We start from the raw sequence: 72,089 nt of genomic DNA on the forward strand, positions 1-72,089 counted from the left end.
TGAAATGAAAGCTTGAAAAGTCAAAGAGAATTTTGAAAGCAGTAAAAAAAAAAATCCCATAACATATAAGAGAAGCCCTGTAAGGCTATAAGCACATTTCTCAGCAGAACCCATGCAACCTAGGAGAGAGTGGGACATTAAATTCAGAATGCAGAAGAAAAAAATCCTGGCAACTAAGAAATACTTTATCTGGCAAAGCTGTCCTTCAGAAATGAAGGAGTGATAAAAACTCTCCTGCACAAACAAAAGCTGAGACAGTTCATTACCATTCAAGCTGCCTTACCAGAAATGCTAAACGGAGCTTTTCAAGCTGAACAGAGAACACTAATCAGTAACAGGAAGATACACAAAAATATAAAGCACGGTGGTAAAGGTTAAGTATATACTCAAATTCAGAATATGCTAACACTGTAACATGGTGGTGTGGTAATCATTTAATACCAGTATAAATGACAAAAGACAAAAATATTAAAAATTACTACAGCCACAATTATTTCTTAATAACCACAAGTATAAAAAGATATATACTGTCACACCAAAAACATAAATGCAGGGACTTCCCTGGTGGCGCAATGGTTAAGAATCCACCTGCCAATGCAGGGGACATGGGTTCGAGCCCTGGACTGGGAAGAACCCACATGCTGTGGAGCAACTAAGCCCGTGTGTCACAACTACTGAGCCTGTGCTCTAGAGCCCGCGTGCCACTACTGAAGCCCACATGCCTAGAGCCCATGTTCTGCAACAAGAGAAGCCACTGCAATGAGAAGTCTGCACACTGCAACAAAGAGTAGCCCCCGCTCACCGCAACTGGAGAAAAAAGCTCACGGGCAGCAACGAAGACCCAACACAGCCAAAAATAAAAAAAAATTTTTTAAATGTAGGGCTTCCCTCATGGCACAGTGGTTGAGAGTCCACCTGCCGATGCAGGGGACATGGGTTCGTGCCCTGGTCCAGGAGGATCCCACATGCCACGGAGCGGCTGGGCCTATGAGCCATGGCTGCTGGACCTGCATGTCTGGAGCCTGTGCTCTGCAACGGGAGAGGCTACAACAGTGAGAGACCCACGTACCACACACACACAAAAAAAATGTAAATGCAAAAGGGGTGAGATAATAAAAGGGGATTTTTCCCCTTTTATTTATTTATTTTTATTGAAGCATAGTTGATTTACAATGTTGTATTAATTATTGCTATACAGCAAAGTGATTCAGTTATACATATATATACGTTCTTTTTTAAAATATTATTTTCCTTTATGGCTTATCAGAGGATACTGAATATACTTCTCTGTACTATATGGTAAGACTTTGTTGTTTATTCATTCTATATTTAAAAGCTTACACCTGGGAATTCCCTGGTGGTCCAGGGGTTAAGAATCCACCCTCCAATGCAGGGGATGTGGGTTTTATCCCTGGTTGGGGAACTAAGATCCCACATGCCACAGGGCAACTAAGACTGCGTCGCTCAACTAGAGACCTTGCATGCCACAAACTATAGAGCCCATGCACTCTGTAGTCCGCATGCCACAATTGTACAGCCCGCATGCTCTGGAGCCCGTAATCACAAATAGAGAGAAGCCTGCGTGCCACAACAAAGATCCCGTGTGTCGCCATTAAGACCCAACGGAGCCAAAATAAACAAATAAATAAATAAATTTTAAGGAAAAAACAGCTTACACCTGCTAACCCCAACCTCCCACTCCATCCCTTTCCCAACCCCCTCCCTCTTAGCAACCACCAGTCTGTTCTCTATCTCTGTGATTCTGTTGCTGTTTCATAGATAGGTTCAGTTGTGTCATATATTAGACTCCACATATAAGTGACATCATATGGTATTTGTATTTCTCTTTCTGATTTACTTCACTTAATATGATAATCTCTAGGTCCATCTATGTTGCTGCAAATGTCAAAGTTCCTTCTTTATGGCTGAGTAGTATCCCATCGTATATGCTGGGTTGGCCAAAAATTTCGTTTGGGTTTTTCTATAAGATGTTACGGAAAAACCTGAATGAACTTTCTGTCCAACCCAATATATACCACATCTTTTTAAACCATTCATCTATTGATGGGCATTTAGGTTGTTTCCATGTCTTGGCTATTGTGAATAGTGCTGCTATGAACATTTGGGTGCATATATCTTTTTGAATTATAGTTTTATCTGGATATATGCCCAGGAGAGGGATTGCTGGATCATATGGTAATCCTTTTAGTTTTCTGAGGAACCTGCATACTGTTTTCCACAGTGGCTACACCAACTTACATTCCCAACAACAGTGTAGGAGGGTTCTAGAATGGGACTTTCTGTATAGAACTGACATTAAGTTGTTATCAGCTTAAAATACTGTTATGTTTCATGCAAACCTGATGGTAAACACAAAAGCAAAAACCTACAGTAGATACACAAAAGAGAAAGAGAAAGGAATCAAAGAACACTGCTACAGAAAACTATCAAATCACAAAGGAAGAAAGTGAGAAAGAAAAAAAGGAACTAAGGAACTACAAAAATTAACAATATGACAATTAGAAAGTCCTTACAAAATTCTCTCCATTCAGAAGACACACAGTGACTGAGGATAAAGCCTTCAAGAGACTCACATCAGCTTTAAGGACACAAATAGGCTAAAAGAGAAGGAATTGAAAAAAAACTCCATACAAATGGAAACCAAAAAACAGTAGCTTATACTTATAAATAGTCTACATTTAGACAAGAAAAATAAACTTCAACTCAAAACCTACCACAAGAGACAAAAAAAGTCATTAAATAATGATAAAGGTGTTGACGCATCAAGAGAACAGAACATATTATAAGTAATATGCATCTAACACCAGAGAACTTAAATGTATAAGGCAAACACTAAGAAAGTGGAAAGTAGAAAAGAAAGCAATGAAATAGTATTAGCAGACTCCAATACACATCTTCTGAGAAAGGGTAGATTAACCAAATAGAAAATCAATAAGGAAATATTTAATGACATTTTAGCTCAAACATTGACCAAATACTGAATGGAACTTTAGACCACCTCAACCTAACAAACATACACAGAACATGCAATTCAACTACAGCAGAATACATTCTTTTCAAGTGGACACAGAACTCTCTACGAAAGATCATATGTTAAGTCACAAAACAAGTCTTAACACATTTAAGAAGACTGAAATCATATCAAGATTCTAATCCAGCCATGAGGGTTGGAAACTACAAATCAGTAACATAATATATTTGTGAATGCGGGAAAGTTCAAACATATATGAACATTAAACAACACATTCCTGGGACTTCCCTGGTGGCGCAGTGGATAAGACTTCATGCCCCCAATGCATGGGGCCCGGGTTCAATCCCTGGTCAGGGAACTAGATCCAACATGCATGCCACAACTAAGAGTTCATATGCCACAACTAAGGAGCCCATGTGCCACAACTAAGGAGCTGGCAAGCCTCAACTAAGGAGCACACATGCTGCAACTAAGACCCCATGCAACCAAATAAATAAATAAATGAATATTAAAAAAAAACCCACCACATTCCTGAACCATTAATGTGTTGAAGAAAAAAATCAGAAGGAAAAGTAAAATTATCTTGAGACAAAGTAAAATGGATCAAAACATGCCAAAACTTATGTGATGCAGCAAAAGAATTTCTAAAAGCAAACCTGATAGCAATAAATGCCTATAATAAGGAAAAAGAAAAATCTAAAATACACAAACTCACTTTACACTACAAGGAACTAGGAAAACAAACAACTAAGCTCAAATGTAGAAGGAAGGAAGTAACAAAGGTCAGAGCAGAAATAAAATACAGACTGAAGAAACAATAGGAATGTTAACAAAGCTGAGAGCTGGTTTTTGAAAAGAACCAAAATTGACAAACCTTCAGCTACATTAAATTAGAAAAGAGGAGACTCAAATAAATGAAATCAGGAATGGAGGAGATATTGCAACTGATATTATAGATACACAAAGATCATAAAAAACTATAATGAACAATTAAATGCCAACAAACTGGATAAAGTAGAAGAAATTCTTTGAAACAAACAACCTAGCAGCACTAAATCATGAAGAAAAAAAATCTAAATAGGTCAGTAACAAGTAAGGAAGCTGAATCATTAATCAAAAATCTCCCAACAAGCTAAGCAACAAGGATATATTTTACAGCACAGAGAAATACAACCATTGTTTGCCATCCTTCCTTCCTTCCTCCCTCCCTCCCTTCCTTGGGTCTTCATTGCTGCATGCGGGCTTTCTCTAGTTCCGGTGAGCAGAGGCTACTCTTTGTTGCAGCGTGCAGGCTTCTCATTGCAGTGGCTTCTCTTGTTGTGGAGCACGGGCTCTAGGTACACAGGCTTCAGTAGCTGTGGTATGTGGGCTCAGTAGTTGTGGCACACGGGCTTAGTTGCTCTGCAGCATGTGGGATCTTCCCAGACCTGGGCTCAAACCCATATCCCCTGCACTGGCAGGTGGATTCTTAACAACTGCACCCACACACTGCAACGAAGAAGCCATGCGCCTAGAGCCCATGCTCCACAACAAGAGTAGCCACTGCAATGAGAAGCCCGCTGACCACAATGAAGAGTAGACCCTGCTAGCCACAACTAGAGAAAGCCCGCACACAGCAACGAAGACCCCATGCAGCCAAAAATAAATAAATAAATTTATTTTAAAAAAAAAGATGCCCATTGTCCTCATTTCTATTCAGTACTGTTCTGGAAGGCCTACCCAGAACACTTGGTCAAGAGAAAATAGTAGTCATAATAAAATCATAAAAGAAGTAAAACTGTGTCTGCAGAAGGCATGATCTTATATATAGAGTACCCTAAAGACTCCCCTCTAAAACTGTTACAAATATTAAACAAATTCAGTAAAACTGCAGGATACAAAATCAATATGCAAAAATCAGTTGCATTTTTATAAACTAAGAATGAAATATTGGAATAAGAAACTAGGAAAGCAATCACATTTACAATATCAAAACCAATAAAATACATATGAATAAATATAACCAAGGAAGTAAAAGATCTGGACCCTGAAAATTATAAGACACTGATAAAAGCAAGTGACACAAATAAATGAAAAGATATCCAATGTCCTTGTACAGGAAGAATTAATAATGTTACAATGTACACACTACCCAACGCGATATACAGATTCAATGCAATTCCTTTCAAAATCACAATGCAATTTTTCACAGAAATAGAACATGAATCCTAAAGTTCATATGGAGCCACAAATGACCTCAAAGAGCCAAAGAAATCTTGAGCAAGAAGATCAGAGCTGAAGATATCAAACGTCCCGATTTTGAAATACATTGTGAAGCTGTAGTAATCAAAACAGTATGGTACTGTCATAAAAACAGACACATAGAGGAATGGAACAGGATAAAGTACCCAGGAAAAAGTCCCAAACATATATGGTAAACTAATCTTTGACAAGGGTGCAAAGAACACAGGATGGGGAAAGGACAGTCTCTTCAATAAAACGTGTTGGGAAAACTGGATATTCACATGCAAAACAATGAAACTGGACCCCTATTACTACTAATAATTAACTCAGAGTAGATTGAAGAGTTAAACAGAAGACATGAAAATGTCAAACTCCTTGGGGGAAAAAAACAGAATACGCTACGTGGCAGTTGTCTTGGTAATGACTCTTTTTTTTTTAATACAACATGAAAAGTACAGGGAAAAAAAATAACAAGTGAAACTGCATCAACCGAAAAAGCTTTTCTCCATAGCAAAAGAATCAAAAAAATAATAGGGCTTCCCTGGTGGCGCAGTGGTTGAGAGTCCGCCTGCCGATGCAGGGGACACGGGTTCGTGCCCCAGTCCGGGAAGATCCTACATGCTGCGGAGCGGCTGGGCCCGTGAGCCATGGTCACTAAGCCTGTGCGTCCGGAGCCTGTGCTCTGCAATAGGAGAGGCCACAACAGTGAGAAGCCTGCGTACCACAAATAAATAAATAAATAAATAAAAATAATAATGCCACCTACAGAATGGGAGAAAATATTTGCAAGCCATGTACCTAATAAAGGGATAATATTTTAAACATGTAATGTACTCATACAAATCAGCAGAAACAGAATAATCTGATTAAAATATGGGCAGAGGGTCTTAACTAAGCAAACTGTTTCTTGGTGTGCTCTCCCACTTGCTGTTGTGCTATGTCTCTAGCAATAAACTTTGTACCTGTTTTTACAAAAAAAAAAAAAAAAATATGGGCAGAGGATCTGATTAGGCATTATTCCAAAGATGATATACAAATGGCTAACAAGTATATGAAAAATTGATCTTCCTCACTAATAATCAGGGAAATGTAAATCCAAACCACAATGAGATATTACTGTATAACTGTTAGGATGGCTATCATCAAAAAGTCAAGAGAGTGGGATGAAATGGGAGATTGGGATTGACATATATACACTATTGGTACTGTGTATAAAGTAGGTAATGAATAAGAACATACTGTATAGCACAAGTAACGCTACTCAATGCTCTATGGTGACCTAAATGAGAAGGAAATCCAAAAAAGAGGGGATACATGTATATGTATAGCTGATGCACTTTGCTGTACAGTACAAACTAACAAAATACTGTAAAGCAACGATACTCCAGGAAAGAAAGAAAGAAAAATAGAGATAAAGAGAGAGAGAGGAAGAAAGAGAAGAAAGAAAGAAAGAGAGAAAGAAAGAGAGAGAGAAAGGAAGGAAGGAAGGAAGGAAGGAAGGAAGGAAGGAAGGAAGGAAGGAAGGAAGGAAGGAAGAAAGAAAATGGAAGGGAAGGGAGGGAGGGAGGAAGACAGAAAGACAAGAGTTAAGGGTTGGCAAAGGTATACAGATAAGGGAACCCTTGTACACTTGGCAGCAAGATAAACTGGTACAGGCATTATGGATAAACAGTATGGAAGTTCTTCAAAAATTCAAAACAGAAGTGTCATACGATCCAGCAGTTCCATTGCTTGGAATATAGCCCAAAGAAATGAAATCCAAAGGGGAAAAGATAACCTGCACTGTCACATTCACAGCAGCATTATGGATAATACACAAGATATGGAAACAACCTGAGTGTCCATCTACGTAGGGATGGATAAACAAGGTGTGATATACTCACACACACACATGCATGCCTTGAATATTATTTAGCCTTAAAAACAAAGGAAGTCCTGCCATATGGGACAACATGGATGAACCAGATGGACATTATGCCAAATAATGTATGATATCACTTACATGTAGAATTTAAAACAAACAAAAACGTTGAACTCAGAGAAACAGAGAGTAGAAGGCCAGGGCTGTGGGATGGGACAAATGGCAAGGTGTTGCTCAAAAAGCACAAATCTTCAGTTACAAGATGATACAGATCATTAAATATACTGCAGGACTACAGACCTCAAATTCTTCCCCATGAGGATCCAGTACATCAAATATTGGGGTTGCAGGGGAGAGAAGAAGGAACAGCGAACAACCCAGCCATACTGACCACAGCAACTACCCAGAAAGCTGGAGAAACAAGCAGTGCCCGAGGTCCACATGTCACAAGGACAGAGCACCCCCAGAGAAAAGGGGGGTGAGCCAGAATACAGAGCTCCCTCCAGGTCACTGGGAAGGCTGTGAGAGTTTTACCCAGTGAGGATATGATGTAAAGTTTTCCAGCATCACATCGTGGTACAAGTGCCTCTGAACCTCATCAAGGAGCCTCCATTCCTCCCACGAGAAGTACACGGCGATATCTTCAAAGGTCATACTATCCTGTCAACATGGGGACAGATGAAACAATGAACACTCTGAGAACCCACAGTCCATCACCTCATACATCTACCCCACTATCATCCTCCTCCCAAGCTTCCCACCTCAAAGGAGATACCAGGACCTGGTGCTACTGATGCTCACTCTTTCCTCAGTTCCCATGAACCACTGCATTCAGCCCTCAGCAATAACAGTCAGGGAGACATATAGATGGTATGTAAGCTCTGGGCCTGGCTAGCAGAGCCCCATCGCTCCTGCCAAGCAATTCCCCTGAAGTCTCTCAGACTGTACATACAAGACAGTCAAACCTGGGCTCATGTTTCACCACTAAGTCCCCAATACCAGGGCCATGGGGCTATCAGCACATCATTCTGTAGACTCTCACTCTCTAACATCATCACTCCCCAGGGTTGCACTCCCAGTTCTGCCACCTCCCTGCTCTACAACACAGGCATTTCCCTCTACTCACTCATTAACGTGGCCCATAGCTTCCAGAGAGTCCTTGACACTCAAACACAACTCAGTACCATCCGAGATCTCTGATTAATCCCAATACCAGGGAAAGTCCCACATGCAACTTTGCAGGCCTCTCCACCTGCTTCTGATCCTTGCTTCAATATTAGCCACTGAGAACCACATGTGAATTACAGACACCCATGACATTCTTCTACTTCTGTGATGCACTGTCTGATTGCCTGTCCCCTCAACAGTCACAACTCTCCTCTCTCTACTCAAACTTCCTCACAACCCCAACCCTTACAATCTCCCTGCCAGGCATAAAGACTTTCACAAATGACCATTTACCCTGGATCTTATCCACCAGCAAGACTAAAACACTCTAGACCCCAACAAGGCTCACTACACGATTCTGGAGAATATGGACAGTAGTGAACTAGCAGGAGCCCTGTCCTCAGTGTCAAATTGTCTCAATTATTTCTCTGCCTCCCAAACCACGTATTTTGCACCCATTCATCCCATGGAAGCCTTGGCCACCTGCCAGATCATCTTCTCTCCCAGACCATCCAGAGCCATTCTCTCTCTCACCTGGTTGTTATACTCAGGAACCTCAACCAGGTGCCACTCCTGGGAATGCACCCGAGTCTTTCTGACCCGCTAATAGCATTATGACTCTAACCTGCATTCTACTTTTGAAATGTCATCCACATCTCTGCTCTGGTCCTTATAATAGCCACCACTCTTGAGAGTCTTCATCCTGAGCCCTTCCCTAAATTTGAGACATACATGTTCAGCTGCCCAATTGATGGCTCCACTCACTGTACTCTGAAACACCCCAGACCCATAAAGAGACCAAAACAAAATTTCTGATATGCACAAGGAAATAAGCATATTGCATCTGTCACATCCAAGTTGATGAAGGATCCATTCCTTCAGCTCCTAGGGCCAAAAACCCTGGAGTCATCCCTAACCTCTCCCTTACCTACAACATCCAAAAATCTACTTGGCTCTTTTTTAAAAATGTACTTAGAATCCAAACTTGTCTCCTACCTTCATGGCCACAGTTCTGTTCCTTCAACACTCAACTGGATTACAAGAGTAACCTCTTCCTGGGCTCACTGCCTCCTTCCTTAACTCCATAGTCTTTTCTCGTCTCTCCAGCCAAATGCAGCCTACTGAACCCTGGTTAGTACCAACACTTCCTCTTATTCAAATCTCTCATTACTTCCATAAATGATGCCCAACTTCTCAGACAGCCACATCATAGGCCTGATTACCAGGTCCCCTGCTCTTTGTTCCTAACTGAAAGAATGAAGACCTGCTGTACCCTGTTCCCAACTCAGTCACACCTCCAAGCACTTGAACATGCTAGTATCTGTTCCTGGGATAACGTTCCATACAAGTTCCAACTGTTTATACAGGTTGTCAGGAAAGTGAACACCTGTATTTACCCTTGTCCTACACACAGGACCCACAGCTTGAGAATATCCTCAGGGCCCACACAGCTAAGAGCTGAGAATATATCAAGAGAAGACTCTCAAGACACAATACCCAGCCACTCTATGGGTGGTGTCATTACCAGTGAGGGACTGGGACACCCTCTCTTGCCTTGTGTAGGATCCCTAAGTGCTTTTTCAACGTTCAGAACACGTGGGAAGTGAAAGGCAACCACGGCTGGGCTCCATGTGCGCAGAACTCCCCTGTATTCCCACCCGACCCTGGAATCTGGACCTCGGGTAACTTACTAACGTCTGTGTTTCAATCTTAGAGCTGCCTCTTACCAGATCTCTGACCTTGGACAAAGGCTCTACTTCTCTCTGTCTCAATGTCTTCGTCACCCACATTCCAGTCTGTTCCCTCTCTGAGCAGCATTTTGATAACTTTTAAAACCCTAACACATGGGGCTTCCCTGGTGGCGCAGTGGTTGAGTCTGCCTGCCGATCATGGGACACGGGTTCGTGCCCCGGTCCAGGAGGATCCCACATGTTGCGGAGCGGCTGGGCCCGTGGGCCATGGTCACTGAGCCTGCATGTCCGTAGCCAAAAAAATAAAGAAAAATAATAATAATAAAAACCCCTAACACATAATGGGTCCCTCTTCTGTCCACTAACCTCCACGGCCTCCAGGTCCCTCAGAATAAGGAACAACCTCTCTGCCGGTCCACGTGCCACTCCGGCTCACTCTGTTTCCTGCAGACATCAGATGGACCCCAGGTTTCCCGAATCCTCCCGCCTCAGCCCGACCTCCAAGACTTTGCACCTGGCGGTCCCTCCGCCTGCCACCCTCTCCCACGCGCCATCACACTGTCAGAAACAGGGCCCCACCCAGGACCGCCTCACAGTCCTGGACACAGCCTGGGCTGCGGGGACATGAGTAGGCGCCCCGCACTCGGGGCTTTAGTGTCTGGTGGAGTGAGGGCGGTGAGGGCCCGGAGGCCGAGCAACTACCTGAGGCGGATCCCTCAGTGCCGCCGCCGCAGACGCCATAGCAGTCCGTGGGCGGAGCGGGGCCGGGAGCGGCGAGAGAGGAGGTGGGACGCGGGGATGGCGGTCCTTCTCCCGGGCCTGACGCGGGGCAGTCCGGGCTGTGTCGCCGAACCTCAGACCCGCCTCTATGGCGCGCAGACAGCGCCTCCTCTCGCGCTTTTTCAGTCCCGTCACCCCGGTGCCCCGTAGCCAGAACAGACCCAGGGCAGTTAAAATGGACGCCACAAGGAGGAGGCCGGAAGTCCTGCCCTGACGTGAAGAATTCTCCCGGAAATGCATTTATCCTGGTGGTCCTTGGCTTACCTCGGCGCAGGATCTTCCGGGTAATGTAGTTCGCGGGGCTTTACAAGTCGCCGCAAAGGGGCTTCTCCTTTCTGACCAACCAGAACTTTTGCCAAGCGGCACAGGGAGGGATGCTGGAAAGCAGTCATCCTACCTCGAGGAAGGGAGGGGCTCTGTTCGTTGTTAAGTGCAGCAAAGTGACAAAATTTCAGACTTCGTGATGCTCACTCAGCCCTTAGAAAGTAAAAATATTATTTGAGATGCTCTCAAATGTACAGATCTAAATGGCCATATTATTACAGAGTCATTCAGACATGACTCAGTGCGTAGCTGGACACATTATATAACTGTTCTTCAAATGTATCTGAAGCCATAGTCAGTTTTATGAGTTGTATTATGATAGGCTATGAACAAGAGAAATCAGTCCGTACAGGGCCATGACTGTGAAGAAAGAAGATGGATATTCTAAACTAGGTGGACAAGCAGAAGTTTTACCTCTGGTTCCACACAAAGCTTCTCTCTTGCCTATAGAGTCGGTGATTGTGTCCTACTCATTAAGAAACACTTTCATCCATATAATATCTTATTCCATTTCCTAATATAAACTCAATTCCTTTTAGTGTACAGACATCTGTCTCAAACGGAGAGCAACTTAACTAATGTCATTTTGGTATGTGCCAATAGCTGCAACTTTCAGAGGTGCAGCACGTGTGGAAGGGAGTATCTGAACACTCATATAAAGGAGGGTATCTTAAGCTTATGATCTCGTGTCCTTGCTGGTGATTATCATTTTCCAGTGATTGCAGGTAGAGTTCTTCATGGGGAAATGAGATAATATCAGAAAAACAGTTTTGAAATGCAGGTGTTGGAAAGTTATTAATAGTTATGTAGTTATTCAAAGACAGGGGCAGATATCCCTCTGGGGAAATAGCAGATGATGTTGAAGACAGTTAATACTTCAGAGAACTTTTGGTAGGGCTTTTATTCTTGAAAATATTAATACCGGCTTGGAGAAAGAATTGGAGTGGACGTTAAGAGTAGTCAGACTAGTAAAAGTTAACAAGAATATCGGGTGTCATGTTTATTAACGGTTCTCATAAATTTTCATTGAACAAAATACTCAGTGTCAGGCACTGTTTCAGGTGCATGAGAACCATGACAGACGAAAACCTCTATTTTCATGCAGCTTAAACTCTTCAATGAACACAGAAAGGAAACATGAAAGAAAAAGTGTGTAACTTTATAGTAAGTTTTAGTGTGATATTAGAAAGTTCAAAGACTCATCTACATATCATCTAAGTCAGATATGAATGAGACTCAAAGTACAATCAACCCTGAGGCAAAACTGCTCTCCAGCTGTGAAACCAAAAGTTCCATGCTTCCAAAATGTAATAGTGGGACAGGCATAGGATAGAAATTTCCATTACAAATGGGGGGAATGGGAAATAAAGGTGTGAGGGGTCCTAAACAAGCCCCAAACCTAGCAAAGCAAACATCATGAGATCTTATGGCTCATAAATAATCTTTGGCTCAATGCTGCGCCTTCCAGACCCACTGGAGTAGTGGTCCTATCCCTGCAACTGTGCTGGATGGGTACTGCCCCCAGAAGTCTGCCTGGTGGAAATCCCACATCCAGGGTTCCAGTTGGTTTCACCTCCAAGACATTGGGGTGAGTGCTGTCGGTGTGGGCCATTGTCGTGGTTGTGGAGGTGGGAGAAGTTAATGAATTTTTGAATCAGTTTTTTAAAACAGGACAGCCAGACTCCCCTCGTGGTGTGGTGGTTAAGAATCCACCTACCAATGCAGGGGACACGGGTTCAAGCCCTGGTCCGGGAAGATCCCACATGCCGTGGAACAATTAAGCCCATGCACCACAACTACTGAGCCTGTGATCTAGAGCCCACGAGCTACAACTATTGAACCCAAGTGCCACAACTGCTGAAGGCCACACACCTAGAACCCGTGCTCCACAACAAGAGAAGCTACCGCAATGAGAAGCCTGAGCACCGCAACGAAGAGTAGCTGCCCTCTGCAACTAGAGAAAGACTGCGTGCAGCAACAAAAATCCAAATGCAGCCAAAAATAAATAAATAAATTTCTAAAACGGGACAGCATGGTTTTTTGGATTGTGATGTTGAGAGAAAGTAAGGTAGGAGTCAGGTATGACACCAAGATTTTTCGTGTTGGGAGGTGGAAGAATGGAAGCTCCATCAGCTGTGTTGGGTGTTCCATAATGGAAATAATTCTCATTAGGGATATCAGCAGTTTCCTTTTTGGCCAAGTTGACGGTATGAGATATTTCATAGAACAAAAGAGTGGAGTTATTTAGCAGGCAGCTGGACACACAGGCCTGGAACTATGGGAAGGGCTTCTGGATGGACACATCTACAAAACGTGGTGGACGGTTTGTGGACCAGGCGGAGCTTTTGTTAATAGTAGTAGGAGGAATCCTGAACATGATGGTAATGCCAATAGCAAATCAGAAAGAGGAGGGTGGGTGCCACAAGTGCATAGAGAGCTTGGGTACCTGGGTGAAGGTGGGGGGACATCATAAGCATTGGTGTGGGAGAGAGGATAATTTGTCAGGTGGCCAAGGCTGCTGAGGAATGTGTGGACATGAGATGGGTGTGGAGACACTTGTAACTGAGGCAAGATGACATTGAAGCCACCTGTTTATTCACTGCTCTACAGAATCACTAGGATTTTGTTGTGAGCCTTAGTGGTGCCTGGGGTGCTTCAGCCAGGCAGGCAGATTAGTTCATGGGCACAGTGGCTCTCTGATAGAGCAACTGGACCTGAAGTGAAGGGCCACTGGGGCTGGCTGGGCTTCAAATGAGGGTTAAGTGTACAGAGAAAGGCTGACAGGTCAGAATGGCTATCATCAAAAAGTCTACAAATAGGGAGTTCCCTGGTGGTCTAGTGGTTAGGATTCTGTGCTTCACTGCTGTGGCCCGGGTTCAATCCCTGGTCGGGAAACTGAGATCCCACAAGCCGCACAGCAAGGCAAAAGAAAAACCCAAAAAGTCTTTAAATAATAAATGCTGGAGAAGGTGTGGAAAAAGGGAACCCTCATACTGCTGGTGGCAACGTAAATCCATGCAGCCATTGTGGAAAACAGTATGGAGGTTTAAAAAACTAAAAACAGAATTACCACATGACACAGCAATTGCACTCTGGGGTATATATCCAAAAATACCAAAAACACTAATTCAAAAAGATACATGCACCCCAATGTTCACAGCAGCATAATTTACAATGGCCAAGATATGGAAGCAACCTAAATGCCCATCAATAGATGAATGGTTTAAAAAGATGTGGTATATATTGTGTTGGCCAAAAAGTTCATTCGGGTTTTTCCATAGCATCTTACAGAAAACCCCGAAAGAACTTTTTGGCCAATGCAATGTATGATGGGATACTACTTAGCCATAAAGAAGGAAATTTGATATTTGCAGCAACATGGATGGACCTAGAGATTATCATACAAAGTGAAGTAAGTCAGACAGAGAAAGACAAATACTGTATGATATCACTTATATGTGGAATATAAAAAATACAACAAACTAGTGAATAACAAAAAAGAAACAGGCTCACAAATAAAGAGAACTAATGGTTACCAGAGGGGAGACAGAAGGGGAATGGGCTATAGAGGGGTAAAGGAGTAAGAGGTACAAACTATTAAGTATAAAATAAACTATGAGGATATATTGAACAACACGGGGAATATAGCCAATATTTTATAACTATAAATGGAGTATAACCTTTAAAAATTATGAATCAGGGGCTTCCCTGTTGGTGCAGTGGTTGAGAGTCTGCCTGCCAATGCAGGGGACATGGGTTCATGCCCTGGTCCGGGAAGATCCCATATGCCACGGAGTGGCTGGGCCTGTGAGCCATGGCCACTGGACCTGTGCGTCCAGAGCCTGTTCTCTGCAACGGGAGGGGCCACGGCAGTGAGAGGCCACGTACCACACACACACACAAAAATTATGAATCACTATATTGTACACCTGTAACTTATATAATACTGTACAGCAACTATACTTCAATTAAAATTAAAAATGTAAAAAAAAGATTTTTCTTTTTTAATAAACTGAGGTATGCAAGTCATTACAAGCTAAGCCCCAATTTAAGGCCACAAAATATACTTTTGATTTTTGTAAATAAAAATTCAAGTGGGGGGCTTCCCTGGTGGCGCAGTGGTTGTGAATCCACATGCCGATGCGGGGGACACAGGTTCGTGCCCCGCTCCAGGAAGATCCCATGTGCTGCAGAGTGGCTGGGCCCGTGAGCCATGGCCGCTGAGCCTGCGCGTCTGGAACCTGTGCTCCGCGGCAGGAGGGACCACAACAGTGAGAGGCCCGTGGACCACAAAAAAAAAAAAAAAATTCAAGTGGGGAGTTCCCTGGTGGCCTAGTGGTTAGGATTCTGGGCTCTCACTGCTGCGGCAAAATACAGTAACAACTAAAAATTTAAATGACAAAAATAACGTGTATAATGTAAAAAAAATTGTCTATAATATTTTCAGTATCCATAAAACCATAAAAACATTGGGCAACATTTTGCAACAGGCAATTTTTGTGAAAACTATCCAATTACTATACAATAATCTAATTTGTGAAAATTTCGTTTTGATTTCAAAATCTACCCATAACCAGCCAGAATTAAAGTGGACTGATAATTTTAAATGTTTCCAAAACATTCTGACTGTAGAATACTTATAGAATTATATATTTATTACTTTATCACATACTTTTATCAGCCACATTTCACTGAACTAGATTTTTAAAAAAGTAACTTGCAACCTTTCCAGAACATTCAAATGAATATTCATTGAAATAAGAATGTTTTCTAAGTAGTTATCTGTTGTTTATATCATATTAAATAAGCTATTTTTAAATAAACAAAACTTGCATTGAGTTTCAGGGGAAGGACAAAAAACTAATGAACAAAAAAACTTACGTGAAAAGACTATCTGGTATGTGAAATAGCATACTCTAATAGAATTGGTCATTTTGCATTTCAGCATAATAAATGAAATATGTTTAAAGAGGATCTGAAGAGAATTAATTTATCAGTTAGAGCAAACAGAAGTAAGAGATCTCTCAGTACACTTGCAAAAGAATCAAACTATTTCTGTGATAATCCATCAATTGATGAGTGTGCTCTCAATCTCACAGAGTAAATGGATTCAGGAGAAATACGCTATAACAATGATACACATATGGATTGAGTAAAATTTCACAGTATATTTACATGGCATTTATATTAACTTACATGGCACTCTATAAAATGGAACAAAATGAGAATGTTACTAATACAATAAAAATGCCAATAAATTAGAGTTAAGTACAATAAGAGAATTGTGAAAAGGAAACTTATGAAAATATTTTCTATTAAAATTTTAAATAAATACGCCACATACAAGCTCAAAATACAAACCCTGGAATTCAGGTGTTAAGTGCTCAGTGTTTTGTTACATTCATTGATCCTCTCAGGGGCCAAAGTTAACATCTTTATGTCCAAGTCAGCAAACTGAGGCTCAAGGAGCTTCAGCAAGTTGCCCAGATTATTTCCCACTGGGGTATCCACACGGAGACCTCAGTACCCAGCAGACCCCACCTCGATGCCTGTAAGTCCATGGGGGCTGACCCAGATCGTGGATTGTGAGATGCCTCATTTATTTCTGACATGTCCCTGGGGATAGAGGGGTCTGGGGCTAGAGGAATCTGAGGACATCAGGGGGAGCTAAAGGTGGCTGGCACCAGAATGTCACCTGCAAAGGGAGCTGCATAGGAATGGACAGCTCCCCTCTTCACATCTTTCAGTGGACCAGAGGCAGGTCAGATCCTAATCCCCACCTTACATAGGAGGAAACAGGCCTGGAGAGGAGTGTTTGCCTGTGGGTCCTTTCACTGGTCAGGGATACAGAATTAAACCCAGCAGCCTGGATGAGGACTTGTGGAGTCTGACCACTGATATCTTCATCACCCGCCCCCCAGCCAGGCTTTGGGACTCAAAGGAAAGACCAGTCCATCCTGATGAAATCTTGTCCCTGGAACTTCCCTGGTGGTGCAGTGATTAAGAATCCACCTGCCAATGCAGGGGACACAGTTTCAAGCCCTGGTCTGGGAAGATCCTACATGCCACGGAGCAACAAAGCCTGTGTGCCGCAACCACTGAGCCTGCACTCTAGAGCCCACAAGCCACAACTACTGAGCCTGCGAGCCACAACTACTGAAGTCCATGAGCCTAGAGCCTGTGCTCCACAACAAAGAGAAACCACCACAATGAGAAACCCGTGCACCACAATGAAGAGTAGTCCCCGCTCTTGCAACTAGAGAAAGCCCGTGAGCAGCAACAAAGACCCAACACAGCAATAGGTACATAGATAGATAGATAGATAGATAGATAGATAGATAGATAGATAGATAGATAGATAGATAGATATATAAAGTAAATCTTGTCCCCATCTGCTCCAACCCACCAACTTCCACGGTGATATAAACCAGGAAAATGTGTAAGCACTATAAAGCAAGGCTTTATTGTATTCTTCAGTGACTGAACTTAGGAATATAGAGAATATGTTAAAAATGCAGATTAAATTTAAAATGGTATATCTAAGTATCCACTGCATTATGAATACTGCAGATTTTTTTCAAGTGAGAAAATTCTGCCAGTAAAGTTACTCCATAAAGCAAAATCACTTTTTAAAAATATTAAAAGTATTTTAAAATGAGTGAAATTCCAACATACATCTTTGTTGTTTCATTGTCCTATTTGTTAAAGGAAGATAGCCAAGGGTCAATAAAGAAAAAGATTTCAGCAAATATTTTAACAAAGATACACAGCAAATGAATATCTGAAAAAACGCTCATCATGAATCCTTATGGAAACTCAAAAGTGAGGTAACTCTAAAAACTCAGTTAAAAGGCTAAAACTAACACAAATGATAAACCAAGTATTCAGTAGAATATGGAAGAAATGGAATTCTCATACATTGCTGGTAAGATGCAAAAGGTACAATCATTTTAGATCACAATATGTTAGTTTCTTCAAAAGTAAAACAGTTGTGGGACTTCCTTCGTGTTCCAGTGGTTAAGAATCTGCCTTCCAATGTAGGGGACAGGGAATCGATCCCTGGTTAGGGAACTGAAATCCCACATGCCGCAGGGCTACTAACCTCACAGGCCACAATGAAGAGCCCACTTGCCACAACGAAAACCCAGCACAACCAAAAAAAAAAAAAAAAGTAAAAAACAGTTGTGACTCACACATTATATTCTAAGTTACTGACAAAAGATAAAAGAAACATATATATTCTTCATATATTCATATAAAGAACACAATTTTTATACCAGCTTTATTTTCAGAAGTCAAAATTTAGAAACAAACCAAATGCCCATAAAGAGAATGGATAAACTAACCATCGCATATTGAAAAATATTACTCAGCCAAAAACAAAACAAAAACCAAAGCAGTATATACCACTGATGAATCTCAAAGTAATTATGATACATAAAGGAAAACAAAAAAAATATGGTAAACAACAAATGATTCCAATAATATAAATTCAAGAAAATGCAAGGTATCTACTGTAAGGAAAGTAAATCAATGGTTACTTGGAGAGGTGAGAAAGGCAAGGAGATTATAATAGGAATGAGGTAAATATACCATGACAGATATGGTCACTATTAGGACTATGATGATGGTCTCAGAAGTTCACACCTATGTCAAAACTTATCAAATTGTACACTTTAAATATATTCGTATTAGCACATGTAAATTATACCTTAGTAAAACTTTAAAACATAGCTCAAGATTTAAAGATCTCTATGTCCCAGTCCTTTCAGAAAATAGGTTTGGCAACCTTATACTGACTCCATCATTTCTATCCTTATGCCCCAGGGGGTTGGGGCGGCAGTCTTGCCTCAGTGGCAGCAAATATGGTGAGCAATAAAGAACATTTCCACCTGAAGTCAAACAAGAATGCTGTCTGGATCACAAGAGCCACATCTGTGGACTAGATCCCCTTTTTTCTCTTTCTTCCTGCCCATGCAGTAATGGCCTTGAGGTGAATATTACAGAGGCTAAAGGAATCCACAAAACCTTTCAATTATTTTTATTTTCTCTGATGACTTCAGCTATACAAGATAAACATACCTGGAAGTACTGAGATTTGTGTACAAACTGATTCTCCACAGTCATTTTTACATTGACACACTAGTAGGCTGCGGCCTTTTCCCCTCCCTAGTAAACCAGTTTCTGTACCAATTATGGTTTCCCCTGGACCCAATGGTCTTAGAACCAGTGACACTAGGCCAATAAATTGTGGCCATCAGGGAATATGGCTCTCTGTAGACCTGGGGAAGATAATCTCTCAACAGTGCTGAAATGCCCTGTGACCTCTCCTTTAAGGAAGGGAAAAAATTCATTCTGGGGCTTCCCTGGTGGCGTAGTGGTTGAGAGTCCACCTGCCGATGCAGGGGATGCGGGTTCGTGCCCTGGTCTGGGAAGATCCCACATGCCGCAGAGCGGCTAGGTCCGTGAGCAATGGCCGCTGAGCCTGCACGTCTGGAGCCTGTGCTCCACAATGGGAGAGGCCACAACAGTGAGAGGCCTGCGTACCGAAAAAAAAAAATTCATTCTGCTTTCAAAGCTCTTGAGATTCTCACAGCTGCCACTTCTCAGGGACATCTTGGAGACTCCTAAAACACAAAGCCTCCAGGCTTCATATGAAAACCAGAAATCCCTGCGGTCTTTCCTAGGAGGCAGTGGGCAGCAATGCAAATTTGGGCAAAACTGGCAAGCTACTGTCTGCCATCATACCATCCTTCCTCAGACACAGAAATTTTGAGACCCCTAAAAGTTGTTCTCCCCTTTATGCTTACACAGTAAAAACCTGTGTATAAACTACCTGCAGAGTAAACAGAACTTTCAAGATTAAAGAGAGTGTAAAGAGCTTGCAAGGCCTTGATTATTGTACAAGCCAAAGCAATCTGCAGCAGGCAGTTACCCAGTTCATGATTTGGAAGCTGGAAAAATTTACTATTATCATGTGAAACCAACACATCCCTGTGTTGTCATTCTCTGCTAGCTGCCAGCTGAACTTTTGGTATCTTCTGGGTCAATACTGACCAGGTCCATGTCCAAGATAAGTCAGGGAGGAGTGAAAGCTGATGCCATAAATGTTCAGGTGACTCCTAACTTGGCCAATACATTGCAGGACAGAGGTCAGCTTCCCTGAACACACTGGGTTGGTGACTGAGGCACACTGTGTGAACCTACCAGGTGGTGGAGGTGAAATGGCCTTGACCCCAGAGATGGAAGTGACATAAATCTGGGAAGAGCCCTGGACAGGTTAGAGAGTGCAACATAGTCCCACGCTTCCCACATAACTGAAACTTATGGGGAAATCTCCCCACTGTGCATGCTCAAATGTCTGAGAGTTAATTCAGACATATGGCTCCTCAGTTTCCTCTGGAATCCTTACAATGAACAAGAAAACTGCACATCCCCAGTACATCTAAGGCCTTTCTCTAGTGTGAACTCTCTGATGTTGAGAAAGGGTAGATTTTCGCATAAAAAATTTCCCACATTCTCTACACTCATATGGCCTTTCTCCAGTGTGACCTCTCTGGTGTTGACTAAATTGGGAACTATCCCTAAAGGATTTCCCACACTCACTGCACACATAAGGCCTTTCTCCCGTGTGAACTCTCTGATGGTAGCGGAGTTTAGAGCTAGAGATAAAGGATTTCCCACACTCACTGCACTCATAAGGCCTATCTCCTGCGTGAACTCTCTGATGATAACGAAGGGTGGAACTAGAAGTAAAAGATTTCCCACATTTGCTGCACTCATAAGGCCTTTTGCCTGCATGAACTCTCTGATGATAAGAGAGGGTGGCGCTACTAGTAAAAGATTTCCCACACTCACTGCACACATAAGGTCTTTCTCCTGTGTGAACTCTCTGGTGTCGAATCAGTATGGAGCTATTGGTAAAAGATTTCCCACACTCACTACACTGATAAGGCTTTTCTCCCCTGTGAACTCTCTGATGATAACCAAGGCCAGAAATAGAGGTAAAAGACTTCCCACATGCACTACACTCATAAGACCGTTCTCTATTATGAATTTTCCGGTGTGTTGAGAGGGAAGATTTTTGGCTAAAAGATTTCCCACATTCACCACACTCATAAGGTCTTTCTCCAGTGTGAGCTCTCCGGTGTTTATTGAATTGTGATCTATCCTTAAAGGATTTCCCACATTCACTGCACTCATAAGGCCTTTCTCCACTGTGCACTCTGTGATGATAACGGAGACTGGCACTAAAAGTAAAAGATTTCCCACATTCACTGCATTCATAAGGCCTTTCTCCTGTGTGAACTCTCTGATGATAACGGAGGGTAGAACTAGAGGTAAAAGATTTCCCACATTCGCTGCATTCATAAGGCCTTTTTCCTGCATGAACTCTCTGATGATAACAGAGGGTGGAGCTGGAGGTAAAGGATTTCCCACATTCACTGCACACATAAGGCTTTTCTCCTGTGTGAACTCTCTGGTGTTGAATGAGTGTCCACCTATTGTTAAAAGATTTCCCACATTCACTACAGTTGTAAGGCCGTTCTCCTGTGTGAACTCTCTGGTGTAAAAGGAGGTTATTCCTTCGGATAAAGGATTTCCCACATTCACTACACTCATAAGGCCTTTCTCCAGAATGAACTCTCTGATGATATTGGAGGTCAGACCTAGAGATAAAAGATTTCCCACATTCACTGCACTCATAAGGCCTTTCTCCTGTGTGAATTCTCTGATGATAACGGAGGGCAGAGCTAGTGGTAAAAGACTTTCCACATTCATCACACCCATAAGGCCTTTCCCCAAGGTGACCTCGTTCATGATACTGGAGGGTGGAGCTACAAGAAAAAGATTTCCCACATTTATTGCACACATAAGGCTTTTCTCCTGTGTGAATTCTCCGGTGTCGAATGAGTGTCCACCTATTGTTAAAAGATTTCCCACATTCACTGCACTCATAAGGTCTTTCTCCAGTGTGTACTCTGTGATGATAACGAAGGCTGGAGCTAAAGGTAAAAGATTTCCCACATTCACTACACTCATAAGGCCTTTCTCCTGAGTGCACTCTCAGGTGTATAATTAGGTTGTTTTTCCGGGTAAAGGACTTCCCACATTCACTACACTCATAAGGTCTTTCTCCAGTGTGAACTCTGTGATGATAACGGAGAGCAGTACGAGTGATAAAAGATTTCCCACATTCACTGCACTCATGAGGCCTTTCTCCAGAATGAACTCTCTGATGGTAACGGAGGTCAGAACTAGAGATAAAAGATTTCCCACAATCACTGCACACATAAGGTCGTTCTCCTGTGTGAGATCTCTGATGATAACTGAGTGCAGACATAGAAGTAAAAGATTTCACACAGTCAGTACACTTATAAGGCCTTTCTCCAATTTGAAATCTCCTATGTGGAAAGAACACTGAGCTATGGCTAAAAGATTTTGAGCATTCACTGCACACATAACTGCTTTCTCCACTGTGCCATGAATGGGGATAAATGAGGACAGATTTGTGGCTTAAGGATTTCCCACATTTGCTGCACTTGTACTGCCTTGCCCCAGTATGAAGTCTTAGATGTTGACAGAGGGTTGAGCTTTGCCTAAAAGATTTTCCACATTCACCACATACATGAAGCTTTTTTCCAGTGTGGATTCTCTGGTGCAGAACAAATGAGGATTTGTACTTGAATGCTTTCCCACATTCACTGCACACAAAACACTGTCTTCCACTGTGGACACCATGGTCCTGAACAAGTGTGTGTTTGGGGCTGAGGGCTTTCTTGCATTCTACCCAGGTGTGACGGCTTTTCCTGCCTTGTGAAGTTGACCCACACTGGCTGATTGTGTTTGGCTTCTCCACAGTATGAGTGTCCTGTTGCTGTAGATGTCCCACGATGGTTGGGAAGTCCTTTTCAAACTCCCCACAACACAATGGCTTCTGTGACACATGGAATCTGCAGCTCTTCACAAACAAGGCCTCATCCACACTGCTTCTGAGGGTTTTCTTTTCCATGTACTGCTCCTGGTGCTGCTGAAAGTTTGCACTAAAATAAAATCGTTTTGCACATGCTCCACACCTCAAAAGTTTCTGGCTGTGTTGTGTTTCCCGGCACTCAGCCAAGTGGAAAACATTTCTCAAGACTGGACCACACATCTCACAGGGGTGTGTCTTCTGGAAAGACAAATCTGCCTTGGGAGTCCTAGCCTGTGACACTCCTAGAGAAGTGATCTGTTCAAAAGGTGCCTCTGCATCCTCTGCTCCACAGCAGCAACCTGAACAGAAAGAAATGCTGGTCAAGTACATGTCCACTATAGGGAAGGGTCAAGTTCATCACAGATGTCCATCTGTCTCATCTAGGTATTAGTCTATGAGATGCTTTTCAAGATACAGAAGTTGGAATTCAGTTGAAAGAACAGCCGACTGTTTTGCATTACTGAGCCTCAAGATCACAGAATAGTCGAGACCTCACCAGGGGAAGGAAACAAAACACAGAGTGTGACACAAGGAAGAGAGGCAGGGTCTACAACTCATTTCTTTCCCAATGGCTCCTTGCAGGATTTTTCTGCTGCTGATGTGAGATGATAGAAACGTGCATCTAAGCCCATTAAAATCCCACAGCAACATATTAGCTGCTATTCAAAGTCAATTTAGGGAAATGTGAACATATCACAGCACAACCAATGTTGGTGAGTACTACAGAAAGAGTGGTGAGAAAAATGGGAGATGTGGAGTCCAGAGAGGTAGAAATTATCCCTGGGCTGGAAGTCACCATAGGAATTACAAGTAGTAGAACTGACAAGTCAGGCAAGTGTTAACAGTGGAAAAGGAAATATAGAAGTAAGGTATAGCCACTGCAAATGGCACCTAAACCCTGGTTGAACAAAGATAGATTCCTGGTATGATCTGAAAACAGCCTGATGTCATACTCTACTCAGCTGCCATTCACCAGGACCAGGCCCCCTCTGAGCCCACCATGCCATGACTGGAGTCATATCCATCCTGGCACATCTGTAAGCCCTAGTTAAGCAACTACATGGTACATGCAGGATACAAATCCTAAGGTAAAAACAGGACAGATGAATGACTTCTACTGTCACAGAGCAACTCAGCACATAACAGACACAGAAAACCAATCTAGAAGTGATATCAGCGTAACAGCAGAGGACACCAACCTTTACCACCAACAAAAAACAGACAGCTAACTGCAAACAAAATTGACCCTTGGAGGACTCAGAAATCCAATTAAGACACTGCAGCAACACAATGGAAATTGAAAAGTAGAATAACCACACAAAAGTGATCGCTGGGGGGCTTCCCTGGTTGTGTAGTGGTTAAGAATCTGCTTGACAATACACGGACATGGGTTCAAGCCCTGGTCCAGGAAGGTCACACATGCCATGGAGCAACTAAGCCTGTGCACCATAACTACTAAGCCTGAGCTCTAGAGCGTGTGAGCCACAACTACTGAGCCCAAGTGCCACAACTACTGAAGCCCACGCACCTAGAGCCCATGCTCCACAAGAGAAGTCACCAATGAGACGCCCACACACTGCAACGAAGAGTAGCGCTGCTCGACACAAGTAAAGAAGACCCACGTGCAGCAACAAAGACCCAACGCAACCAAAAATAAATACATATTTTTTTAAAAAAAAGGATCGCTGGGGACATCAGCTTAACAGACATGTGGAGATGGATAGGAAATAAGATGAATGGTGGGAACTATGTGTATCAGCCAAATGGTGGCTGCCATCACATTCCCCAATGCCCTGCTCTGCAAAGGACCCCATTAGCCTTTGCTTCGGAGAACCTCAACAGGTTCTCCTCAACCTATGCAGGCCCCGATATAGCCGCAGATCCCACTGTCTGCACGGCAGAGAAGAGCAAGTGTTTATAGGTGTGAACACCAGCTCCCTGCTCTGCAGAGGGTACTGGCAGCTCTTTCAATAAGGTAACTAACAGCCATGACCATGGGGGACCTGCAAGAGAATAATATGCTGAATCACACCTGTTCCTCCAAAAGTAGCTATTGCTCTATTTCAAAACCATGGCTGCCACCCCCATAAATCCTGCACACACCCTAAACCTCAGAGCCCCAACTGTGAAACTGATGCCCATATTCCATAACCTGACTCCACAGCTGTCACCTGAATGCCTGTCTCAGGCACGAGATTCATGGCCACTATACGTGAGTTAGTTCCTCAGACACTTCTGTGTGCACCTAGACTCCAGTCAAGGCTCCATCACTGCTCAGTGTGCAACTGCATCTCACAAAGCAAAGTCAACACTGCTGCAGGCTGTTCAGTGTCTGGGACCCTAGAACTGCTACTGCTCTGCATTTATCACACCCTAGAATCCAGATCTATAACTGCTCCACAGTGCCCACACATCAGACACCAATGCCATCACCACCATGAAGCACCACCCCCCAACCAAGAGCCGGACTTACCATCAAGAGGGAGCCCCTCAGTCAAAACATTTCCCTTGGGAGAAAGAGATCAGGAAATCCCCAGCAATCTTCTCTACTACTGTGGATACCGACAACTTTAGCTATTGAGGACCCCTGCAGTCTTTGCTGAGACTGATCTCAGTTGACAGAGCTGGACAGACTCTAAGCCCCTGGGCCTTGTTGTAGTCGGAACAGCAACTACCCATCAAGCTGGCATACTAACACCCACAAAAAGGTGAAGATCTTCCCCACCAAAACCTTACGTAAAGTCTGAAAGAAATGACTGCTCCATTAAATGTATTAACATCAAAGCAAGGCTACATGAAACACACACAAAATAATCAAGGAAACATGACACCCCCCAAAGGAACATAATAATTTATCAGTTGCCCCAAAGAAAGGGAAATCTATAAACTGTCAGACAAGAAATTCACAATAATTTTTTTTTTTTTGGCCACGTCATGAAACATGCGGGATCTTAGTTCCCTGACCAGGGATCAAACCCATGCCCCCAGCAGTGGAAGCACAGAGTCTTAACCACTGGACCACCAGGGAAGTCTCTCACAATAATTGTTTTAATGAAGCTCAATGAGCTACTAGAAAACACAGACAGACAATCCAACAAAATAAGGAAAACAATATGCAAACTAAATAAAGTTTCAAACAGAGACAGAAAATATGAAAAAGAACCAAACAGAAATTATGGTGAAGAGTATGATGAACAAAACGAAAAACACGGTAGCATATCAATAGCTAACTTGATCAATCAAAACAATGAATATGAAACTGAAGGTAGGTCTTTGAAATTATCCAATCAAAGGAGAAAAAAGACAAAACGACCAGAAAGAATTTTAAAAAGTCTACATGAGTTATGGGACATTGTGAAACAAAACAATATTTGCATAATGTGAGCCCTAGAAGGAGTAGAGAGAGAGGAAGGGGCAGAAAATTTATTTAAAGAAATAATGGACGAAAACTTTCCAAATCTGGGAAAAGTGGACATTCAGGTACATGATGCTCAGAAGTCCCCAAACAGATTCAATCCACAGACGACTTCACCAAGACACATTAATATAAAACTCAAAAAGTAATGATAAAGATAATTTTAAAAGCTGTAAGAAAAAAGAAACCCCTCATACAAGGGAAACCCCATAAAGTGGTTTTCTTAGCTGAAACACTGCATACCATGAGAGTGAGATGATATGTTCTAGATACTGGGGTGGGGGAAAAAATTGCAAACCAAGAATACTTAACCAGCAATACTATTCTTCAGTAATAAGGAAGAAAGACTTTCTCAGACAAACAAACTGGGGAAGTTCATCACCACTTGAGTACCTCACCAGAAATGCGAAAGACTAAAGAATTCTTTTAGCTGAAATAAAAGTATGCTAACTAGGGACTTCCCTGGTGGTCCAGTGGCTAAGACTCCGTGCTCCAAATGCAGGGGGCCTGGGCCCCATCCCTGGGCAGGAAACTAGATCCCGCATAGTGCAACAAAGATAGAAGATCCTGCATGTTGCAACTAAGACCCAGCACAGCCAAAAAAAAAAAAAAAAAAAAAAGAAAAAAGAGTATGCTAACTACTAACATGAAATCATATGAAAATATAAAACACACAGGTAAAGATAAGTATATGGTCAAATTCAGAATACTCTAATACTGTAAAACTGTGTTAATCACTCAACTCAACTACAAAGGATAAAAAACAAGAGTATTAAAAACAACTATACCCACAATAACTTGTTGATGGTTACCCAATACACAGTATAAAAACATGTAAATTGTGACATCAAAAACATAAAATGCATGTGTGGGGGAAGTATAAGAGTAGATTTTTTGTATGAGATTGAAGTTACATTGTTATCAGCATAAAATAGAATGCTATGTTTTATATAAGCCTTATGGTAACCCCAAAGCAAAACCCTATACTAGACACAAAAGACAATGAGAAAGGAATAAAAGTATATTACCACAGGGACTTCCCTGGTGGTGCAGTGGTTAAGAATCTGCCTGCCAATGCAGGGAACACGGGTTTGAGCCCCGGTCTGGGAAGATCCCACATGCCACAGAGCAACTAAGCCCGTGTGCCACAACTGCTGACCCTGCGCTCTAGAACCCACAAGCCACAACTACTGAGCCCACGTGCCACAACTACTGAGCCCATGTGCCACAACTATGAAGCCCGCGTGCCTAGAGCCTGAGCTCTGCAACAAGAGAAGCCACCGCAGTGAGAAGCCCGTACACCACCGACGAAGAGTAGCCCCCATTCGCCACAACTAGAGAAAAGCCCACGCCCAGCAACAAAGACCCAATGTAGCCAAAAATAAATTTAAAAAAAAAAAGGAGTTGGTACTTAAAAAAAAAAAAGTGTATTACCACAGAAAATCATCAAGTCACAAAGGAAGACAGCAAGAGAAGAAGAAACTACAAAACAGCCATACAATAATAAGATGGCAACAGTAGGTCCTAAAAATATTCTCCAATTAAATGACATACAGTGACTGAACAGAAAAAAAAAAAGACCTCAACTATATGCTACCTACAATAGAGTAACTTCAGCCTTAAGGACACACGCAGGCTGAAGGTGAAGGAATTGAAAGAGATATTCCACGCAAATAGAACTCAGAAGAGAACAGAGTAAGATATACTTAAGTGAGACAAATAGACTTTAAATCAAAAACTATCACAAGAGGGACTTCCCCGGTGGTGCAGTGGTTAAGAATCTGCCTGCCAATGCAGGGGACATGGGTTCAAGCCCTGGTCTGGGAAAATCCCACATGCTGTGGAGCAACTAAGCCTGTGCACTACAACTACTGAGCCTGCACTCTATGGTGAGCCATAACTACTGAGCCTGCGTGCCACAATTACTGAAGCCCACATGCCTAGAGCCCGTGCTCTGCAACAAGAGAAGCCACTGAAATGAGAAGCCCACACAACACAATGAAGAGTAGACCCTGCTCACTGCAACTAGAGAAAGCCCACGTGCAGCAACAAAGACCCAATGCAGCCAAAAATAAATTAATTTTTAAAAAACAAATAAAGATCACTCTTAAAAAAAAACTATCACAAGAGACAATGTTCATTACGTAATGATAAAGAAATTGATTCACCAGGAGAATGTAACAATTTAACTATATATATACGTACCATATATTAAAAATTAAGCAAATATGACCAGATCTGAAGGCAGGAATTTTTTTATTTTTTTGGCCACGCCGCACGGCATGCAGGATCCTAGTTCCCCAACCAGGCATCAAACCTGTGCCCCCTGCAGTAGAAGCACAGAGTCTTAACCACTGGACTGCCAGGAAAGTCCCAGCAAAAGAATATTAACACATTTCTGACTAGAAATGCATTAATACATCTTTTGTTATTCAAATGTTATTGACCCGGAGACATATCAATACGTTTTTAGAGAGTGACACAATTAACATCACCGTGTGAAGTTGTTAGAACTTAAAATTGATCAAGGGTTCATTATACAACTTATGATTATCATTATCTCTCACATTTTCCTCCATTAGGTTTTTGTTCCAACCTCGTATACATTAAACGCAAGTTTATTACCGTAAAATTTTCAAAAATGATGCATTGCAAAATTGAGTGATGAAGAATTTTTTGGTGAATATTATGCAGATACTTTCTCTGTCTGAGCGACATATATACTAGTGTCTCAGAAGATGACAGTTCTTCAGAATATAGTTCTGATTCAGACGATGTGAATATTAGACCAACAAAAAGACAAAAAACCGTAGTGAATGACTCTACTGTGGAAAGTGAAAATGAAACTCAAGAATGCTCCTTTGCTTCTATGTAAGAGTGGATTGAAGACAACATTTCACAAAAATTAGAAGACTTTATAGTGTGTCAGGTGTAACTATTGAATGTAATAACCCGCCAAGTGTTAGTGAAATAACAGAATTAATTTTTGGTAACGACTTTTTCGAGTTGGTCACTTCTCAAACAAACTTATATCACCAACAGAATGAAAAATCATATAAAAAGTATGATAAGGCTTTAAAATGGACTAATGTAACCAACAGTGATATGAAGAAGCCTCTTGGGTTAATAATTTTGATGAGACAAGTAAGAAAGTCACAGTGGAAAGAATATTGGTTGACTGATCCCTTACTTGAAACACTTATCAAAGATTAAGATGAGAAGAAGGTTCAAACAAATAATGACATTTCTTCACTTTAACGATAACTCGGAAACTCCACTTCCTACAGACAGAATTTCAAAAATTAAACCTCTTTTGGCTTATTTTCTACCAAAATCTCAATCGATCTATACACCCAAACAAGAGCTATCACTTGATGAGGCAATGATAAAGTGGAGAGGACAACTCAGATTCAAAACCTATAATCCTGGAAAATTTACAAAATATGGAATTTTGGTCAGGATGCTTAACGAAAGTGAAACTGGATATACATGCAACCGTGATATTTACATGGGTGAAGGAAAGAAACTGCAAGAAACAATATTGTTGGTCCTACAACCTTGGTTCATGGCACCATATTTACCAAGACAATTATTACAACAGTCTGTCCACATCTGTAATGTTGTTGAAAAATAAAACCAGAGTTTGTAGGACTATAAGAGAGAATAATGGTCTACCAAACCAATTAAAGGAGAAATCTAAACATCTACAGAGGGTAGAAATGACATTCTTACAGAAGGGAGAAGTGATTCTTCTTATATGGAAAGACAAGAGGCTAGTCTGCATGGTGACAACTATTCATTACACCTCCATAGCATCTACAGTAAAGGAAGACAGAAAGACTGACCATCAGATAACTAAGCCCAATAATATTTTAGAGTATAATAAATATATGAAAGGAGTTGATCGTTCTGATCAATATCTGGCAAACTTCAATATCCTCTGGAAAACTCGAAAATGATATAAGAAAGTGGGTTTCTAGTTGAGTAACTGCAGTTTATTCAATGTATTTAAAATTTATTGCAGCCTTAATGCACAGAATAAAATGACTTACAAGCAATTTTTTAAATAAATTTATTCATCTATTTATTTATTTTTGGCTGCATTGGGTCTTCGTTGCTATGCTCATGCTTTCTCTAGTTGTGGCAAGCAGGGGCTACTCTTTGTTGTGGTGTGTGGCCTTCTCACTGAGGTGGCTTCTCTTGTGGAGCACGGGCTCTAGGCATGCGGGCTCGGTAGTTGTGGCTCATGGGCTTAGTTGCTCCACTGCACGTGGGATCTTCCTGGACCAGGGATTGAACACATGTCCCCTGCATTTGCAGGCAGATTCTTTTTTTTTTTTTTTTTTTTTGCGGTACGCGGGCCTCTCACTGCTGTGGCCTCTCTGGTTGCAGAGCACAGGCTCCGGATGCGCAGGCTCAGCAGCCATGGCTCACGGGCCCAGCTGCTCCACGGCATGTGGGATCTTCCCAGACCGGGGCATGAACCCGTGTCCCCTGCATCGGCAGGCAGACTCTCAACCACTGCGCCACCAGGGAAGCCCTTGCAAGCAGATTCTTAACCATCGCGCCACCAGGGAAGTCCCATAAGCAGTTTTTGTCAGCAGTAGCTAGAGAATGGGTAACTGATCATTCCGGTGAATGCAGTGGTAGTCCCACACCTGATCCTTCCCGTGGCGTTTCTAAAAGAGCCCCCCAAGAGATTTCCCTGGTGGTCCAGTGGGTTAGACTCCACACTCCCAATGCAGGGGGCCCAGGTTCGATCCCTGGTTGGGGAACTAGATCCCACATTCATGCCACAACTAACAGTCTGCATGTCACAACTAAGAAGTCCACCGTACTGCAATAAGAAGCCCGTGTGCCACAACTAAAAGATCCCGCATGCAGCAACTAAGACCAGGCGCAGACAAAATAAATAAAATAATAAATAAATATTTTAAAAATAAAAAAATAAAAGAGCCTCCCCACAAAGATCCACCTTGTTGACTACCAGGTAAAATAAAAGAACATATTCTAGAGGAAATAATACCCAAAGGGCTTAAAAAAAAAATGCCTCCAGAAAGTATAGAGTCTGCTCTTCCAGGGGAAAGCACAGTGAAACGGTGTATTTGTAATAGATGTTCTGTTCCCCTGCACAGAGATTCCTGCTATACTGCCTATCACACTCTAACAAAGTATTAGAATGCTTTAGTAAGACATGTACAAAGTTTCAAATAAATACGTTAAGTGCAAAAAAAGTTGTTGATATTTACTCAAACTAACAAATTGCCGGCCACAGGCATTAGTTTCTGAAAAAATCTCCCAGTCAATAATGTGTTAATAGGGAACTTAAATATCCCCCTTTCAACACAGGTGGATATCCAGATAGAAAGTAAGGGTATCTTTGAATTGGACAACACTTTAGTCCAAATGAATGTAACAGATGTATACAGAACATTCCATCCTATTACAGCAGAATATACACTCTTCTCAAGTGCATATAGAATATTCTCTAGGATAGATTATATGCTATGTCAAGCAAGTCTTAACAAGTTTCAGAAGACTCAAACCATATCAAGTAACTTTTCCTAACACAATGGATAACACTAGAAACCAGCAACAGGAGGAAAGCTTAAAAATTCAGATATGTGAACATTAAACAATATGCTCCTGGCCAATGAATCAGTCAAAGGAAAAAATCAACAGGAAAATCAAACGTACCTTGAGAAAAACAAAAATAGAAACAAAACATATACAATGTGCAAAAGCAGTTTTAAGAGAAAAGTTTAGAGCAATAAATGCCAGCATTAAGAGAAAAATCAAGTTTAGAGCAATAAATGCCAGGATTAAGAGCAAAAAATGCCAGCATTAAATAAACAACCAAACTTTACATCTCCAGGAACTAGAAAAAGAACAAACTAAGACCAAAGTTAGCAGAACAAAGGAAAAAATAAAGATCAGAGCAGAGGGGAATTCCCTGGCAGTCCAGTGGTTAGGATTCCATGCTTCCACGGCAGGGGGTCCAGGTTCGTTCTCTAGTTGGGGAACTAAGATCCCCGCCTGCCACATGGCACAGCCAAAAAAGAAAAAAAAGAAAGATCAGAGCAGAAATAAATGAAACAGAAACTATAAAAACAATAAAAAAAGATTAACAATACTAAGAACTGGTTTTGCTTAAAGATAAATAAAACTGACAAACCTTTCTCTAGACTTCTGAGATGGAAGACTCAAATAAGTTAACAGAGAAATAAAAGAGAAACAAAGGATCATAAAAGACTACTATGAACTGTTATACACCAACAAATTAGATAACCTAAAAGAAACAGACTAGAAACATACAACCTACCAATACTGAATCATAAAGAAACAGAAAATTTGAATAGACCAATAACAAGTAAGGAAATTGAACCAGTAAGCAAATCTTCCAACAAAAAAAATAGGCCATGACCAGATAGATTTCATTGGTGAAATTTATATTTTAATATGTAAAACATTGATATATAAGGTACTCTACAACTCAACAGGAAAAGAACAATCTAATTAAAAAGTGGACATTTTATCAAAGATAAAATGGCTGAACAGACATTTTATCAAAGATCTACAAATGGCTAACAGGTATATGAAAAAATGTTCCTCCTGGGTTTCCCTGGTGGTGCAGCGGTTGAGGGTCCGCCTGCTGATGTGGGGGACGTGGGTTCGTGCCCCAGTCTGGGGGCATCCCACATGCCGTGGAGCGGCTGGGCCCATGAGCCATGGCCACTGAGCCTACGCGTCCAGAGCCTGTGCTCTGCAATGGGAGAGGCCACAACAGTGAGAGGCCCGTGTACCGCAAAAAAAAAAAAAAAAAAAAGTTCCTCTTCACTAATCATCTCACTGATCATCAGGAAAATGCAAATCAAAACCAAAATGAGGGGCTTCCCTGGTGGTTCAGTGGTTGAGAGTCCGCCTGCCGATGCAGGGAACACAGGTTCATGCCCCAGTCCAGGAAGATCCCACATGCCGCAGAGCAACTAAGCCCGTGAGCCACAACTACTGAGCCTGCGCTCTGGCGCCCACGAGCCACAACTACTGAAGCCTGCATGCCTAGAGCCTGTGCTCTGCAACAAAGCCACCTCAATGAGAAGCCCGCACACCACAACAAAGATTAGCCCCCACTCACCGCAACTAGAGAAAGAATGTGCACAGCAACAATGACCCAATGCAACTAAAAATAAATAAATACATTTATTAAACAAAACAAAAAACCAACACTGCAAGGACTTCCCTGGTGGTCCAGTGGGTAAGACTCCACACTCCCAACGCAAGGGGCCCAGGTTCAATCCCTCGGGGAACGAGATTCCACATGCAGGCAACAACTAAGAGTACACATGCTGCAACTAATAAGTCTGCATGTCACAACTAAGAGTCCGCATGCTGCAACTAAATATCCCGCATGCCACATTGAAGACCCAGTGCAGCCAAAATAAATAAATAATTAAAAAAAAACTTTGGATAAACGTATATTAAAAAAATAAATAAATAAACACTACAAACCTTGCAGTAGGACACTGAAAAGTAGCTCATCGTTCAGGTAAGTAATGACCATGATAATGCCTGCATGCCTGGCACAGGCAGGCACAAAGAAATGTTAGGTAAATGAAGGGATGAAGGGAGTTCCCTGGCGGTCCAGTGGTCAGGACTTGGTGCTTTCACTGCTGTGGCCCTGGTTCAATCTCTGGTCGGGGAACTAAGATCCCCCAAGCCATGCAGCTCAGCCAAGAGAAGAAAAATATATATATAATTAAATTAAATTAAAATAAAAACAAGTAAATAAAAGAAGGGATCAAATCTTGGACACAGAGGTGAAAAGGATCTAGACACACTGACCCAGACAGAGAGAAGGAAGTAAGGTAGAATCCATTAAGCTCACTGCAATACTACTGGCTTGGAATCCTTTTCCTAAGAGCGTTCAATACAGCAGGTATCAGGGTTGATATTGCAGGAGAAGGTAGAGGGCAGTGCAAACAGCCCAGTCCTAGCTACCACAGCAACTACACGGAAAGCTTGGGAAGCAAGTAGTGCCCACAGTTCACATGTATAAGAACAGAGCACCCCCCGGGAAAAGGAGGGTGAGGTGGGATAGAGCCTAGTCCAGGACGCTGGGAAGGCTTTGAGTCTTACCCAGTGAGGATATAAGTGCAAAGTTCTCCAGCATCACATCGAGGTACAGGCGTCTCTGAGTCTCATCAAGGAGCCTCCATTCCTCCCAGGAGAAGTACACAGCAATGTCCTCAAAGGTCACACTGCACGTCTATGAGAGAGAAAGAATGAGCTATGAACATTCTCTCTCTAAGCTCCCACAATCCATCTCATCACACACCTATCCCACCTTCATCCTCTTCCAGAGCTCTCCACCGAACAGGAATTTCAGGCCTAAGTGCCACTGATGCCCACCTATCCCTCAGGGTCTCTTCATTCACTGTGTTCAGTCCTCAACACCACTGGACAGGACAGCACAGAGATGTCATCCAAGCTCTGGTTCTGGCCTGTAGGGTCCCATCCATCCTGTCAATCAATTCCCCTGGGGTCTCTAGGCTGTGACTCACAGACACAACCAAACTTGGGTTCAAGCTTCAACCTTCAGTCCCCAATAACAGGGTCCTGGTGCCATGAGCTAGCACTTCCTCTTAGTGTGCCCATCATTCTGTAGACTGTACCTCTCTCACATCTTCAGTCCCCACAGTTGCACTCCCACAACTATGCACGTGGGGAAAACTGCTTTGAAGGCCTCCTTCATACTTTTATTGATCCTTGCTCAATTTTAACCACCCAGAAGCACATGTGATTACAGATGCCCATGACCCACTTCCACTTTTGTGCTGCACTCCCTGTCCCCTCAGCGGCCATCACTGTCCTCTCTCCCTCAACCTTCCTTGGAATCCTGGCACTGACAGTGTCCGTTCCAGGCACAGTGACTCTCACAAATGACCATATTTGCCCCAGACCTACCCACCATCAAGATCAAACACACCACACCACACCACACCAAACCTCACCACAAAATTCTGGTGAACCTGTACATTAGTGAATTAGCAGGAGCCCTAGCCTCATCATCTTGTTTCAATTACTCCAACGCCTCCACAGCCATCTCATGTCCACTAATCTCACAAAAGCTTTAGTCGCCTGTCAAACCATTCTCTTCAATTCAGTTACCCATTCTCTTCCATATGGTTACCATGTTCACTTCTATCCTTCACCTGCATTTGTGTGCTCAGCAACCCTGATCAGGTGTGGAGCAGGGAAACCACTCATCATGCACCCTCCTCTTTCAGACCAGCGAACAGCATTGCCAGGATGACCTGCATTCCCCCACATAAATGGGATCCACAGTTCCTCCCTGTTCCACACAAGAGCCACCTTCCTCCCCAGATTTCCAGACACCCAACTGCTGCCTCCACTCGCTTTCTCTGAAACATCTCAGACTCTTGACAAGGCCAAAACAAAACATCTGATATTCCCAAGTAAAATTAACCTACCATAACTTTCCCATCTCAGTTGATGGAGCTTTCATCCCATTAGCTCCTAAAACCGGAAACACTGGGGTCATCCCTGACTCTTCCCTTTCTCTCCCTCACCCGCAACATCTAAAAATCTACTTGACTCTCCTTAAAACATGGATGGAAAGTCCAACTTCTTTCCCACCTCTGTGGCCACCACCCTGGTCCAACACTCATCTGGATTATAGTAAATGCCTCCTTGGCAGCTCCCTGCCTCTTATATTACTCATACAGTCTGTTCTCTTCTTTGCAGGCAATGGAACTCACTAAGACCTGCATAAGAATCAACCCCTTCCGCTTATCCAAACCTCTCATTATCTCCATAACAGACGTCCAAATTCTTGACAATTACAGACCTGATTCTTGACACTCAGCTCTTTGGTCCTAATAAAATGGAAACTGGCTGTACCCTATCTCCAGCATAGTCATACCTCCAAACATTTGCGCATGTCAGTATCTGGTCCTGTCACAACATTTCACACGTGTTTATATTGACTGACAGCAATAGCAATACCTCCGTGTAACCCTTGGCCTGCACTCAGGACTGGGCTTGAGGTATCCCCAGGGTCCCCACACCCACGAGCTTGGGAAAAAGCAAGGAAGACGTTAAAGACACTACAATCCCAGACACCATTTGGGTGGTGTCAGGGACAGTGAGTGACTGGGACAACCTCCTCTTCCGTGTATAGGTTTCCTAAGTGCTTTTCATCCTTCAGAACCTGCGAAGAGGGGTAGGCAACAAGGACTGGGCTCCAGATGAGGTCAGGCCTCCCCTGTATCCCCGTCCAGCCCTGGATTCCGGTGACCTCGGGCTAAGTGACTAGCTTCTGCGCCTCAGTCCTCAATGCTGCTTCTTACTAGCGCCTTGTGCCTCACTGTCGTTTTCAGCTCCATTCTAGTTTGTTCTCTCTTTAATCAGTTTTTGGAAAACTTTTGAAACCCTAATACAGACTGTATTCCTCTTCTGTCCACTACCCTCCATGGCATCCCTCAGAATGAAGAAAAAACCTCTCCGCCAGCCAGTACAGGGGTCACGCTACCACACACTTCCCTGCAGATATCAGACGGACCCCAGGTTTCCCAATACTCCCGGCTCAATCCAACCTCCAAGCCTTTGCATCTGTCAGTACCTCCGCCTGTCACCCTCTCTCACGCGGCCATCACACTATCAAAAACAGACCCACCCACGAACGCCCCACCATCCCGGACACCGCGTCCTGGGCTGCGGGCACGTGAGCAGGCGCCCCGCACTCGGGGCTTTAGTGTCTGGTGGGGTGAGGGCGGTGAGGGCCCGGAGGATGAGCGTTTACCTGAGGCGGGGTCCTCAGCGCCGTCGCTGCCAACGCCATCAGAGTCTGGGGGCAGAGCGGGGCCGGTAGCGGCGGGAGAGGCGGGTGGACGCGGGCACGGCAGGCCCGGGACACCCCCGGCGGCGTCGCCGAACTTCAGACCGGCCTCTATGCAGCGGAGACAGCGGCTCCTCTTGGACCTTCTCAACCCTGTCACCCAAGTCCCGGCCCAGCGTTCCGGAGCGACAACAGATACGAAAGCAATAAAAATGGCCGCCACGAAGAGGACGCCGGAAGTCCCACCCTGATGAGATGCGCACGCACGGAAATGCTTTCATCTTGACCTTTTATTGGCTCAACTCGGCGCACTACCTTCTGGGTAGTGTAGTTCCTAGCGATCCAGAGCCCCTCCCCCCACCCCCCACCCCCGCCCCGGAAATGTGTTCTCCATCTTGACCACCAGAGAGTGGTCCAAGCGGTACTCTGGGGAGTACTTGAGAGTGGTCATCCTACATAGATGGATTTACTCGCTGTGAACGCAGGAGAAAGACGTAGTCTCATACTCCGTGAAGGTCAGCCTGCTACCAGGGAATAAAATTGAGATGCTCCCAAATCTACTTATCTAAATGGCTGTATCATTCCACAGAGTAATTCAGACATAAAATAGTCCACCTATAGTTGGAGACATTGTGCTATTCCTCTTGAAATACGTGTAGCCCGAGGCATTAGTAAGTTTTGTAAATTCTACTATGATTGGCTGGGAACAAAGGAAAAGACTGTACAGAGACATGACTGAGAAGAAAGAAGATGGGTGTTTGGCCACCCTGAAACAAACATGATCTCTGCCTCTGGTTCCCACAGAAAACTCTGCCTTGCCTATATAGTTAGCAATTGTGTCCTACCCATTGAGGAACACTTTTTTATTTATTTATTTATTTGATTGCACCGGGTCTTAGTGGCAGCAAACAGTCTTCTTAGTTGCGGCTCACCAGCTCTTTAGTTTCAGTGTGTGGGTTCCTTAGTTGTGACATGAGAACTCTTAGTTGCAGCATGCATGTGAGATCTAGTTCCCTGACCAGGGATTGAACCCAGGTCCCCTGCATTGGGAGCGTGGAGTCTTAACCACTGCACCATCAGGGAAGTCCCATTGAGGAACACTTTTATCCATATAATATTTCTTACTGTATATCCTTAAATATACTCAACTCCATTTAGTAAACTGACATCTATCTCAGATTGAGACCAATGTAACTAATGCTGTTTTGGCTGGGGTCAGTGACTGCAGCTTTCAGAGTCACAGCGTGTCTGTGTTACCGAACCAGGTTTGTTTGCCCCACATTCAGAAAGTAAAAGGCCAAGACGTTGAGGTTTGCAGCAGAAAAAGTGTTTATTCGTGTGGCATCAAAGGGAGGAGTCAGGAGAACTGGTCTCAGATCCACCCCCCAACAGGAGGGTGTTGAGATATTTATGGCCTAGAGGAGGAGGGTGGTCTCAGGCCTAGGGAATGTAGGCAAGAAAGAAGTGAAGAAATCTGTGTTCTGCACAGGCATATCTGAGCTACATGCTTCTTCATGGGAAACATATTCAGAAAATGGTAGCATTAGCATGATCTAAGGGTGGACACTCACACAGGCCCAGTTGAATGGTTGGTGGTCTTGACCAGTTTGAACTGGACAAGACTAACTGCATGTTCCTGAACAACAATTTAAGGAACTGTTACCATAGCCACCCATACCTCAGAGATGTTATCTGTAAGGATTTGTGATATATTGTCTAAACTAGGTGAAACTTGGAGGGTATGTAATTTGCAAAAACAATTAAAGCAAGAGTCAGTGAAGGTAGGTTACAGGATATTATTTATAAAGCAAGTTAGAGTTTCAGGGAACTAATTGATAACTGCCCTTGGTTTCATCTGCTAAGGGCACATCTGAACCCCATGATCTCATGTTGTTGCTGGTAAGTGATTATCATTCTCCAGTGATTGCTGGTACAGCTCTGCAAGGGGAATTGAGATTATCTCAGAAAAACAATTTGAAATGCAAATATCAGGAAATTAGAAATAGTATTGAGACATTTATTCAAATATAATGTCAGAAATAGCTCTGGGGAAATATCATGGGATTTTTTAAAAAATAAATTTATTTATTTATTTATTTATTTTTGGCTGTGTTGGGTCTCCGTTGCTGTGCGTGGGCTTTCTCCAGTTGTGGTGAGTTGGGGGGCTACTCTTCTTTGTGGTGCGTGGGCTTCTCATTGTGGTGGCTTCTCTTGTTGCAGAGCATGGGTTGTAGGCTCACAGGCCTCAGTAGTTGTGACACACAGCCTCAGTAGTTGTGGCTCACGGGCTCTAGAGCGCAAGCTCAGTAGTTGTGGCACACCAGCTTAGTTGCTCTGCGGCATGTGGGATCTTCCTGGACCAGGGCTCGAACCCGTGTCCCCTGCATTGGCAGGCAGATTGTTAACCACTGCACTACCAAGGAAAACGGGATTTTTAAAAATAAATTTATTTATTTGGCTGCATTGGGTCTTCGTTGCTGCGCGTGGGCTTTTCTCTAGTTGCAGTGAGTGTCGTTGCAGTGCATGAGCTTCTCATTTGTGGTGGCTTCTCTTGTTGTGGAGCATGGGCTGAAGGCATGCGGTCTTCAGCAGTTTTGGCATATGGGCTCAGTAGTTGTGGCTCGTGGGCTCTAGGGCGCAGGCTCAGTAGTTGTGGTGTACAGGTTTAGTTGCTCCGCAGCATGTGGGATCTTCCCCGACCAGGGCTCGAACTCGTGTCCTCTGCATTGGCAGGTGGATTCTTTTTTTTTTTTTTTTTTTTTTGCAGTATGCGAGCCTCTTGCTGTTGTGGCCTCTCCCGTTGCGGAGCACAGGCTCCAGACGCGCAGGCTCAGCGGCCATGGCTCACGGGCCCAGCCGCTCTGCGGCATGTGGGATCTTCCTGGACCGGGGCACGAACCTGTGTCCCCTGCATCGGCAGGTGGACTCTCAACCACTGCACCACCAAGGAAGCCCTGGCAGGTGGATTCTTAACCACTGTGCCACCAGGGAAGTCCTGCACATATGTAATTTTAAAAGGGATGAATAAATGAGTTATGTAATGTGGGTAATTCAAGATTACATTAACACCTTGAAAGAGGCTCACAGAAGAGAAGGAGCACAGATCATGAGAAGCACAGGTTAGTGTCGTGGTCCGAACGTGAGTTGGAAAAGAATTTCCAGACACGAGGCAGAATGTAAAGAGGATAGAATTTATTAGAGAGAATGCTTGCTGCCAGAACAGTGGGCCGACTTCAGAGTAGTCTGGGAGAGCCGACCCCAAACATGTGCTATTAGTCAGTTTTTATAGCCAGGGGAAAAAGGAATGTTCCAAGGTGAAAATTTCATTTTCTGATTGGTCGAGGCACATATACCTTCCTTCTGTAGGGTGGGAGTGGGACAGGGCAGATGCCTTTCCTTATTTGGGACGAGAGAGGAACAGGTCCCATCGCCCAGGTGGGCTCAGGAATTTCATAACCATCGCAACATGGCGGGGAGAGTGACAAGAGCCCGGTAGGGTATGTGACCCTGAAACTTTTTCAGGTAGGGTTGTCCTTTGTCCCTGACCATTGTCTTTGGAGCACCACAGTCACAACCTGGACTTCCAATTGGTGCCTGAAGTCGGGTTGGGGGGGGTCCTAGGAGGGTCAGTCTTGTAGGACTGAGCCCTTAACCTTGGAATCTGATGCTATCTCAGGGTAGACAGCGTCAGAATTGTTAAATTGTGGGACACCAAGCTAGTGTCGGAGAATTGGTTGGTATTGTGTGGAAATCCACCCCTCCCCCATATACATTGGAAATTGGGGCAGAACCTTCGGGTGGTAAGCAGAGAACCTTGAGTTCTAAATTGTAAAAGAATTAAGTTGAGCCCATGACTATGCTGGAAATTTGGCGACTGAGAAATTTTTGTTTTTACAAAGTGTATTTTTTTTCACTCATGAGAAGCTTAAGGAGAATTAAACTTGGAGGGAAAGAAATAATCAGATGAAAATAGAAAGAGGTGAAAGTGTGGAAGGAAGCTACCACCTTGTGCTGTTTCATTGCTTCAAAACCATGTACTGAACATCTCACCAGCTTCAGAGACAGGTCTAGACGTGTGTTATATATCAGTGAAGAAAGAAATATGTCCTCCTGTAGTGTCCTTCAAAAGCCTTTATTGAGGAGAGTAACGAATAAGTCACAAAGAAAATGCTACATGTTATAGTAAATTATAAGGTGACAGGTAGAAATGCAAAAAAAAAAAAAAAAAAAGATCAGCACCAAGGAATAACAAGAATGTGGAGTCAGGAGGATTTCAGTAGGAAACAGAGGGCTGTTCTCATAAGGAGATGATATTTGAGCACACAGTTAAAGGAGAGGAGGAAGGGAATTCCCTGACGGTCCAGTGGTTAGGACTCTGCACTCTCACTGCCGAGAGCACGGGTTCAGTAATCCTTGGTTTGGGAACTAAGATCCCACAAGCCATGCAGCTCAGCCAAAAAAAAAAAAAAAAAAAAAAAAAAAAGGATCCACGGAGAAGAAACAGTCAGTACAATGTCCTAGTCCCAAGGTCCAGAAATTGGATGTGATTGTTTGACATTAGTTTTTTTAAATATTTTTTGATGTGGATCACTTTTTTAAAGTCCTTATTGAATTTGTTACAATATTGCTTCTGTTTTATGTTTTTGGTTTTTTGGCCACGAGGCATGTTGGATTTTAGTTCCCCAAACAGGGATTGAACCCTCACCCCCTGCATTGGAAGGCGAAGTCTCAACCGTTGGACTGCCAGGGAAGTCCCTGTTTGACGTTGTTAGTGATATACTTTGGTGAATTTTAATAATTCATACAAAATGTGCCTACTGTGTGCACAGTTCCATAAATACATCCATATGTCTCTACTGCAGACCTCCTTTCAACAACCTTCTCAACTTTTCCTTCCTTACCAGGGCAGATCATTGGCTGCTATCCTGGAATCTATATATATGGTCACCTTTGAATAACGATTCTTCCACACAAAATGGATGGCCAGATCATAGCATAACCTATTGGAAAAGCGTTTCTACTCCATTATCTTTCAGGGACACCCTGAATGTGGCTGTGATGCGGCCACTGTCGATTTTACGTGCACCCATAAAACAAAATGAGCCAAGCAGAACCCCAGCTCAAGTTTTCTCCTCTCCCCTATGGCTGTGCAGGGCACCAAGACAGCCACGGAAGTGAGTTGTGACCATGTTGGTGGAGTCTCAACTACCTATTCATGCAGCCTAGTTGTGTTCTCTAGACCTGATCTGGCTCAATCCTGGCTGTACATTTCTACCTTATAATGGAATACAGCAGTGTCCGTAGACTTCATGACTTGGTTGGTCCAATCAGGGTCCTTAGACTTCATGACTTGGTTGGTCCAATAGAGCAACGACCCTCATAGTGGGTCGTTCTGGATGCATGGATATCTGATGTCCCCTACTCAAGTGTTCTGTTCTTATTCTGCTACAGTGACCCATCAGGAGCTGTTTCAAAATGATGTATAAATCTGCCCTGCAGATGGTACGGACTTCCTCCAGAGCCCCAGGAGGCTGCATTGTGATTGTGTGGCTGGTGCTTGAGAATACGATTCCTACTCAACTTGGGTGAAACTTACAGGATTTAAGCTATTATATTGTATGTTAAGTAGTTGAAAAAGAATTCACAGTGGCCAAAGTGAACGTCCATGTTAGTTGTTTTGAAACATCTGCTGTGGGATTGCTAGTGTTACTTCAGATAAAAAATTTGATTGACAATGTACCTCACTGAAACAGACAAAGCAAATGATAGAGACGAGACCTCCTGGGGCATAACCACTACACTCACTGACAGACTCCTTAAAAAGAAACCACTGGACTTCCCTGGCGGTCCAGCGGTTAAGACTCCATGCTTCCAATGCAGGGGATGAAGGTTCAATCCCTGGTCAGGGAACTAAGATTCCACATGCCTCATGGTGCAGCCGAAAAATTTAAAAAGAAAAAGAAAAAAGGGAGAAGGAAGGAAAGAAAGAAAGAAGGAAAGAAAGGGAAAGAAAGAAAAGAAACCACTGAACTGAACGACCTGAAGCCTCTTCACTGGAGGACTCCACTCCACACTGCTGAGAACTGTTCCAGATGGACACTGCCACAGCCCTGTCGGAGCAGAAGGTGACCTTCCACTCACTCTTGTTGCGAGACCAGTTGCAGACCTGGAGACAGCTGCTGGTGCTGAGATACCTCGTTCACAGACGTAGTGGATGTTAACCCCTTTCCTATTTTCCCTACTTTGTGCTAATTGTGTGCAATAAACCCGAATGATTCTCGAGTTGAGTATTGGCTACTTTTGGTATATTTCCAATTCCGTGATTCTTACCTGGCCTTACTGCTGGGTCCTGCAATAAACATCCTATCTTGAGGAGGCCTTGGTAGCTGTGCAAGTTTGTGTTGTGCTGTTTTCATGACCCAAAATATAATGAACCGCTGGTATGGAGAGTCACGTGCTCAGGGTCTAGAGAGTTTCTGTTTCTGGGAGAGCCCAATGGGTAACTAGTCATTTGTTGTTTTGCTGTTTTAATGATTTATTTATAGAGTTGAGGAGGGCTAGATTTTTTTCATCAGAAGTTCGGGGGTAACTAATGACTATCATAAGTTGTCCAGAGACTCAACAGGGCATGAGATGGGGTTATTGAAGTTTCTTTAGTGCAGGAATCTCTGAGTGCACAAATGGGAGTGGCTGCTGATTTCAGTTTGGAGGTAAAATTTATAAATAAGAATATGTTGCCATCAAAAGTACTAAAAGATGTTGGACTTGTATGTCCATGATGAGTGTGTCAAATAAGTCTTCTTGGAGGTAGATGTCCTCAATGTAAGGTCATACCTGTGCTCCTGGAGAAAGGTGAGTACAATGATGATCCTGTCTGAAAGAATTGTGTGTGATGACAAAGCTGTTGATGTACCCGATGGGCATCCTGGAAAGGATGTATTGTGTCACTTCGGAGGTGAAGGCAAACTACAGCTGAGAGGCTGTTGATCTCAAGGGAATTCTCCCAGTTACCACACCACCTACACCAGGTTTTCAGCTCAAGCCTGACAACTAGTGAGCCTGGTTTAGGTGCAGAGGTGTCAGCTTCTGCTACTCCAGGGAGCCTTTATAAATAACTAGTCAGTTTGTCCAGGCAGACTTGCATGATGGGGAGAGATAACATTGACTATTCGTCCCCTTACCCCTGCCAAGCTTTGACAGGGGCCAGGTCCTGCAGAGTTGTCACAGGCCCAGCAATTTAGGGTAGGAAGATAAAGTCACTCTTGGAACAGACAATGCAGAGCCTCACAAAGTATTGCCCACAGGACTTCCCTGGTGGTCCAGTGGTAAGACTCCAAGCTCCCAATGCAGGAGGCCCAGGTTCGATCCCTGGTCAAGGAACTAGATCCCGCATCATGCCACAACTAAGAAGCCTGCAGGCCACAACTAAGACCCGGCCCAGCCAAAAAAAAAAAAAAAAAAATATTAAATAAATAAATATTAAACCAAAACAAAAAAAATCCAAATTAGTGCCCACGACTGCCAGCAAAAGGTAGAGCTTTCCCAGTGTTAAAATAAAAAAACAGAGACGAGCCTTGAAAATTCCGCGAGCAGACAAAACCAGTTTAATCTTACAAAAACAGTGCTTAATTTAGCTTATTTTGCAAGACTAATTTGTCCTGGGTCATTTCTGGCTTATGCTTCAGAAATTATAAGCAAAACTTGAACTGTTTCTCAAGGTTGGTGTGAGGTAACTACTGACCAATTTCCTATCATTTAAGAAAATTCTAATACCATAAACAATCAATAAGATGAATAAACAGTCCCTGGTTTCTCATTATATAAGTTGCTTTGTAACAATATACCCCTGCGTCTCATACTACATTTTGGTATGAGTATTCCTTGTTTGCATACTGTCTTTTTGGTGTGTGTACAATAAACTTTCACAAATTACTGCTTTGGTGATTCATTGGTTTTACTTCTGTTATTCATGAACTTTTGACCTCAGATGGTGTTGCTAGTAATCCCCGAGCATCATGGGGCTCTCCTCCTGTCCCAAACTAAACCATTCTCTCCATGAGGACACTTGTTCTAAAAATAGAAATGCTGGACATGGTACAGTAATGTCACTGTGGCCACAAAAGTAAGGGAGAATGAGGCTTGGAAGGAAGAAGTTTATTTTGCTCACAGTGTCCAGAGGGGAGTTGTTACCATATGCCACCCAGTGCCATATTTCACCCAGGGAAAAACACCAGAGTTGTCAGGAGGCAGAAGAAATGAGGGAGGGGAAGGTCTACGCCAGATCCTTTATGGGGTTTCAAGGCAAAGGAAGGCAAGGGCAGAGTAAACAGTTTAAGATTGGGTACTTGAATAACTCATGTGAGACTTAGGGCACAGGGGTGATCTCTAGTTGCCTGGAGCCTGGCCCTGGGATGATTAGGGCAGAGGAATATTGTGGAGTAAGATATGTAATATGGATTAAACAGTGTTCCTTGTTGAGTAGGACACAGTCACTGTCAATACAGGCAAGGGAGACATTGGTTATCAATAGTCTGAAACCTGCACAAAACACATAGCTACTATCGAAATTGAGAGGAGTCGTCAGTTAGATCCATTAAACTATAACTTGCTTAATAAATACTGAATTGTAAAATGCCTTCACTGATCAAATTTGCTTCAGTTGTTTCTATAAAAACTTGAATGTCATCCAAGCATCACACGGCCTAAACAATTAAGATGTTTGCCGGAGATTTTTTTCACGAACTTGGAGTCGGCTGGGTCCAGTTCAAGCTTGAGCCAGTCAAGACTGATTGGGACAACAAACTCTTCAACTGGGCACGTACAAGTTATCCAATCAGTTACCATTTGACATCAGAGGACCAAAGACTCCACCCTTAGAACATGCTAACGTCGCCATTTTCTGAACATGAGTCCCATGGAGAAGCATGTAGCTTTGTTGTGCAAAACCATGATTACTTCACCTTTTTCTTGTCTCTAATCACCTTCCCCCATGCTCCCCACACTTCAGGTTTACCCCATAAGTATTCAGAGCCTCTCACCTTCAGGGAGATGGATTTGCAATTTGTTCTGTCTCCTTGTTCGGCTGCCTCATGAATAAACCCTTTATCTGCTCATCTTCATTCTCTCAGTTCTCATACTTCAGTACTCAGGCTCAAAATTACCTTTTTACAGCTATTGTAAATGTTTCCTCAGAGCTATTTTCTCCACTCTCTTCAAATAGCTGCAGAATCATTATCAATAACTCTCGGGAATTTTTTTCACTGATAATGTCAACTCCCTGTGCAGATCCCTGGTGCACACCCCTGGTGATCACGTCACAGCAAGGAGATGACCTCATGGTGTCCCAAACATTTATCTCAGGTATCATATGACCCATTTTGAGCTCATGCTCCCAATGTGACGATGATGGTCACTGCTCAGGCAGGAAATAGCATTCAAATGGTAGCACTTCTTTTCTAAGAGGTCTCAGATGTTAAAAGCAATTCTATATATGGTGGTATTGTTACAGACCAGAGTTCTTGGCCTTCCCCAATAAATAGAAATTGACTAGAGTCCAGACAAGAAATTCAGGCAAGGCTTTATTGAGGTCCCTGCTGCAGCAGGGGGCAGTGAGAACAAACAACAAGTTCCCTTGCTTGCCGGATCCCCAAGGGGGAGCAAGCTTGTTCCTTATATGGGATGAGGGAAGGGGTGTGTCCAGGGGTCTGGCTGGAGGGGCGGCTTAGGTGTTTTGCCCACACCTTATGTGGTGCTGTATGCAGGGGGGCTTGCACAGTACCCTGCTCTTGCTCCCAACACCCTGTTTTTGCTCCAGGCCCTTCAAAAATGGCAGTTGGGTTTTTTTGGTCTCTTTGTATCTTTTGGTTCCAGAATTTGCCCCAACCGAGTGTGCACGCAGTTATTTTCAGTCCCATACAGTTTCTTCGTATTTTGTTGCTTGAGGAAAGGTGTGTCCAGGTGCAAGAACTTCAGCACTGCAGCAAAGGGTCCCAGGTCCCAGCCCGTCTCAGTATACCAAGTAAGAAATATTACCTGGAAAAAAGTGCTGCTTCCTGGGATGAATACAATCACTGATTATACAGGCAGGAGAAAAGTTTTCTGAGGAAATCTATCTACTGGCTCCAGAGTACCTCAACATCCCTCTCTCTTCTTCCACTCCATGGCCCTGTCTGGAATATTTCCTCTTTTGTCCCTAACAAGAACTGAAAGTAACAACACTGAACCTAAAGCTTCAGTCCAAATGTATTTTTTTTAACATTAAAAATACATTTATTTATTTGTTTTGGCTGCGCCAGGTCTTAGTTGCAGCATGCGGGATCTTTAGTTGTGGCATGCATGTGGGATCTAGTTCCCCGACCAGGGATGGAACACAGGGCCCCTGCGTTGGGAGCGTGGAGTCTTACCCACTGGACCATCAGGAAAGTCCCCAGAATGTATTTAAAAGGCAACAAGGTAATGGTTACTAGCTCCCAGGTATGAATGGACGAGAGAAACTTGGTGTGGTGTGTCCTTTTGGTTTTGCAGCTTTCCAGACAATCCGAAATAATATGACTCCAAACACTTATTTAATTAGTGCAGACAGCAATCCACTGAATCTGCGTGCGGGCCCTTGAAGAGGAGCTAAGCCTCGCCCATCCTCGGGAATTAGGTGTACCACTTACAAGCTCCTTTTGTGGTACCCAGCCCTTCCCCAGGAGCTCAGGCCCAGGCCCTGAACCTGAACATGTGCCTAGGCCGATGATTCACCAAGAACTACATTACCCAGAAGGCTCTGCGCCACACGTCCAATGAAGACCCGGGAGAGGGGCGTTTCCGTGCGTGCGGAAGACGTCGGAGCGGGACTTCCGGCATCTTAGGCGCAACCAGACATTTTGTCGGTTCTTGTGAGGATCTAAGCGCTAGGGGGCTCTTGAGAGGATCTAAGCGCTAGGGGACTCTTGAATGCTTGGTCTGGACCGAGGGTGGAGGAATCGGGAAGACGCGTGAGTAGGCGTTGTCCCCGCCGCTCGGAGGCGAGACAAAGTTCGGCGGTGGCGACGCCTGCCTTGACCCTGCCGCCGGGGCAGGGCTTGGGACCGCGGTATCCAGGTCCTCAATCCGGATGCCTGCCTCTCCCGGCGCACTCCGCCCACAGACCCCGATGGCGGCGGCCGCGCTGAGGGAACCCCCTCAGGTACACGCTCCTCCTCCGGGCCCTCAGCGCCCTCACCCCACCAGACACTAAAGCCCCGAGTGCGGGGCGCCTGCTCCCGTGCCTGCAGCACAGGCCCGGTGTCCGGGATTGTGGGGTCCCTGTTTCTGACAGTGTGATTGTGCGTGTGAGAGGGGGTCAGGCAGAGGGATCGACAGGTGCAAAGGCTTGGAAGTCGGACTGAGCCAGAGGCATTGGGGAGATCGGGGATCCGTGTCGTGTCAGCACCGAGCGGGATGTGAGGAGTCACACCTGGGTTGAGGAGTTGTACTTTCATTCTGAGGGCTCTGGGAGCCATAAGAGTTTCGAATAGAAGGAGTACTTGATCTGAGTGGAGATTTTAAAACTATCCCACATTTTGCACTGGGCGAAACAGATTAGGTTGGGGCAGGGAATGTGAGGATGAATGCGTGGAGATTGGTAAAGACGCCACTGCAGCGGCTTCAAGAAATGTTTTGACGGTGGATGGACTCGAGAGCCAGTAGAGGGGGAAGAAGTGATCAGGTTCTGGATTTATTTTAAAGAGACCAACAACATTTCCTCCTGCATCAGATGAGGCTGTGATTGATAGTAAGTGAAAAAACAAGTTTTAAATTTTTTCGTTTTTGTTTTCATGGACATTTTGAAAACGGAAATCAGGAAGTCAAACTAGGGAGCAGGTTTCAGAGTGGACATGGTTGATTCTGAGATATCCCAGAGTGGAGGTGTCACATGAGCAGCTGGACTGGAAGGTCTGGCGTTCTGCAGAAGGGGCAGGGTTGGAGATGTCCACAGGGTGTAGAGAGTGGTCTGGACTAGGTCAAGGCCTGGAGATCAGATTTAGGGGTAGCAATCCTTTTTTTATATATATAAATTTATTTATTTTTAAAATTTGTGCCTGCGTTGGGTCTTCGTTGCTGCGCATGGGCTTTCTCTGGTTGTGGCGAGTGGGGGCTATTCTTTGTCGCGGTGCGCAGGCTTCTCACTGTGGTGGCTTCCCTTGTTGCGCAGCACAGGCTTTAGGTGCACGGGCTTCCGTAGTTGTGGCTCGTGGGCTCAGTATTTGTGGCTCGTGGGCTCTAGCGTGCAGGCTCAGTAGTTGTGGCACACGGGCTTAGTTGCTCCGCAGCATGTGGGCTCTTCCCAGACCAGGGATTGAACATGTGTCCCCTGCATTGGCAGGATGATTCTTAACCACTGTGCCACCAGGGAGGTCCCATGGGTAGCAATCTTAAGTATGTTATTTCAAATGGTCCTTGGGGTGAGACGGGAGGGCTGTGGATGGAGGTGGGGGGGGAGGGTGGGCATTTCTGAGACTTCCCTCCACAAAGGAGGGGCATTCTGTTTATCCAGTGTCTGCATGAGGAGAATGCTTTGTAGGGCACAAGGAACCTGGCCTGGCAGAAGAAGATGGGGTGTCGTAAAATAGCTGCCTGATGACAGTTACCCTTGCTTTTGAACAACCTGTTGTAAGAGAAACACACACTGAAAATCTCCTCCAGTGTCAGGAGTGATTCCACTTTACTCAGTCTTGCCAAAGCCACAAAATCCCTCAAATGCCATATGATAGACTGTCCCAGCCTCTGTGTGTGTGTGTGTGTGTGTGTTTAATTAATTTTTATTGGAGGGTAGTTGCTTTACAATGTTGTGTTAGTTTCTACTGTACAGCAAAGTGAATCAGCTATATGTAGACATATGTCCCCCCTTTTTTGGATTTCCTTCCCATTTAGGTCACTGCAGAGCACTGAGTAGAGTTCCCTGAGCTACACAACAGGTTCTCATTAGTTATCTCTTTTATACATAGTATTGATAGTGTATATATGTCAATTCCAACCTCCCAATTCATCCCACCACCACCCCCTTTCCCTCCTTGGTGTCCATACGTTTGTTCTCAAAGTCTGTGTCTCTATTTCTGCTTTGCAAATAAGATCATCTATACCATTTTTCTAGATTCCACATATATATGTTAATATACAATATTTGTTTTTCTCTTTCTGACTTACTTCACTCTGTATGACAGTCTCTAGGTCCATCCACATCTCTACAAATAACCCAATTTCGTTCCATTTTATGGCTGAGTAATGCATTGTATATATGTACCACAGCTTTATCCATTCCTCTGTTTATGAACATTTAGGTTGCTTCCATGTCCTGACTATTGTGAATAGTGCTGCAGTGAACATTGGGGTGCCTCCTTGTGTTTTAGTCTTTGTTATTTATTTATTTATTTATTTGGTTGTTCCGGGTCTTAGTTGTGGCGGGATCTTCGATCTTCATTGCGGCTTGTGGGATATAGTTCCCTGACCAGGGATCGAACCCGGGCCCCCTGCATTGGGAACACAGAGTCTTAGCCACTGGACTACCAGGGAAGTCCGTCTCCTTGTTCTTGACTAAATGTTCCAAGGAGGACATGCTTCTTGCCTCACAGGAAGTTCCTACCAAAGAATTCCTCTAACAAGTCCCAACACAAGAAATGTTTCTGCCCCCACTTCTGTATACTATTTGTAATTTTAATTAGTGTAGGAGAGGCAGAACTCTATCTCTGTCAATCTTAGGTTTTCAGCTGGGTCTCCTTAAGAAAAAAACAGACTAATGAGAAAAACAGTATATTAATATGTGCAGCACACAACACATGGGAGAAACCTAAACCAAAAGTAACTGGAATTGGTGACTTAGAATTCTAGTTTATATTAGTATCTTCGACAAAGAAGAGTAAATTTGTAGACAAATGACAGAACGAAGAAAAGCAGTTTTAGGCTTCCAAGAGCAGCAAACCGAGAAGGTAAATATGGAGGAGGAACCTAATATTGTGTGGTTTGATTGCAGATTCCTTTGGTGCCAGTCTCTGGGCTGATAATCTGTCTCCAATAAAAGGAGAATTTATATCTTGCCTTTAGGTAGAAAAGGGGGAGCTTTTTCTGTGTTTGCTGTTTCTCACTGCCTTCAGCTCAAAATAATTTTTATGTCAAAGAGGCATATTTTGGGGTGATATTATTCTGATCTTCTTCATGAGCTACAAAACGGCCAGGAAAGATAGTTTGTGTTATTGAAATTCCTATATTATTCTCCCTTTGTATACTCTATCCAATTGATTTTATGAGAGAATTAAGCATTAGTTTCCCAAGGAATCCATTGTAGGTAGTGAACTGATTATTCTTCTATGCATTTAGACTGGTCCTAGGCATGTACTTTCCTTCGGGTATTTAAGACAGTATCCACTGAAACCATTTTCTGTGGGCACAAATTCTCTCATGGAACCCCATTTGAGAAAGGCTGCTAAAGATTATGGTCTCACCAATTCTATTGTGTATGGGTGGGTTTTCTTACACCAATAAGCAATTCTCCCATGTCAGCTGAGTGTCCTATAATTCAAGTCAATTCTGACACTGTTTACACAGAGATAGTATCAGATCCCACAGGTTAAGGTCTCAGTCCCATAAGACTCCCCCCACCCCACACACACCCTTTCAGACACCAGTCGTTAAGTCCATGTTTTCACCTGGGTTTCTGAACTGATTGGAGGTTCCAACAGCCTCCTTTTCGGGTTCAATCAATTTTCTTATAGTGGCTCACAGAACTCAGAGAAACATTTTACTAACTAGATTACCAGTTTATTATAAAAAGATATAACCCAAGAACAGCCACATGGAAGAGATGCATACAGGGAAAGGTATGGGGAAAGGGTGCAGAGTTCCCATGCACATTGCTCTTCCTGCATCTCCATGTGTTCGTCAACTTGGAAGCTCTTTGAACCCTATTCTTTTGGGTTTTTATGGAGGCTTCATTTCACAGGCATGATTGATTACATCCTTGACCATTGGCGATCGAACTCAGTCTCCGACCGCTGTACCCCCTCAGAGGTCAGGGGGTAGGACTGAAAATTCCAACCCTCTAATCATGTGGTTGGTTCTCCTGGAAACCAGCCCCACCATCCTTTTGTGCTTTCCCAAAGTAACCTCATAAGGGCATTTTTATTGCTCTTCTCACTTAGGAAATACCTAAGGTTTTAGGAGTTCTGTGCCCAAAACCTGGACAAAGACCAAATACGGGAACTTCCCTAGTGGCACAGTGGTTAAGAATCCGTCTGCCAGTGCAGGGGACACGGGTTCGAGCCCTGGTCCGGGAAGATCCCACATGCCGCTGAGCAACCAAGCCCGTGCGCTACAACTACTGAGCCTGTGCTCTAGAGCCCGTGAGCAACAACTACTGAAGCCCGTGCTCCACAACAAGAGAAGCCACTGCATTGAGAAGTCCGTGCACCACAACAAAGAGTAACCCCCACTTGCTGCAACTAGAGAAAGCCCACGCGCAGCAACAAAGTCCCAACGTAGCCAAATAAATTTATTTTAAAAATTAAAAGACAAAATACGTATTTATTGTTATAAATCATATTATTACACTGCTCTAGTAAACAAATATACATATATTCATAGAGAATTCATAAAACTTGAGATCTGTGTTGTGGCTTCATTTTCCCTTTGTGAATGTAATTTTTCAAATGTTCAACAGTGTAAAATCAAGATGAATGTGTATCTTCTGAATGTTATAGTATTATTATTATTTTTTTAAAATATTGACATGTCGCGAATTTTTAAATTTATTTATTTATTTATTTATGGCTGTGTTGGGTCTTCGCTTCTGTGCGAGGGCTTTCTCTAGTTGTGGCAATCAGGGGTCACTCTTCATTGCGGTGCGCAGGCCTCTCACTATCGCGGCCTCTCTTGTTGCGGAGCACAGGCTCCAGACGCTTAGGTTCAGTAATTGTGGCTCACGGGCCCAGTTGCTCCGTGGCATGTGGAATCTTCCCAGACCAGGGTTCGAACCCATGTCCCCTGCATTGGCAGGCAGATTCTCAACCACTGTGCCACCAGGGAAGCCCTGAATGTTATATTTTTAATATCATTTATATGCTTATTCTTTGTCTGATTTATCCCTTTCTAAGAAGATAAGAGCGAGTAAGTTACACATTTGTACCCACAATTCTTTTTCAGTTTTATTGCTTTAAACATCTCATATATTTAAATTATAGGGAGAGATTGTCAGACTGTATTAAATGCATGGGCAAACTCCATGCAATGTATAACAAATGATCCTTAATTACAAACATAAGTATATGCTAAAAGGAATGGAATGAAATAAGACATGAATATTAACCATAAGAAGGTTGGAGAGGTGGACTTCCCTGGTGGTGCAGTGGTTAAGAATCTGCCTGTCAATGCAGGGGACACGAGTTTGAGCCTTGGTCCGGGAAGATCCCATATGCCACGGAGCAGCTACGACCATGCGCCACAAGTACTGAGCCTGAGCTGTAGAGCCTGTGAACCACAACTACTGAAGCCCGCGCACCTAGAGCCTGTGCTCCGCAACGAAAGGTCACCGCAATGGGAAGCCTGCACACCGCAACGAAGAGTAGCCCCTGCTCACTGCAACTAGAGAAAGCCCGCATGCAGCAACAAAGACCCAACGCAGCTAAAAATAAATAAATAAATAAATTTATTTTAAAAAGAAGGTTGGAGAGGTTATATTAATATAAGAAAATGTCAACTTTAGGAAAAATAACATTACCAAAGATAACATAGGGACATCTTATTAAACAAGTAATTTAAATCAAGAAGATTTTAAAATGCTAAATGGGGAATTACCTGGTAGTCCAATGGTTAGGACTCTGTGCTTCTACTGCAGGTGGCACAGGTTCTATCCCTGGTCAGGGAAGAAAGATCCCACAAGCCATGTGGTGCTGCCACAAATGAATGAATGAATGAATGAATGAATATGCTAAATGTATTTGTACCTGAGAACAGGCTTTCAAAACTCTTTCAATAATTAATAGAATAGGCAGGAAAACCGTAAGGATATAAAAGACATGACCAATATCATCAGCTAACTTGATTCAGTAGATATGTATAAAACATTACTCCAGTCTATAGCAGAATACACATTCTTTTCAGGTACACATGGTACATTCCTCCAAGATAAACCAAATGCTAGGGACATAAAATAATTTTCAGTAAGCTTTAAAATTGAAGCAGTATAGAATATATTCTCTAAATAAAGCAAAACTAAATTAGAAATTTTAAAATATCCTAGAAAATCCACAGACATTTAAATTTTAAAGAACTGTTAAGTATCAAAGAGTAAAAGAAATAAGGAAACCAATAGAAGATAAATTAGGAGCATATTTTTGTGAAACAGGCAAGAGTAATTTTTTTTTAACTTTTTTTTGGCCGTGCCATGCAGCATGTGGGATTGAACCTGTGTTCCCTGTATTGGAAGCACGGAGTCTTAACCACTGGACTGCCAGGGAAGTCACAAGAACAATTTAAATGTATCAGTAACAAGCAAAATATATTGTGTCGAAAATTAATGAATGTATTTCTTTTAGAATTGCAGCCTTCTATTCTGTAAAGACCGTGACAGCCAAAATTTAAAGAGTGAAAGACTGGGGCTTCCCTGGTGGCGCAGTGGTTGAGAGTCCGCCTGCAGATGCAGGGGACACGGGTTCGTTCCCCGGTCCGGGAAGACCCCACATACCACGGAGCGGCTGGTCCCGTGAGCCATGGCCGCTGAGCCTGGGCGTCCGGAGCCTGTGCTGCGCAACGGGAGACGCCACAACAGTGAGAGGCCCGCGTACCACACAAAAAAAAATAAATAAACAAAGAGTGAAAGACTATCTTGAATGTCTAAAACTGCCAAGGGATGAACACACAGGGCATAGGAGGAAATCGCATTAGTTAGAACAACAAATACAACTCCAACCTAAATGACCAAAATAGGAGCAATCAATGGAAGAAGGAATCAAGGTGATTATCAGGCATATGACAAGATTTACAAACACATTGATATTTTAGAACTGCATACCAAATACAACTGTCTTTACAGAACACATAATAGAATGTAAAGATGGGCTTCCCTTGTGGCGCAGTGGTTAAGAATCCGCCTGCCACATGCCGCAGAGCAGGTAAGCCTGTGCGCCACAACTACTGAGCCTGTGCTCTAGAACACGTGAGCCACAATTACTGAGCCCACGTACTGCAACTACTGAAGCCCGCGTGCGTAGAGCCCGTGCTCCACAACAAGAGAAGCCACTGCAGTGAGACGCCTGTGCATCGCAACAAAGAGTAGCCCCCCTCGCCACAACTAAAGAAAGCCTGCGCGTGGCAATGAAGACCAAACACAGCCAAAAATAAATAAATAAAATTAATTAATTAAAAAAAAATAGAATGTAAAGAAAATTGTAAGACATCTGAAAATTTTAGTAGAACTATCCTCATGAAAATAGACATAAATATCATTAAGATAGTATTAGCAAATAAAATTCAGCAGTGTGTAAAAAGAATTATATGTCATGACCAAGAGAGATTTCTTTCAGTGGTGCCAGGTTTGTTTAATACTAGAAGAGCAAAGAATGTTATCCAACATATTAACAGGCTAAAGAAAAAAAAGAAGAAAAATCATATCATATCAATTGATGCAGAAGACTCACTAGCATAACAATGTAGCAAAGTGCTGTGTACAGTTCTCTTTCTCTTTATATATATGTATAAATACACGTGTGTGTGGTAGACAGGGATATAGATGTAAATGAACTGTGTTCTATATGTTAACAATACACAGAAAGCAAAAATTGAATGATTAAAATTTACAAATCTATAGTATAAAAAATACTTAGGAATGAATATAATGAAACATGTACATGTTCTTTCATTATATTCATTCCTAAGTATTTTATTGAAAACTACAAAGTTATTTTTTCAGTATTACTGAAAACTTCAAAGTTTAGTTGAAATCTACAAAAACACTTCTGCTGAGGGAAATTAAAGATGATCTAGACGAATGGAGCAATCTTTTCCATAGAATTCAGTGACTGCACTTTTTCCCTTTTCCCAGGGTTTAGTGCTCACTTTGGACCCCAGTATCAAGTGGTAGAATCCTGTTGGAGACTGGATCTGGTAAGCTTGAGTCATGGGAATTCAGGCTGAGCTTCCACTTACTACACAGATCCAACTGGAGCCAGTTTACCTGAGGATAGTTGGGGGAGGGGGGGTCTGGTGGGGGTGAGGTTCTGGTTCCTGGAGGAATTGAGAACCTGAAACCCTCTGAATCAAGTCAAGAGAATGTGGATGGTCAGGAGTCATTTTCTGTCCTCCATTGGGAGGGGTTTGAAGCACTGTTGGAAGAATGACCAGAGGATGTCATGTAATTCCCCAGGTAATAATCCCAAAAACCATGTGCTGTGAATACTGTTATTTCCCCGTTTCAGAAATGAGGAGACTGAAGCTTGGAGGAGTGAGGCTTTCTGCATAAGGTACTATAATCAGTAATGGGGTTACCAGCTGCAAACCCAGGTAAGCCTCCCCCTAGAGCTCAGCCTGTGAAGTCAAACACTGGACACCATGTGCTAGATTGCATTGAATTTGAAGCAAAACACAACATGATTGGTTCTAATGCAAGTTCAAAGATTGTGAATTTGAAAGTAAGATATAGAAGAATTATGCTACAACCCTATGCTGTACTTACTCCTGAGGGAAAAATGTTTTTAGATTATTTATTTATTTATTTTATTTTGGCTGCATCGGGTCTTAGTTGTGGTATGTGGGATCTTTCATTGCGGCGTGTGGGTTTCTCTCTAGTTGTGGTGCGCAGGCTCTGTAGCTGTGGCACATAGGTTACAGAGCATGTGGGCTCTGTAGTTTGTGGCATGCAGGCTCTCTAGTTGAGGCACACGAGTGCAGTAGTTGTGGCGCATGGGCTTAGCTGCCCCACAGCATGTGGGATCTTAGTTCCCTGACCAGGAATCGAAGCCTCATCCCCTGCACTGTAAGGCGGATTCTTTACCACTGTACCGCCAGGAAAGTCCCAGGAAAATATTTCTTAAACTGTAAATCTTGAATCATCTTGTCTAGAACATATCCCTAGTGCAACTGGCTACCTGAAATTGATAACGTCATTCTGTATGTGTGATTATTTTTTTCTTGAAATAATTTTAAATGGCACAGATTGTACACTGCTATCCTGTAAAATTTTAAATCATTCCTGTTAAGGCTACTCGTAGGTTCAGGGTATGTGTATGTGAATTTTTTCTTTTTCTTTTCTTTTTTTTTTCGCGGTACGTGGGCCTCTCACTGTTGTTGCCTCTCCTGTTGCGGAGCACAGGCTCCGGACGCGCAGGCTCAGCGGCCGTGGCTCACAGGCCCAGCTGCTCTGCGGCATGTGGGATCTTCCCGGACCGGGGCACGAACCCGTGTCCCCTGCATCGGCAGGCGGACTCTCAACCACTGCGCCACTAGGGAAGCCCTGTGTATGTGAATTTTGACAGACGCTGCAAGTAGGCAGCCTTGACTCACCTCCTACCACATGGGTACCTGAGAGCCCAGGTTTGTGATGATAAGGACCATGTATTCAGCACTAATCATGCACCTTGCACTGGTTTAATCACTTGATACTTAACCTCACCAAGGTATGGGCACTATTTTTTTCTGCTGTTTTAGTGAATGGACGTTTATGTTTGAGGAATATTTAAACAATTTCACAGAGGTCTGCTAGGGAAGTTTTATCTTCATTTTACATTTCACAACATGGAGGTGAAACTGCTGGCCTTGGGTCCCAAATTCGGAAGGATGAGGCTGGGATTTGCAGGCTGTGAACCTCCAAAACAGCTAGCGTTGTATCACGCTCAGGATATGAAGCGCGCACTGGAGATTTTATATGAAGCCGACCCCCACCGGAGGAAAACTGCTGACCGCAAGCACGTAGACCCCAGACGGGTTGAAACCAGAAGATTGCTGATGTTCGAAACTTCACCTTGATGCCAACCAATCTGAGAATTGAACACAAGTGGATCATGCACCCTGCAGCCCCTCCCTCACATGGCCTTTAAAACCTTTGTCTCCTAACCAGCAACTTGGAGATGGTCTTAGGACATTAGTCCACCAGCTTCCCAGATTGCTGGCCTCCTGAATAAAGCAACTTTTCCTTTTCCACCAACACTTGTTTGTCGAGTATTGGCTTTTTGAGTGGCGAGCAGCTGAACGCGGGTTTGGTACCAACCTCATCCAGTTACAGAGACTCTGAGGTATGAAATGCAGCCTGAGGCTTGGGAGCAACTGGTAGGCTAAGACAGTAGGCACTCAATTCCTTTGCCTTCCACCTTCTGACCACAGGCTGCCCCTCAACACCTGGTGTCGAGGTGGAGACTGCAGTACCCAGAATTCTCAGTGCCACAGGGTGTCAGCTCTCTGCCAATCATGGCCCAGGAGAGGGGCCTTTTTCTGTGAGCACTTCACTTTGGGGCAGGGCTTCCGGTACCCCATCTCGTTTCTGGGGTTGTAGAATCCTGGAGACGGGAATAGCATCTCCATCCCCTGGTGTGATATGGGCTGTTCCCATCCCTTTTGCCCACAGGCTCCAATGACAGTGGCCAAGCTGATAGCTGAGCCCTCACCTTCCCAATATGTGGGATTACGTGTCTTTGCTCTCCCCTGTCCCAGCAGTTGTGTCTGCAGGCTCTGAGGAGGCAGTCTCTGTCTAAGCCATCGTTACATGGAGAAGTTTCTGTAGAACCCAGAGAGATGAGGGATGGAAGGCGTCCCAGGCATGTTCAGATGCTTGGAGTTGAAGCTGAGCTGTGAGTGTCCAACAAACAATTAGTCTCTTTCCTTTCTGGGGGAGACAACATGGGGACAGGTTTCAGGCCTGAAATGGCCAGCTGAGCGTCTTGCCCTCTATTCTGAGGATGATGGGAGCCATGGGGAAAGTGGAGCAGAGTCTCAGCAGTCTTCCTCTGGCAGCAGAGAGAACAGACAGTGAAGGGCTAGAGTGATGGTGGAGACGGAGTGATGGTAGGTGTGGAAATTATTCATATTTATTCAGAGCTTGCTAATAGCAAGGGGGTTGGGCATCATCACTTGCCTTTGGCTGAGGCTCGAGGGCAGGGGAGGGGGAAAGCTGACTGGCCCCTAAGTTGGAAATGGGTGTAAAGGGAAGAGGGCAGTTTTGGGGTTTTTTTAAATAAATTTATATATATATTTATTTTTTGGGTCCGTTGGGTCTTTGTTGCTATGCACGGGCTTTCTCTAGTTGCGGCGAGCGGGGGCCGCTCTTCGTTGCAGTGCACGGTCTTCTCATGGTGGTGGCTTCTCTTGTTGCGGGGCATGGGCTCTAGGGGCACGGGCTTCAGTAGTTGTGGCATGCAGGCTCTAGAGCACAAGCTCAGTAGTTGCGGTGCACGGGCTTAGTTGTTCCGCGGCATGTGGGATCTTCCCGGACCAGGGCTTGAACCTGTGTCCCCTGCATTGGCAGGAGGATTCTTAACCACTGTGCCACCATGGAAGTCCCAGGAAGGCAGTTTTTATGAGATTTCTGACCGTTTCGGTTCAGTTGCTGCAGAGGTTATAGGTGAGAATTTTATTTTTATATACGGTCACACCACAGGGAAATCAGGGAAGAGACTACTGCAGCAGTCTAAATGAGCATTGATGGGCTGCACCAGAGTGATTGCTGTGAAGGTGGCACAGAGGTTGTGTTCTCATGCTGATACTTTACTAGGGCTGATTTTATTTTCTGAAGTGGATTGTGAGAGAAGGAAGTAAAGGAGAGATGACCCAAAGCTTTGGGTTTAGCTGCTGGAAGGACGGAAATGCCAGCCACTGAAATGGGGAGGTCTGTTGTAAAGTTAATTTTCAGACAATTAGGTGTAGGAAAGTTGTGACTAGTGTGGGGACAACATGTATGTGATAAGCAGCTTAATGACCTCCCAAAGATGTCCATTTTCTAATCCCTAGAAGCTTCGGACGTGTTATCTCATATGGCAACAGGGACTTTTTTTTTTAATGTTTATTTATTTATTTGGTTGTGCTGGGTCTTAGTTGCAGCAGGCAGGCTCCTTAGTTGAGGCTCACTGCTCCTTAGTTGTCCAAACTCTTGGTTGCCGAACGCATGTGGGATCTAGTTCCCTGACAAGGGAACGAACCCAAGCCCCCTGAATTGGGAGCACGAAGTCTTAACCGCTGTGCCACCAGGGAAGTCCCGCAACAGGGACTTTATATATGTGATTAAGCTAATGATCTTGAGATGGACAGATTATCCTGGGTTATCCCGTGGACCCAGTGTAATCACAGGAGGATCAGAATCAAAGAAGGAGATTTGAGGAATGAAACAGATGTCAGAATGATAGTTGCTGACTTTGCCGATGGAGGAAGGGGCAAGGACTCAAGGATGCAGGAGGTTTTTTAGAAGCTAGAAAAACTAAGGAAACAGATTCTTCTGTGGAGCTTCCAGAAGGAATATAATGCTGCTGACATCATTTTTTTTTTTTTTGGTCTTAGTTTCGGCAGGCAGGCTCCTTAGTTGTGGCATGCAAACTCTTAGTTGTGGCATGCATGTGGGATCTAGTTCCCTGACCAGGGGTCGAACCCAGGCTCGCTGCATTGGAATGTGGATTCTTAACCACTGTGCCACCAGGGAAGTCCCAATCCTGCTGACATTTTGATCTTTAGCCTAGTGAAGCCCATTTTGGACTTACAACCTCCAGATGTAAGATGATAAATTTGAGTAGATTTAAGCCACTGAGCTACTAGTGATTTGTTACAGCAGTAATAGGAAACTTAATACAGTGTACAACTGAGAAATGGAAGAGGGCTCAGAGTAACTGAGGTGTGCATGTGGTTCTGGGTGCCCGTGATTTGAAGAAAGGAAAAGGGCCAGATTGGGAGGGTTTTAAAGCAGGAATGGGGGCTTTGGCAGTGGGGGCCACTGGAGGTTTGGGACAAGATAGCATCCTGATTGTATTGCCAAGTGTTCTCTCCATGCTGTGTACAGAGTGACATCTGGGGAGTCCAGGGTAATGTCTGTGGTGTGGGCCAGAAAGTTGGTTTTAGGTAGCTGAAGATGTGAGGCAGACATGGTCCAAAGAGTGATGTGCAGGAGAGGAGGGAGTGTAAACTGATTGGCCTAGGACCCTGTTGTTGGGGGCTTAAGTGAAAAGAGTGAGCTTAGGTTTAGGAAGTATGTCCAGGGAGTATGCTGTGGAGTTCCCCAGGGGAACTGGGCCAGGCTCAGAGCTTAAATGGCATCTATCTCCCAACCTGCTTGTTGTTGCTGTGGGCTGACACAGTGATCACTGGGGGTAGTCAGGAGAGAGAAAGGACCGATGGTATCAATGCCTGGTGCTTCGTTTGACTTGGGGACCTCGGGACATGGGTGAGCAAGACATTGTTGTGCATAGGTAGAGTGGGGATACTCACTTGAGACACTTTTCATGGACCTTGCTGTCCCCATCTTTGCAGGGCTGTGCCATCTCTGAGGACGTGTTTGTGTACTTCTCCCGGGAAGAATGGGTGCTCCTTGATGAGGATCAGAGACTCCTGTACCGGGATGTGATGTTGGAGAACTTTGCACTTTTAGCCTCCCTGGGTAAGACCCTCACACCAACTCCATCTCCTTTCTCCTTTCCCACAGGGACCACTCTGTCCTTCCCACACAGCTTTCTTGCCATGTTTCCTGGAGTAGGTGCCATGGCTGCCAGGGCTATGCTCGATGGTGTGTCCTCACTTCTTACTGAACAGCCCCGAAGCCACGCAGCAAAAGGTTTGGGGGTCACAAGACATAGTTTTCCCAATGGAACCCATAGTCTTGGTCACTTTCTGGGTTGGTGAATCTGTCTAGAATTATGACACCCCTGTGCCCAAGGTTCTGCCCCCTTCCTCCAGGTGATATTTTCTGGGGCTCCATTATACCAGGAGTTACAGGCACTCACATAGTCACTACTTATATAGACCCTTGGATGCTTCCTTCATGGTTCTTTTTGTAATAATTATAATTATTATTATTATTTTGGCTGAGTAGTGTGGCATGCAGGATCTTAGTTCCCTGACTAGGGATTGAACCCACACCCCATGCAGTGGAAGCACAGGGTCTTAACCACTGGACCGCCAGGGAAGTCCCAGTAATAATTATTATTCTTTAACTTGTGGTCTGTCATAGAGTGGGTTTCTCTGAGCCAGTACTCACCAGTGCTGGGTTTCGCTTAGGAATTACATCCTCCAGATCATATTTAGTCACGCAGCTGGAGCAAGGGGAGGAGCCCTGGATGCCTGCCCAGGTGGATATGACTCCAGCCACAGAGAAAGAGGCTCAGAAGGGACCTGGACCTGGTGAGTGGACACCAAGGAAGGGCATGATGTCAAGGTTGGGTTCAAATCCAGAGATATTGACTGTTTCCACCTGTGTTTGATTTCAAGGCCTGTGGACACACAGTGTTTCTACATGTCCTTCCCCATTCTGGACACTGTGACTTATTTCTAGTCTGACTTCTAGCCCCTGGCATCCACCTTGCATCCATTCCTCCTTACTGCTCACTCCGCATTCGTCTGCAACATTGGCCTGCACTTAATGTGTCACGAGATGTGCACATATCCTTCAGTAATCTTTGAACACCAGCTGCTTACTTGTGATTGGAGTTTCCTGGGCCTGGACATGCCCTTCTGCCTAGCACTCGCCTGTCCCAACAGCCAACGTCCTACTGGAAACTGTTTGCTCTATTCTGTCCTCATTCTGCCCTCATGTCCTTGCCTTCAGGAGGCCTCCCCCATTCTGTGACCTTCAGAGGCCCTGCACTGCATAGCAATCCCTTCCTCAACCTATCCCTGCCTCTCTGTCCTGTAAATGGTCCCATGGACTTATCCTCGGTGTGTCAGATACATTTATGATGGGGTTGTCCCCTCCTTCAAAGTCAACATGCATCTCATTGGGCACTTCTCTGCTTTCAGGTTGTTGGTGTGGAGTGGAAGCTGAGGCTGTTTCCTCTGAGCAGAGTGTTTATTTAGAAGGAGTGTCACAGTTCAGGACTCCTGTGGCAGGTCTGAAAACCCACCCATGTGACATGTCTGGCCCAATATTGAAAGACCTCTTACATCTGACTGAATACCCATGGGGGAAAGCCAGGCAGGAACCACACATATGTGAGGCACATGGGAAGCAGTTCCGGTTCAGTGCAGACCTTCACCAGCACCACAAGCAGCACAGTGGAGAGAAATTCTTCAGGAGGGATGAGGGCAGGGACACTGTGAAAAGCTGCAGAATCTGTGTGCCAGAGAAGACCTACATACATGGTGAGAGCAGAGTGGACTTACCGGCCACCTCTGGCCTTCAGCACCAGGTTTCTCATGACAGAATGAAGCCCCATAAGAGCACTGAGCTTGGGGGAGCCCTTAGCACTGGACAGAAGCTTCATAAATGTAGTCAATGTGGGAAAGTGTTCACTCGGAAAGACACACTTGCAAGGCACCAGAGAATCCACACTGGAGAAAGGCCTTATGAGTGCAGCCAATGTGGGAAATTCTTTAGCCAAAGCTGTGACCTTTTTAAACATCAGACAGTCCACACTGGAGAAAGGCCTTTTGAGTGCAGTGAGTGTGGGAAGTTCTTTAGACAAGTCTCTGGTCTTGTTGAACACAGGCGAGTTCACACAGGTGAAAGGCTCTATCAGTGCAGTAACTGTGGAAAATTCTTTAGCAGCAAGTCTAACCTCATTCGACACCAGGAGGTTCATACAGGAGCAAAGCCTTATGTGTGCAGTGAGTGTGGGAAAGAGTTCAACCGCAGACACACACTGGTTCTGCACCAGAGGACTCACACTGGAGAAAGGCCTTATGAGTGCAGGGAGTGCGGGAAGTCCTTCAGTCAAAGCTCCCACCTTAACGTACACTGGCGAATTCATAGCAGTGATTATGAATGCAGCAGATGTGGGAAAGCCTTTAGCTGCATCTCCAAACTCGTTCAGCACCAAAAAGTTCACTCTGGAGAAAAGCCTTACGAGTGCAGCAGATGTGGGAAAGCCTTCACCCAAAGGCCAAACCTTATTCGGCACTGGAAGGTTCACACTGGAGAAAGGTCCTCTGAGTGCAGGGAGTGTGGGAAGGACTTCAACCACAGACACACACTTCTTCTCCACCAGAGGACTCACACTGGAGAAAGGCCGTGAGAGTACAGTGAGTGCAGGAAGCCTTTTAGCCAGCACTCCCAACTTGCTGTACACTTGAGAGTATCTAGCAGTGCTTGTGAGTGCAGCAGACGTGGGAAAGCCTTCACCCAAAGGCCAAACCTTATTTGGCACAGGAAGTCCATGCTGGACAAAGGCTTTAGAGTACAGGGAATGTGCTGTCTCCTTGTTCAACTTAACAACTGTCCCCAGAGTGAAGCCCTGAATGTGGGTTTTGTGAGAGAGCCGTCAGTCAGAAGTGAAACCTCATATATACAAACATCCACAACAGGAAGATTCCTGATGAGTGCCACACACGTGAGGTGCTTTTAGAAGCTGTGGCGCACATTCTAAACTGCTTAGTGCCTTTCCCAGTTGGTAGAAGGCATCCTGCTGTTCCCATCTGTCAAAGTCCCACAGGGTGTGTCAGTTACAAGCTTAGTCAGGCAGACCTCTGCTATCTCTCCAGTCCCTGGAAGGAGTCATGACTGGCCTCAGTGGCCTACAGGGGGCCTCATTTTCACCCTTTGACTGGTTTGGGTGTGGAAAGAATCAGCTCATAAGATGGGTTCTCCAGGGAGCTTGCAGAGATTTACCTTCGTGTATTTCTTGGTCTCATTGTGGATGTATACAGTCTCCAAGTCCCGCAGCCCTGGAACTCTGTGTCCCACATTTGCTCGTGTTTGTACAATAATAAAGTCCTTACTCTGAGCTGCCTTTAATCTTGAAGTCTCTGTTCATTGTGTGGAGTGTGTTGAGGACACAACTGTGTTCTACCAGCATGAAATGATAAACAGATTTTGTGGGAATCCTTGGTTTTCTGTGCTTCAGAGAGGACAGCATGATGGCAAAGAATAGCTGTCCACTATTGGCCCAATTTGCATTGCTACCCAAGACCTTCTAGGAATGACTTCAGGGCTCTGTGAGACATACCATGTGGCCTGGAGGCTAGTTTTATTTGTGGGTCCTTAAGTAAGTATGAAGAAGAGCAGTTGGTCCCTTGTTCCTATAGAATGTTTCATATTCCCAAGCATTATTAAGAGGCAGCTGGCCTCTGGTACCTGCCAAGGAGCCTGAGTTCAGAATTCGGTAGGCAGGTGTCACTGGCTGGAAGACCTACAGGAGCCAGGTGGAAACCATATGGTTCAGAAACATTGGGTGTGAATAATAAGTAGTTGGAGAGATTACAACACCCTAGAGAGATATACCTGCTAAAGGTACCTGCTAAGATATTCTCCTGCTATGGCTATGTAGGATGAGAAGGTACAGAAATTGTCAGGACCTTCAGAGGTATTATCTATCCTATGGTCAACATCACTTGCAGGACAATCTATAAACATTTTGTGGATTCCCTTAGATTTAGTGAATCAAGTCAAGGCTATTGCTGTGCAGGCAGGAAAATGGTTGAGAGAATGGAGATCTAGCATTCCAGAGATGTGGGTTTTGTGACTTATCCAGTGTTCTTGGTGACTCCCATTGAAAGAGGTTTATTATAGGACTGCCTGTAGGATTTAGCTTGTCCTTTCTATTTTCTTAAGGTGGACTGTGTCATTTATTTGAGAACCCCCTTCTAATGTAGTCATTTATTCTGTAAGTTTCCCTGTAAGTAGTACTATATCAGCAGCATCCCATAAATTTTGATATATTGTGCACTTGTTTCATGTAAGGTAGAATTTGTTTAAAACTGGACTGGAAAAGTTCTAACTTTATCTCTAGGGACTTCTGAATATCTGGCTTTGACCCTTTGCTAAGATAAGGACAGCAGGATTTATTTTGTGTTGTTTAATATCCAAAAATCCTGTGACAACACTAGGGTCACTTTGATTGCTAATGGTAATGTTTATGCAGTCTGGCTCGACTGTTACCAGAAAGGCATAAAAATCCCTGCTGGTATCTTCTGACTTGAGCTCTCCTCAAGCCACAGTTCACCACTCAGATGTCTGTGGCTTAATTTGGAAGTGAATCACAGCACTGTGTGAATAAGAGTGTGGGAAACTGCCTGGAGGTCTCTGACCCCCAATATAGTCTTGCATTTTCTTTGTCTTTCTATGTCACATGCTTTGCTTTATTTTTTTTGTCCGCGCTGTGCAGCATGTGGGATGTTAGTTACCGAACCAGGGATTGAACTGCGCCCCCTGCAGTGGAAGCGGGGGGTCACCAAGGAAGTCCCTCCCATGCTTTGCTTTTAAGAAAACCTCATAGGAGTCCGCTCTGTGGAGTCTTGAAAATATCTTCAATTATAATACTTGTGGGGACTTCCCTCGTGGTGCAATGGTTAAGAACCTGCCTGCCAATGCAGGGTACACAGGTTCGATCCCTGGTCCAGGAAGATCCCACATGTCGTGGAGCAACTGAGCCCATGCGCCACAACTACTGAGCCTGCGCTCTAGAGCCTGGGAGCCACAACTACTGAAGCCTATGCGCCTGAACCCGTGTCCCGCAACAGAAGTCACCACAATGAGAAGCCCGCGCACCGCTCGCTGCAACTAGAGAAAGCCTGCACGCAGCAATGAAGACCCAACGCAGCCAAAAATAAATAAATTAATTAATTAATTAAAAAAATACTTGTGAAAGGTTTGCACTTGGTGATAAGAATAGAATATTTTATATGACCCCTTATTTTAATTCAAATAATGACTAAGTGGTTGTTGTGCAGAAAGAAAGACAGAGGGTGGTGAGGAAGGATTTTTCTTAACAGGCTGGTTTCCAGGGCATCCCTGGGTTGAGTTTGCACAAGAGCTGTACTCAAGACTAGGAGGAGAAACATATGTGAGATGTGGAGTCTGTAGGTCCTGCTAAATGGATTGCAAATGAAATACACTGAGGGGGACTTCCCTGGCAGTCCAGTGGTTAAAGACTCCAGGCTCCCAGTGCAGGGGGCGCAAGTTCAATCCCTTGTCAGGGAACTAGATCCTGTATGCATGCTGCAACTAAAAACAAAAACAAAAAGATCCTGCAGGCTGCAACGAAGACCCCGCACAGCCAAATAAATAAATTAAAAAAAAATACACTGACGGGCTTCCATGGTGGCGCAGTGGTTGAGAATCTGCCTGCCAATGCAGGGGACAGGGTTCGAGCCCTGGTCTGGGAGCATCCCACATGCCGCGGAGCAACTAGGCCCGTGAGCCACAACTACTAAGCCTGCGCGTCTGGAGCCTGTGCTCCGCAACAAGAGAGGCCACGATAGTGAGAGGTCCGCGCGCCGCGATGAAGAGTGGCCCCCGCTTGCCACAACAGGAGAAAGCCCTCGCACAGAAACGAAGACCCAACACAGCCATAAATAAATAAATTTTAAAAAATACACTGAGGGGATGTCAGCCAAGAATATGGTTCCTTGGCTGCTTCCCACCCCCTATTCTAGCAAAAATATAGCCATCACGGAAGCAGCTAGAGGATATTAGAGCTGTAGATGGCACCCCATGATTCAGAATGATACTGTACCTTTTATCTCCCTCCCTCTGAGCCAGCTGATAATTGACACCACGATAAAACCGGAGACCAGGGAATTCCCTGGCGGTCCAGTGGTTAAGACTGCGCTTTCACTGCCGATGACTCGGGGTCAATTCCTACAAGCTGCGCGGCATGGCCAAAAACAAAAACAAAACGGGAGACAATATGATGTGAGGCATGATGTTATGGATCTCCTTAGCTCTGTTGAGGGGGGCTTAATGCTGGGGAGAAAGGTAAGGATTATTCAGAAGAAAGGTAACAATATAAATAAGATGAAAGAAACCTCAGAATTGAATCAGAAAAAAATGTTCAGGTGGTTCGTTAAAAGTGACATTAACAAGAAGATAGATGGAGTGGCTACAAAAATTGTGATGGATCACTGTAAAAAAAATAGGTAATCTGTTCAAATAACTGGGACAAATTCAATTCATCCTAGTCTTAACTAATTTTTTAACTATTAAGATTACAAAAAGGAGGAATCTAATCTTTTCAGAACCTGTTCTGATTATAACCAGCCAGGGAAATGTGGAGGATTATGACTGAGCAATAGGCAGGCCAGGGTCTCATGAACTCCAGATGGGACCCCAAGTTCACTTTTATTGATATTGGTAATACAAAGACGTGAGGACGTAAAAAAATTTATAGTTGCTAGGCCCTGATGATCAGTGTATTGTTATAACTTAAATAGCTAACAAAAAACTTAGAGGGCAATATAATTAAAGAAATATGGTAATACTATAGAAGGCTTGTAGGTGAAAGCATGGTTTATGAAGGAATTTATGGGCAGACATTATGTATGGTTGTTGCCTCACTCTGACTGTAATGCATTATTGGAATTAAAATTGCCAATAGGAGTAATAATATGATTAGTAAAGATTTAAGCCAAGATCCTCCTGAACCAAGCCATTTTCCTAGTATTTCCCACAAACTGGTATCAATCAGAGTGGAAATTTGATTCTTCATATATTATAAGATGGGTTATCTTAGAAGACTCATCAGGGACTTCCCTGGTGGTCCAGTGGTTAAGACTTCACCTTCCAATGCAGGGGGTGTGGGTTCGATCCCTCGCCAGGAAGCTAAGATCCCACATGCCTTGCAGCCAAAAAACCAAAATATAAAACAGAAGCAATATTGTGACAAATTCAATCAAGAGTTTTAAAAAAAATGGCCCACAAAAAAGAAAAAAAAAAGACTCATCAGACTTTATAAAAACACAACATTCATCATGGATCATAGCACAAGTTCCCCCTTGGGAAGCAGTTGATATATAGAGGGCCATGCAATTCTGTAGGATCACTTTTATCATGGAGACTTCCAAATTGAGCAAGCTAATGGCTTGATTACTATCGTTTAAGTCTTGCTGGGTGAATTTTGTTAAAGCCTCTATGTGAATAATGAAATCTTCTACTCTAAGTGAAGGAATAAATACTGTGGCCAAATAATCATGTTGGAAAACTGATAGAACCCAGTGAGCCCACATTAAAGGCAAGTTGGCAGGGGCTGTTTCTGAGGCTACCCATAGATGACTTTAAGCCCAAGGGAAACCAAATGTGCATCTTTCTAACCAACTCAGGAGGAGCCAAGGCCATAAACTTGTTCCATAAATCCACTGGATCCCATTAGGAACGACCCAATATATTTAACATCCTGCGAAAAGGAATATTTAGGGTCCAGGTTCAGAACAGGTATCATTTTAAAAAAATCAGATAATACCCTTTTTAAAAATAAATTTATTTATTTATTTTTGGCTGCATTGGGTCTTCGTTGCTGCTTGCGGGCTTTCTCAGGTTAAGGTGAGTGGGGGCCACTCTTCATTGTGGTGCACAGGCTTCTCGTTGCAGTGGCTTCTCTTGTTGCAGAGCACAGGCTCTAGGTGCATGGACTTCAGTAGTTGTGGCGCACGGGCTTAGTTGCTCCGTGGCACGTGGGATCTTCTGGACCAGGACTCGAACCCGTGTCCCCTGCATTGGCAGGTGGATTCTTAAGCACTGTGCCACCAGAGAAGTCCCAGAACAGGTATCATTAATAGGCCATGTTAGAGGGTCCCATTTAGTGATATTGGGAGTGGCTTACACAGCACTAGAATTTCTTCTAAGACAAATCCCTAAGGGCTAGCCAGTCTGAACCCTGGAGAGGTGAAATCCACTGAGGTAGTCCAGAAGTGCTGGACATAGGTAATTGGTCACAAACCCAGCAATTGAATTGAATTTTTGAAACTTGCATATTATTGAGCCCAAGGAAAATAAGTTTGGTTCATAAGGAGAAGTCTGAGCAATTAACAAAGTAATTAGTATATAGGCCTGGTCTGGCATTTTGGGTCAGCTCTCTATTTCCAGTGTTGTCTTCTCATCCTGGTCTGGTAGTGCTGGTTTCAGTTAGTTGAAGCCAAGTGTTAGAAACAAAGACTTGCATTCAGGAGTGGTGGCCTGATATGGCCCCTTCCAACGTGACTGTAAAGAGTCCTTTATCTGATGTCTTTTTCAATATACATAATCTCCTGGTTGCAGGTCATAGGGCATTCGACCTTCATCAAAGATAGATTACTGTGTGTTGGGCTGCACCCCGCAGGCCTGCAAGCTCTGTACTTTCCCAGCCTCAAGACTGAAGAGACAGCCCAGAGTCAGTGACAGAGATGTTTATTGGTTAGGGCATCTTAACAAGACTGAAGTATAAGGTCCAGGAGCAACATCCCACTGTGATAGCAGGCAGGACATGGCAGCAAACTTCGCTACCTGGGGGAGAAGGAGGCTACCGTTTATAGGAGGAATTGACGTCAGGTTGCCTCAACAGTTACCAGGGAAACCAGCAGATGAGGCCGGGGGCAAGCACATAAGCAGTTACTGATTAAGTCCTATAATTAAGAGGATTGGATAGCCGTGTGAGTGAAGCAGGGACTGGTCAATCAGGGGATGTACAGAGAACAAGAACAAGCCAGGGTTCAGCAGCCATCTTGAATGGCTTGACTGTAATAAGCTTCAGAAACAAACTTAGAATATCCTTTTAATAATTCAGTTAAAATTTACAATAATGTAACAGTAATGAGGAGCCATCCAGGAAGTGAGTCTCAGACAATTAAATAACACTAGAATTCAATAAGTATCAACAAAGATTGATACTTATTGATACTTATATTGGGGACTTCCCTGGTGGCCCAGTGGCTAAGACTCTGTGCTCCCAATGCAGGGAGCACGGGTTCGATCCCTGGTCAAGGAACTAGATCTCACATGCCGCAACTAACATGCAACTAAGAGTTCGCATGCTGCAACTAAAAATCCCGCACGCCACAGCTAAAGATCCCGCATTCTGCAACGAATATTCCGCACCAGCAATGAAGATCCCACGTGCCGCAACTAAGACATGGTGCAGCCAAAAAAAAAAAAAAACTCATATGTTGGGCTTCCCTGGTGGCGCAGTGGTTAAGGATCCACCTGCCAATGCAGGAGACACAGGTTTGAGCCCTTGTCCAGGAAGTTACCACATGCCGCAGAGCAACTAAGCCTGTGCGCCACAACCATTGAGCCTATGCTCTAGAGCCCGCGAGCCACAACTACTGAGCCCGCATGCCACAACTACTGAAGCCCCCGTGCCTAGAGCCCGTGTTCTGCAACAAGAGAAGCCACCGCTGTGAGAATCCCTGAGAAGTCCGCTCATCGCAACAAAGAGTAGCCCCCCACTCACCGCAACTAGAGAGAGCCCATGCGCGCAGCAATGAAGACCCAATGCAGCCAAATAAATAAATAAATACATTTATTTTAAAAAGAGATAATTAAGTTAAAATGAGGTAATTAGTGTGGACTCTTATGCAATATGACTGGTGCTCTTATAAAAACAGGAGATGAGGATACAGATGCGCACAGAATTAAGACCATGTGAAGAAAGGAAGATCACTATCTACAAGCCAAGGAGAAAGGCCTCAGAAGGAACCAGTGATGAACCAAGTCCAGATTTCTTTTTTTTTAAACTTTTTAAAAATTAATTATTTATTTTTGGCTGCATCGGTTCTTTGTTGCTGCATGCAGGCTTTCTCTAGTTATTGCGAGCAGGGCCACTCTTTGTTGCGGTGCACAGGCTTCTCATTGTGGTGGCTTCTCTTGTTGTGGAGCATGGGCTCTAGACGTACAGGCTTCAGTAGTTATGGCACGTGGGCTCAGTAGTTGTGGCTCCCAGGCTCTAGAGTGCAGGCTCAGTAGTTGTGGCGCACGGGTTTA

The 72,089-nt window shown here is 43.9% G+C and overlaps 1 protein-coding gene and 1 long non-coding RNA gene across 2 annotated transcripts; one reads left to right on the forward strand and one right to left on the reverse strand.

Moving 5' to 3' along the window:
- Positions 1–15,945: 15,945 nt before the first annotated feature.
- LOC307179565 lies at positions 15,946–37,492 on the reverse strand. The gene is made up of 3 exons (XR_013825428.1): positions 37,250–37,492; positions 34,564–34,693; positions 15,946–23,311 (listed from the first exon to the last, which is right to left on the reverse strand). It is a non-coding gene; the product is annotated as an uncharacterized lncRNA (long non-coding RNA).
- Positions 37,493–48,190: 10,698 nt separating this feature from the next.
- On the forward strand, positions 48,191–65,142 carry ZNF671 (zinc finger protein 671). The gene is made up of 4 exons (XM_079908851.1): positions 48,191–48,458; positions 61,739–61,865; positions 62,483–62,605; positions 63,221–65,142. Exons 1-4 carry the CDS (start codon positions 48,387–48,389, stop codon positions 64,432–64,434), a joined length of 1,536 nt encoding a protein of 511 aa, XP_079764977.1. The 5' UTR covers positions 48,191–48,386; the 3' UTR covers positions 64,435–65,142.
- The last annotated feature ends 6,947 nt before the right edge of the window (positions 65,143–72,089 follow it).

This window comes from Stenella coeruleoalba, assembly GCF_951394435.1.
Source record: "Stenella coeruleoalba genome assembly, chromosome: 20".
NCBI lineage: Eukaryota > Metazoa > Chordata > Mammalia > Artiodactyla > Delphinidae > Stenella > Stenella coeruleoalba.

What these genes read in the sequence shown, in the direction of transcription:
- ZNF671 (XM_079908851.1), top strand. Translation starts at nt 48,387, where the DNA reads ATGCCTGCCTCTCCCGGCGCACTCCGCCCACAGACCCCGATGGCGGCG. An exon ending in CGCTGAGGGAACCCCCTCAG is followed by an intron (nt 48,459 to 61,738) that starts GTACACGCTCCT and finishes CCATCTTTGCAG; the next exon opens with GGCTGTGCCATCTCTGAGGA. An exon ending in TCAGAAGGGACCTGGACCTG is followed by an intron (nt 62,606 to 63,220) that starts GTGAGTGGACAC and finishes CTCTGCTTTCAG; the next exon opens with GTTGTTGGTGTGGAGTGGAA.